Here is a 68,194-nt window from a genome sequence, read left to right as displayed (position 1 = left end):
AAGACCTATGAACATCCCACTTAAATGCATATTAATGTAAAAGCTTTCGTAAAATTTTCATGTGCATGCATAATAGGAGTTTACATTATGTGGTGGTTTGTATGGGAATGTCTGCCTAGTTTCATGCCATCTTGACACAAGTTAAAGTCCTTGGGGAAGAGGTAGGCTCAATTGAGAAAATGCCTCCATAAGATTGAGGTGTACACATGCCCATAGGACATTTTCTTAATTAGTGATTGATGCAGGAGCTTTCCGCCCATTGTGGGTGGGGCCAACCTTGACTGATTGGGTTCTACCAGAAATCAATCTGAGCAAACCACGAGGAGCACTCAGTAAAAAGCACTGCTTCATGGCATCTGCCTCAGTTCCTGTCTCCAGGTTACTGCCGTTTGAGTTCCTGCCTTGGCTTCTCTCAATAAACTGACAAGTAGGCCAATTAAACCCTTTCAAGTTGCTTTGGCCATGGTGTTTAATCATAGCAATAGAAACTCCAACCGAGACCTTCCCCTCAGGTGTGGGTCAGATGTGTGAATACTTGTTCCCAGTTGCTGAACCTATTTGGGTAGGTTTAAGAGTTGTGGCTTTGGTGGAGGAAGATGTTATTGTTTCAGGATCTGAGATCTCAACTGCTGCTCCAGCTAACGTGTTTGATGCTTGCTGTCATGTTTTTCCACTATGAAAGACTCATCTCTCTGGAATTATCAGCAAAATGAACCATCTATAAGTCGCATTGCTCATGTGTTTTAGCAAAGTAGCTAATGCACATGAAGTTATTCTATAATGGGGGCATAGAGCCAATTCGATTACATTATAAGCTATCATATAAATATCCTAGTGCCAGGAACTTGCATGTTTTTGAGTTGTTGGTTAGTGAGGACATATGGACACCCCTAAACATTACAGGCTATTGCATTTCCTCCTGGTTTCTCTTCAGAACTGGATGAAAAGATTCTACAGCCGAACAACATGAACTTGAGTCATAGGGTACAGAGAAATCAAGCTGTTGTGACCTGATGCTGCTTCCCTACTAGGTAGAAATCCCAGTGCTAAAATGTACTACACATGCTACCAGGGGGGAAAAGTAATCCACAACCTTACCCGGCTGTGAACCCTCCCAGCTACAATAACAACCAAGCTGGCAAGATATACTCACTGGTACAATAGTGTCACAAATATGGGCGTATGCAACCATTTTTTTTTTTTGATTGGATTTCAGGTCAACGTGACTCATGCCTGTTACTATTAACTTGGTCAAAAGCCCAGGGTTTATTAGTTCGCCAACTCTAGGGGAGAATTTAACTGGCACAACAATTAAACTGGCTAAATGGACACAATATCAAACTGACCCTTAAGTTTTTATTTGTATGCCCATAGATTAGTACAGCCCTCCTCAAGCTTCATCAGAAGATCTTGCCTTTCAGCAGATGGCAATTGAGACACAGTGCTTAGCTGACATCTAAATGTCACCAATAACTCAAAGGCCAAGAAGAGGGTGCAGAATGATTGTAAGAGCTGAAGTAGTGAACATCTACATAGAAACAGCACTTGTTGAAACTGACAAGTGTGTTGCACACATGGGCTTACAGTCACCATGACAGAAAGCAAATGAGATGACAGCATTGAGCCAGCCAAAATCAACGTGGGCAGAGGAGGGACTCTGTCCTAGTTTGATGTGTGTGTGTGTCTGTGTGTATTTGCTATTACACTTACAATGAACAAAACCAATGTGGGAAGGAGGCAAGTTGCAAGACTCAATCCTAACCCGTCACTGAGGAAAGTTAGGACAGGAGCAGGGGAGGTAAGCTACTTGCTGGCTTCTTTGCATGGATTGCTCAGCTGTTTTCTCATACAATCGGAGGCCACCTGCCACAACTGGCACTCCCCATAGTGTCCTGGGAACTCCAACATCAATTATTAATTAAGAAAATTCCCCACAGACATGCCCACCATCCAACCTGAAAGAGGTGATTACTCAATTGTGAATCCTTCTTCCTGTGACTCTACTCAAGTTGAGGGGGGAAAAAAAAACCCAACTAAACACCACACAACCCTAGATGAGAAGCTGTTAGTAATTAATGACTGCTTCATGAGAGACCAAGTTTTCTTAGAGATGCGGCCCCCGAGAGGCTGACCATGCTCCAGTAGATGTTCCCCCACCCATGCACATACAGGCAGCACTAGATGTAGCCAAATGGGTTAAAAAAAAAAAAAAAAAAAAAAAACAGCAAGAACACTGGAAATCGGGAGGGAAGAGTGATGGGGTAAAGGGGAGAAAATGGGGGGGGGGAGGAGTGTGGATGGATTTGACATACACAGGCATGACATTCTCACAACAATAAAAACGGCAAGAAATAAAAGTAAGTTTGAAGCAAATACATTGCCCCTACTGCCAGAAGAGGCAGTTTCTGCTCTCCCCATGATCTCTGCACCTGCCCGCAGCTCCTCTAGGTTAAAAGGGTCATGTCTGCACCTGAAACCACTCCCAAAAGATGTGGCCACTACTGTAAGTTCACTGGCAAGGCCAGATGCCACTACAGTTCTGTATGGGTGGCGTGACACTTGCTAATTTTTCTGCTCACATCAGATGAAATCAGAGGGTTTTACCTTGTGGGAATCTGCAAGATAATAATTCCTGTTAGGAATAAGGAGTGGTTATTGTTTTTAATTAAGTCTCTGTCGTTCTATTTCCCAATAAAGAATCAGGAGTCAGATGTTGGGGTGAAAACCTGCTATCTCAGAGAGGCTGAGAAGCCACCAGCAGCTAGAGAGCCTCTTTCCAGCCATCCCAAACCAGAAACACCACAAAACTCAAGTTTGTACCAGAAATGGAATGTAAAGTTGCAACTTGTGGGTGGTGCCTGTATATTTAGCATGCAGAACCATCAGTAAACCAGGCTGCAATCTTCTCTTCCTCTCTCAGCCCACATGGGGCTATAGGTGTATACTTGGGAGCAGACAGTATTTTAATGGGAGTAGAAACCGTAGGCATTTGGGTAACTTCTTTATGTAATTTGCTCGTGTCTTCAGGACTTACCCAGACCCAATTATGCGCATGCCACTTCCATTTGATAATAGACTGCTGCTGTACACATCCTATTCTATGGTTTGGTGGGCTAGATGATACCCAATTAATGATGGCATGCTCAGGTGAAACGATAAATTGATGGCCCATTGTCAAATGCTCAGTTTACACTAAGACCCAATTTCAGGCCAAAAATTGTCTCTCAAAGGGAAAATAGTTGCCTGCAGGTAATGGTAGAGCTTTGCTCAAAAATCCCAAAGGTTTCTTCCATGATTCCCCTGTAGGAGCCTGCCCAATGCACAAAACAACATCCCTATTTACCACCCGCACCTTCTGTAGCATCGTATCCACTGGCACATGTAGTGAGATAGTCCTTCTGTGGCACTGACCACGCCCATTGGGGGGTGGAGCCATGGGCGGAAGTGACCTGTGGAAGGAAGTCGGAGGGAGAGCCGGGAAAAGCTCTCTTGCTGGTGTGACTCGGACAGGAGAGGATCGGGTTGAATTTCCTGGTGTTCATCTGTCTAGGTTGTAAGTTATTTCTCCCTGAATAAACACCTATTTGGCCTATTTGTTTATCCTGATCCTTATTTAACCGCGATAGGCACATATATGGTTCAAGTAGCAGAGTCGCCTACACAGCAGCGTGGACCTGCTGAAGAGGTTCTAGCACTCCAGGCCGCACTCAAACCTCGCAGCTTTCTGAGCCACTTGGGTATGTGGGCCAGAATAATACATCCAAATGAAGAATGCGCTGTCGCCATAATGCAAATAGGCCCACTAGATGTTGTACTCCCTGATGGTTGGCCAGGTGCAATATCTTGTGTTTCCCCTTAGAAGGGGTATTTCTCTATGCCACATGCCACCCTAAGAATTTCACCGGAGCTGGAAAGCCTGTGAATTTTGTTTGGGTTTATTTCCCAACCTTTGATGCACATAATTTTTTTTGCCAAGAAGTCAAAAGTGGTTTATCCTCTTGCCCGCTTGGCCCAATCAGCATACTGTCATAAATACAGCAAACCAATGTGACATTTTGTGGTTAAGACGGGTGATCAAGATCACTTCAATGTTAAGTTATGACACAGGGCTTAAGATTTAGTATATTATAGAGGTGAAATTGTAGAGGTATACTGTCCTTTCCAAAAACATTGATTCTCTTGGTCCTCAGGGACAGGTACCAATAAAAAAGACATTTGCTACATCGATAGCTACATACCATGATCAGGAGGTGTGTTAATCTGCTAGTGTGGAGACACCATCTATGATACAGAAGCTGTAACTGGTATCACCCAGGGACTCTTCCTTCCTCCCTTGTCTTTAGAAACTATATTGTAAAATATGAGTTATTTGTAAAAAGCTTGGTTAATAGGCAAGAAAAGTGGATGAGACCTCCAGAAATGGCTTCTATTTATCTCTCTGAATTTTCTATTGTTTTCCTTAATCCTCTTCCTGAGTTTTAACTCTAGAAACTTACCATCACGAACAAAAATGCCAAAATTTAAGATATGAGAAACTGATGAGGTTTTAGATAGATGAAACCAGTAATGGATATGAATATATAGTATTTACGTTTTAGCTTCTACAACTCAACAAGAATGGACTCAGCCTAAAAATATACTAGATATTGTAACTCTCCTAATAATACAAATACATATTCAATATAGAAATACTTTAAGGAGTTTCTCATGTGACTTTGATTATACTATTTGAACCATATTTCGGTTTGCTGGATAAAATGGAATCATTGTGCATTCTTATTTATTTTTATTTATTCTGTATGATAACCCATACAGAAGAACAATCTGAAGTATCACGTATCACTCTTTTTATTATGGATACACACACACACACACACACACACACACACACATATTAAAAGTTTCTATTTTAATCATTAAAATACCCAGATCAGTGAGTGATATTAGTGACATCCACATTGTGATGCAAACACCATCATCATAGATTTCTAAGTTCAAATGAAACTGTACTCATTAATCCTTAGTCCTCCACTTTCTCCCAAACCCAGCATCTATCTACCATTCTGTTCTCTGTATGTATACATTTGCATATTTTTATGGGTTAAATGTTTGTGCCTGTCTTGGTTAGGGTTTCTATTGACATGAAGAGACTCCATGACCATGGCAACTCTTATAAAGGAAAACATTTAATTGAGATTTAGTCCATTATCATCATCATGGTGGGATACAGCATCCATTATCATCATGGTGGGACAAGGCAGCAGGAAGCATTTAGTGTGAAGTCTATCAAGAAAGCCCTGTGATGTTGATTCTCTCTTGAGGACCTCCCACCCAGTCCTGGACTGGGTGCTTTGTTATGGGTCTGGGATCATTCAGAGATGCACAATATGACAACCAATATGGTTTTAATAATAAAAAGATGCCTTTGATTAGAAGTACTGTCCAGGACCCAACCACAGACTCAAAGTCCTCTAGGTAAGGCCTTAGCTATGGTTAGTCTAAGAATTCCAAAACCCACCAAATTACAAATTGTGGAAGTCATGTTAATTCATATCCTGTCTGGGTGAGGGTAAAGCTTAATTTAAAAAAAAAAAAAAAAAACAGGTGTCAAGCTGATGCCTCCACTATCCTGAGTAAGCAAGAATTTCATGAGTAGAACTTAGCAGCTAGCCTGTTAGTTGGGCGACCCATTATCTTGTAAGAGTAACTGAAGTAGTGGAAGATTTTAGAGCAGTCAGCAGTTTTTAAAAATAGCTTAATTGCTAAAGGAAGTCATCCATTTTGGGTAAGTTAGCTGATAGAGTACATATTTCTCAAGATAGCAGCTTCCTCATGCTTATAAACTAAAAACAACTTTGTTTTTACAAGTTGTCCCAGCACAGTAAATTATCCTCTAATCATTACAGCATTATAAAAAAAAATCTTTTCAATTCAGTACTCTGTACACTTTCATGAATTCTTTCTGAATTTTATCAGGAATTCAGATACAATGGGTAGGTGAAAGTATCTATTTGTCCTTTTCACCCTGAGGCCTTAACTTTAAAAGTCTGAGCCTGTAGTTAGGAAGGAGTTGGTGAACTACTTGTAACTGTAAATATCTGTCTTTTCTGGGATTGGCATTGCTTGCCGCATGACATTGTAAGCAAAGATAAACCAGTTAAATGCTGTAGGACCCTTGCCACTGACTGACCCACATGCAGTAAGAAGTTGGCTCACTAAGCATAATAGAGAGAAACACAGTCCTTTCTTTCTGTTTAAATAACCAGATGCCTACACAATGATAGTGGTGCATGCTAAATCTACTTATATCTTATCTGTGTGTGTGTGTGTGTGTGTTTAAATCTAGGAATAAATTCACTGTTTAGCTTTGGATTTCTTGATGTCGTCTCAAGGGATCTAACTTTTAATTTTGCTGTTTTTCGTGTCTATAGACTAATGTTTTGAACCCAAACACTCATGCCCATCCCAACTCTTTGGAGAACTTCAGCCCTTTTCAATATACAGACTGTGGGAATACGATGGACAGACCAAATAGAGTCGTATGTTAGTGACATTGACTTGGTCACTCACACTTGACAATGGCTTTGTTGGGGCTCTAAAAGAAATCCAACCACCTGGCTGTCCGTATCTCATAATTCTGGACCCAGGTAGGCCAGGAGAGATCAGTTCCTTGAGCCCAAACAGAAGGGTACAATCAAGAGAAAAATGCCTGGTCAAGAGCAGCAGGGGTTTTCTGGAAAGGAAATTTCATCCTTGCTGTCATTGCCACCAAGTGGCCGGTGATGGGGAGGGACGGTCCTGAAGCAGTGTGCTCAGGTCTGCCTTCTCTCTGTGTAATTTCACGTCTGTGCTGACTCTTGTTCAAGTGGGCTCAGACCACAGGCCACAGAACACTGAAGAATTTTATCATCTGATTTGTGGCACAGAGGATACTACTTCTTCATCTGTAGACTACATGGACACTTTCATTCCATATAACCATGGCAGAATGGGTGCTTAACTGGGCTCTATAGCCCTGACCAGACGAGAAGCATTTAACCCTAGGAGGCCACAGATGATGTCCCTTATCATGAAGGATGCTCAGGCACCAACATGACCTGTTCTTACAGAATGGGAACACCCGATCCAGTGGACAACATTGTAAGAGTTTCTGTACGGACACATTGATTTCTTTTCTCTCTTCTACATAAATATTAACTAAGTCTCTCTCTCTCTCTCTCTCTTTATTTCTCTCTCTCTCTCTCTCACACACACACACTCACACACAATTGTGCCCTCATGCTGTATTAAGGGATGAACTATAAAAGGAAGTCCCATTGTCATTTTGAAATCAAACTTTATTTTTGAATATGTAAATTTATACATTCTTTTAAAAAATGAAAAATTTAGATTTTTTTTTAAATAAGAGAGTCATGGCTGCAAATCTGCTCATGGCTCTAATATTTATGAATTTAATTCACATAAAGCACGTCTAGGCCCTCAGTGACTCCAGTGTCATTCTCCACACAGCAGAGGCTGGTCTGCGAAGAGGAAAGTTCTCCACGGTGCATGCTGTCCCCAGTCCACGCCCTCCTTCTTGCCACCCAGCACCTCACACAATGGGGTATGTGGCATGAGTAGCAATTCCACAGTGGTTGTTCCAGTCTTTGGCTATCTTCATGTAGCCTTTCATGCCCCATTCTTCACCCCAGCTGGAAGATGAGCAGGTTCACCATTAAATAGGAAGGACACAGCACAAGAGGTTCATTACAATAACTTCCCTTAAGCACAAAGCCAGAAACCACACTTAGTCAAAAGATTCAGAAAAGGCAGACACTCGTCTCCTGGATACCAACAGTTGCATGACACAGGACTCTGAAAATCACTGCAGGGAAAGGACAGGATGTCTTCTACCTACATGTGGTACAGAACTACAGGTACATCTATCTAAATACTGACTACAATAGTTGCCTTTTCAATTTCAAATGCAAGTGTTTTCTGAAATTTTTACCTGTTTTTGACCAGCCAGTAACTATTGCCATCCGATTGTTCTCCTTCAAAACCATAGCCGACCACCAGAACAGCGTGATTTAGGTGAACCCTCCTACACTGTGGCTCATAATAGATGCCTAAAAAATAAAACCAATGCCGGGATGAGAGGCTCCGGCGATCTCGCAGGACCCATGCCGTCTACAATAAAAGAAGTATTTCTAAGTTTATTGAAAAGACATACACACCAGGTAAGACTAAACAAAAGGCTTCCTTGCTATCAGAGCTAAAGCTGTAAGCTCTCAGGTAAATGGACCAGAAACAAAATTTAGCTGTCACAAAACCTTTGGGAAAATGGTGGCTGGCATGCATATAAGAAATCATATTGATTTACTTGTAGGTTAATCCAAGCAAAACCCACAGAAAACAAAAAATTATTGGAATTGAAGGTTTCTTATAGAAATTATCTACATAAATGAAATATCTCATTAAAATCTTAAAAGTAAAATGGCTGAAGAAAATTCAGGTAAATTATACCACGTGGAACATTAGGCTAATTTTTTAAAAAACATTCATTGACACTCATTCATGGCATTGTATTGAAGTAATGTAAAATAGTAAATTCATATAAAATTCCTGATATAGAGTGTAAAATCCACAAATGGAAACATTTACTTCAAATGTTATCTAAGAAAGAAATCGTGAAATTGATTTGTCATGGTGGCAGTACAAGTTTTGTGCATGGATTTCTAGAAGGATGACACTTACCACTCTCATAGAACTGGAAAGAAATATGGCTGGCATCAACAGCAACAGAGATGGGCCCCACCTTAGCCACCGCCTTCATAAGGGCTTCCTCATGTCTTGGGATTTGCACAAAGTCCTTGACATTAGCAGCAGAATTCTCAGCTTGATACCTGCACTTTGTACCCTTTTAAAGTTAAGGGGAAAGAAATTCATTCATTGCCATCCACCTCCTGGAGAACATGCTCTAGAACCACAGAATTCAGCTCACTGCAGATGAGGACACCCAAGTCTGTTCTCTAATAAAATATTCTAGGAAGTGAAATTCTACTGGGACATTTGGTGCTGAAAACTAGCTCACGTGTTTTGAGTGACTCCATTGGTCTTCTGTCCATAACAAGTATTCACAGTGAAAAGATCTGTACTTTGTGGGGTGGTTTTCCTATTCTCTCTGTTCACAGCAGCAAGAAAGGGTCCTTGGAAAGCATCCCCATCAAATAACCATACAGAGGCTAGTACCGTCTAGACTGCAGGGATAGCCTACAGACAGATTCGACTACTTTAATGGGAATGCCAGAGAAATGCTTTGAGATTCTCTTCATCTATCATGGTGCTGATGGTGGGCTCCCGGCACAATGCCTTTATTATGTTGACCTATGTCCTCTGGAGCCACAGATTCTCCAGGAATCGTATCAGGAAGCAATGTTGGATTTTGTTACATGTCTTTCCTACATTTGTGAAATATCATGTGGTTTCTGCCCTTGAGTCTATGTGGTGAATTACAATTACTAACTTAAGTATATGCACCAACCCTGCGTGTCTGGGATGAAGCTGTCTTGATTGTGGTATATTCATTAGATGTGTTTCACAATTTCGTTTTCTGGGATTGTGATGAGCATTTTTGCTTCTGATTGGTTAGAGAGATTAGCTTATAGTATAGTTTAGTCTTTGCCTGGTTTTGGTAATGAGGTACTGCTGCCTTCATAAACAATTGGGAGCTTTCCTTCCCTTTTACTTTATAGAGGAATTTAAGGAGAATTGTTCTTAGTTTGCTGTGGAAGGAATGGTGAAATTCTGTGCTAAATCCATCCATCCCTGGGGCTCCATTATAGGTAAGAAATTTTTAATTATATAATGAAGGTCAGTTGTGTAGGATCATATAAGTTATTTACTTCATCTTGATTTAACTTTGATAGGCCACATGCAGAAACTCACCCATCTCCTTTATATTTCCCATTTAGAGAAATATAAAAAAATTTAATGTATAGCCTTTGGCCCACTGAATTTCTCCAGTGTCTACTGTAATCTTTCCATTTTCACACCTAATTTTAGTAATTTTTGTCTTCTCTCATTTTCTCTTAGTGAATTTGACTAAAGAAGTTTCAATCCTGTTAGTATTTCCCAGGACCCAATTCCTCATTGCATTTAAGCCTCAACTAGAGCAATAGGACAAGAGAAGGAGATGAAGAGAAAACAAATAGACAAGAATATAGTACTCTGAACAGTATCCTCATTTGTAGATTTTGTTTTCCTACACACCCAGGCCCATGAAGACTCTACCCAAAACATCCCTATAGCTGATAAACACCTCCAGCAATGTATCAAGATACAAAGTCAGAACACAAATATCAGTGTGTTCGGATTCGTGCCCCACCAATACACCACCACCAAACACACTGAGAAGGGAATGGGGGGGCAGTAGCATGCATAAGAGTAGCAAATGTTTTGGAATAAGCCTAGCCAAGCTAGTGAAGACTGACATGGTGGAAACGTCAAGAGATTGATGAAGATACCAGAAGATGGACAGACACAACCAGTTCCCATGCTCACATAGGGTCAAAATTAAGAAAATGGCCATTTTGCCAAAAGATTCCATGCAATCCGTATCAAAACTCCAATGCAATTCTATACAGAAATTGAAAGAAAACAAAAACAAAACAAAACAAAAACCCCTAAATTCCCACGGAAGCACATGCACGCACTAAAACACACCCACACACCCAAACAAACAAGCAAATAAATGAAACAGGATGGCCACAACAATTTTGAGTAATAAAGACCATCACTCCTGATTTAAATCTTATCACAGAGACACAGTAATGAGACCAACATGGTAAGTGGCACCCAAAATGACACATATACAACAATGGACTGGACCACATATAAATAAACCTACTTTCTTAGCCAAAGAACCCAACAATACCAGTTGGAAAAGAGGCAGAATCTTCAACAAATGGTCCTGGTCAGACTGGACAGCTACACAAACCAGATTAAATTAGATCATTATGCCTTACCCTGCACAAAACTCATCCCAGAGTGGATCAAGGACCTCAACATAAAACCCAATAGCCCAGATTTGTTAGAGGAGAAAGTAAGGAAACACTTCAAGCTAGACACTTAGGGAAGCACTTTCTGAACAAGGCCCCTAGTAGCACAGGGCATTAAGGCCAACAATTTAGAAAAGGATCTGAGGACTCAAGGGCAAGCAGGACAGGAAAACTCACCATTCCGGAGTGATCGCGTAAAGCAGTGTGGTGTGGAGTCTGGGGTGACAGAGGAAATAGGCCAGGGGGTCCCACAGGGACCTGGAAACTCTCCACAGAGGCAGGAGCTGTGTGGAACACCCCAGGAAAGTCACCATTTGGAGATGCATGATGGAACAGTAGTTAGGGATGTGGAACTCAGGTCTCACACTGACTAGTCAAGCCTGCTCACCGGTGCTAACAGTGAGGCGAATGGAGAGGCCGAAGCTAGGGTTACCAGTGCAAGAAGAGATCAGCCGCTACTCCTGAGATGGAGAGTCAGACAGGAGCAAGAGGAGAAAGGGCTGCTTCTCGGGGAAAGTGTGTCCCAGGGTCTGTTGTCGATGAGCCGAGAATTCTCCCAGAAGCAGTGGGAATGTTTGGACTCTGCTCAGAGGGCTTGTAGCGATGATGGAGAGTTATAATAGTCTGGCTACGTAATTAAGTTTGGATCAAGATTCAAAGCGCATATCCATCAGCGTGTGAGTATTCAAGAGAAGTCGTACATGGAATGAAGTGAGCAAAGCGTTTCATGAATCCTCCAGTTCACAAAACAAGTAACTCTTTAGAACTCTGTAGTAAGTACGGATGTAGTTGTAAGGACTCAGGCACTATGCTGGCCTGCCCCTGTTGCCTGGCAGAACGCGCTCAGGCAGTGCCCTGGTCAGCCCAGGGTTCCATGACTACTAGTCTACACTCAGGTGGAAAGGACCCCTTTACAAGAAAGATCCCACCCACTTATGGTCTCTGTCCACCCTTCTCTTTCTTTCCTGCTGACCCCTGAGCCAGACAGAACTTTTCCTGTCTCTTCTCTCTCTGTCTCTGTGTCTTTGTGCCTCTTTACCTCTTTTCTTTTTTTACTGTCTCTCCCAATTTCCCTTTCTAATAAAACTTCTCACTTAAGCTCTGTCTGCCTGGCATGTTTGTCCGATCTCCTCGGTCACCCTCACCCACCATGGAATCCATCAAGGTTCCCCCTTGTGCTTTATTATAACGGTGATAATCACAGGAATGCTTCTGTTGAATTCTTAAACTCCAATAGATGTAAAAAGCATACTCACTGGAAAGGAACTTTGAAATGTAAAGACTATGACAAATGTTTAAATTTGTATGCCGACATTAGTCAGGACCCAAGAGTCCCCACAGGAAGAAAGCACAGATGTGAAGATTGTGGTAAGTCTTTTGACCCCACACAGACTCCTGCAGCAAAAAAATCTACAGTGGAGAGAAACCACATAAAGGTAGGAAGTGTGGAAAATGCTTCAGGAGCTCAAGTTCAGGTGAGGGATTTCATCCTGGAGAGAAACCACAGAAATGTAAAGAATGTGACAAGTAGAGTCACACCTTAAAACTCCTTACCAAATGTAAGGAATGTGACAAATCATTTACTTGACACTCAAGTCTTAGGACACATCAGATAATTCAGTAGAGTGATAGCCTGTGATTGCAAAGAATGTGGTATGTTCTTTGGTCTGAAGTTACACCTTAAAATTCTTTATAGAACCCACACTGGAGAATTGCTGACATCTAAGCTTCATTTAAGTCAGAACAGCTCCATGCTGCCCTGTTAGCAAAAGGTTATAGATAATTTGTTGTAACTGTTGCTGCTGCATCAGGACTGATGAACAGGAGACAAGAGTCAGGGAAGTTGGGTAGTTCCCTTAATCATCTGGGGACCTCAACCACCTGGATACCCTGATTTCAAGTCAGATGTTCTGTAGGTCAGAGCTCCTCTGCTGATGCCACACAGGTCGCCTCTCTTGATGGCCTTTAGGAAACTATACTAGTTCAAGACAGAGTTCCAGTTTCAGGCACAATAATTCTGCCATTGTGACCACAACCTTCCTCTTATTTCTTAACAAAGATTATTCCCTTCATTTTATAACCATTTAAAAACACAGCCCTCATCCCTCAAGCAAGATTTTCTCTTGGAACCCTTCCAGTCTCAGGAGCTAATGTTTCATTTTATTTGTAATAAATGTTGGCTGAATCTCTCAAATCATTGCACCTGGGTTTCATGTTTCATTGCCTACAGATAGAATTCTGCGATCACAGTGGCTTATGGGTACAGCCTCTGCAGCCCTCTGCTTGTTGCTGTTACAAATCCACTCTATTGGCAAGATACCGTTAATATCGTGTTCCACGAATGATTTGTGACCCAGGAGAATTTAGTTACTGTAATACAAATGCAGCTGATCTTTCCTTTGGAGTAGGGAAGAGGAAAGCATTCACATTGAGGAAGGTGTGCTGGAAGCCACTCCTTGCTCTCCTGATCGTTTGCAAGGAAACATTTTGTGAGCCTGGCATGGTTATGCATGCCTTTAACACTAGCTTTTGGAAAGCAAAGGCTGCCGCAGGTAGGAGAGCTTGGTCCATGAAACATGACTCGCAGTCTGCAATGTGAATTTTCTGCAAGGGACACGGGGGACCCAAAGAGTGTGCAAGAACCTCTGAGGATCCCGAGTGCCTCTTGTGCTGTTTGTATTAGGGGCAATCACATGCAAAGATACTGCACAGTCATTAAATGTGTTTACAGGGAATAAAAGCTTTGTTAACAGGTCATCAGGAGGAACAAAGACAAGGAAGTAAGGGCAGAGAAACATACGCAAACAAACAAACAAAAAGCTCATACCTCTTAAAAGCTAGCACATTGCCAAATGGTTGGTGTGGAAATGGTTCTTATACAGACCATTTCCCTCTGTCATTAGTGTGACAAGAGTCAGAGAGCTCCTAGACACAGAATGAGTTTCTTTCTCAGACTATGCCGTTGGCTAGAGAGTTCAGGCAAACGGCTGCGTGAGTTCACAGCCAGCCTGGGTTGTGAATGAACTGTGTAAGTGCGTTGCCAGCCAGGGCTTCGTAGTAAGATGCTGTCTCAGAACCAAACCAAACAAGGGAGCATTTTACAAGCTGGTGAAAAATCTTTCCAAATGCATGGAACTGTTGATTGCTGTCTCTGTAAAGTAGAATGGATGTGATGTCCTCAGTACACTTTACATGGAAAAAGTACAGATGTGAGAGGAAAGTGAAAGCTAACCTGGGGGAAATGTGTCATTGTGTATCTAGTGTGGCCCCACAAAACTCACCCCTTTGCCTGGTGCTTTGGGAAGATAATGACCTCCAGGTTTCCATAGCATAGTAATGTTTTCCTTCTACGCCTATAATTTGTATTTTAAAATAATATCACATATTTTTTTAAAGGTTTCAAAACTCTGTGTAAGTGGATTTCATCTTAAATGAAACAGATGTTTTAAATAATTTTATACGAAAATTCAATGAGTAAATGTGATCTCAACTTCTATTTCTTTTTAATGTGTTTTTTTCTCATTTATTACTTTTTATGTATGCTAGTTTTGCCTACTTGTATGTCTGTGCACCACATGCATGCCTGCAGAGGGCCCGTGGCTGGTCTCAGATTTATAGCTTTGCTATAAAAGCTGCCATATGGGTGCCTTAATCAAACCCACGACCTCAGGAAGTACAGCCTGTGCTCTTAACTGCTTATCTAGCTTTTCCGCCCCACCTCACCTGGTCTAGTCTTTAGAAGGAAGCATACCTAGGACTAGAACCCTTCAATCATGTATGCCGGTGTGATGTTCGCAATTCCCACTACTCAGAGGAAGTTGGGAAGGAAAAGTATTTGGGGGCGACAGAGGTAAAGGGATGGTATAGATTTGATCAAAGCACACTACATGCAAGCATGTAGTTCTTTAACAGCAGAAAATAAATGCATCAACGTCAACGTGAGTTTGAAGAGAGCAGATCGCTCTGCTTTGTTCTGCTTTCCACCGCCTGCGCTGGGACAGCGAGAGCTCAGGAGTTCTACTCACTCGTCCTGTGTAAGGGTAGGACTCTTCAGCTGCCAGGCCGCCGCTATCCATCACGTACTGGAAGGCATACTGCGTGAACCCACCGCTGCAGCCGCCGGTAACGTTAAATCCCATGCAGTCCAGTAGGTTCTGCTCACTCAGAGGGGTCAGTTTCCGTGTTTTCCTGAACATCTGTCCTTCTAGGGCTCCGGTTGCACTAAAAGCCCAACTAGAGGCACAATGACCCTAAAAGGACGGAGAAAAGGCAGTCATTCGTTCACAAGTCTAATAACAGATATCTTTGAACAGTCCATGCATCGATGCATTTACAGAACCGTGAGCTGCGCGCTGCTCCACGGTCTGAAAAGAAGCAAAGATGGCTTTTGTTTCATGGCTTCCTGTGAGTAGTGGGAGTGGGGGGCATCACACCGCCATACCTGATTTTTCACAGGAGTCACGTAGCCTTGCTCTCTCCAGTTCACATGTTTGGGGACAGAAAGAAACAGATGATCCTGGAATATGTGCCCCCTCTTTATCCTCTGCCTTCGAAAGCCAGTCATCCTTTTCCTGAATTCTGTATGGTTCTTCAAGAAAAGTCAGAAAATGGTTGAGGGCATTTGTGGAGAAACAGCGAGTACAAACACAATACCATGCAATTCACTTCACACTCACCAAGTCGCCAAAGGCGTTCATTGCCATGGTGAAGTCATGCTTCCCGGCTAGGTATTCCCAGTTGTGCTTCTCAATCACTTTTAAATTCTTCTCCCACACTGCTCTCCTCAGATTTTCTTCATTCTGGGGGGAAAAAATACAATTTGTGATTTTTTTTTCTTCCCGTCTATTTCAAGTCCAACCCAAGTTAACTCAGTGGACCCTTCTGGTGAAGAGGAGCCATAGCAAAGGATGGCTGTACTCTTCTGGAAGCCATTATCCACACCACTCAGGAGAAATAGAGATCTTTGTCATGCAGTACACAAGATACATGTCTCTAGGTTAAACCTTGAACAGAACTGGATTCCAGGTATTTCAATAATGCACACATACACAAATATACAAAGCTAGGACTGTTCTTTATGGGAATTTCCATGTTACTAACCATGTCGTATGTTTTCCCATGTTTTGTCTTCCATTTATGCCATTCACCATCCAAACTGGGACCTCGTGTTGGGAAAGTTGAGTTGACTTCCAAACAGAGGATGGTTAGGAGGAGGAGAAGAGCAATCATGTCTCATATAGCTAGAGAAAGAGAGGAAATAAGATGAATTCCATCAGTGCTTCAGAAAAGCCTTCTTATTCATACCTAGAAATTAAAACCATAATGACATTATTATTATTATTATTGTTGTTGTTGTTGTTGTTGTTGTTAGGAACTAGCAGCCAGCTGACCCCCGCCCCCGACAATGGACAGGACGCTCATGGCCGTGTCATCGCTATGACAGCCTTACCTGGCTGCCAGAGGACTCAGTTACGCTTGCGCAAGATCCCCTTTTAAAGCAAGCGCGCCAAGCACGTCTCTCTCTCTGGTTTCTCTCTTGCCCCCTCTTGCTCTCTCTCTCTCTGATCCCCCCTGCTCGCTCTCTCTCTCTCTCTCTCTCTCTCTCTCTCTCTCTCTCTCTCTCTCCTGCTTTCGTTTGGCCACCAGCTACTCCCTCTTTCTCTCCCTTCTCTCAATAAACTTCACATGGGCGCTGAGTCTCCTGTTTGTGTTTCTTAGGCATTAGCTGCACAGCAAAAGAACAACAATTATTATGTGCAATAAAATCATTTGAACTGTCCTAAAGACTGTAGTATGGAAAAGGTTAAAGATCTGCTTGGCTTAAAGCAGACACACAGAGGACATTGGTTTATTCATGGAAAGGAAGAGCAAGCGGCCAGGCTGCAGGACCTGGACCGTGTGTGCCCTGTGAACTTAGCTCGCCACAGGGTGTGTATCTAAGTTTAGAAGCTTAACGCAAAGAGTTAAGACACGGTTGGCTCAGGTTTTGTGCTAGTGGTACTGAGGTCACATGAGCAAAATTTTAGTAGTGCAGAATAGGATCCCAAGTAGGGAGAAATACAACCCCAAGAGTTTGGGGGGTGGGCACAAGAAATCTCCTTTTCTTGGCCTGAATGCACCAGGAGATGTCCTGGCTCATGCCCTTCAGACTTTCAGAAACATTCTCTGTGGACCAACACAGAAAGACAACATGCAATAGTTCCTGTCACTTTTACTTTGGAATGTGACTAAAACGTCCATGTCTCTGCCTCAGTGAGGTTCCCATTGCTAAGATCCTGGATGGTAGAGCCACTAGCGCAGGAAGATGACAACAACCAATCAGTCCCAGAGTTCTAGGAGCAGATTTCAAATCATGTATATACAAGCAGCATGAAACGGGCCCGGAATGTTGTGTTCATATATTTACAAAAAACATGTAACCAAGATGGAGAGATGGCTTAGTGGTTAAGAGCACTGACTGCTATTCTAGAGGTCCTGAGTTCAATTCCCAGCAACCACATGGTGGCTCACAACCACCTATAAGATCTGGTGCCCTCTTCTGGTGTGCAGGCAAACATGCAGGCAGAGCACTGTATACATAATAAATAAATATTTAAAAAAATTAAAAAAGAAAAAAAATCATTATGTATGTAACCATCATAGTAAACAGGCAGAGTCTATGAATTTGAGAGAGAGAGTAAGGGAAGGCAAATGAGTTGTTAGAGGGAAAGGATATTGGAAGAGAAAATAATATAATTATATTTTAACTTAAACTTTTTTTTAAAGGAAATGAAGAAAAGGGGCATAAAAACATAAGCTTAGGAAAAATGAAATAAAAATAAAACAGTAGGTGAAAGAGACAAGTTAACAAGGGCATAAAAATGAGGTTGCATTGAAAAGGGAAAGAGAAGGTAAGAATGCATTTTGTACGATAAAAGACTTTTCATTAAGAAGGCTCTGATATGAGAGGAAAACCAAAAAAGATTACAGACAGGTAGGAAAAAAAAAAACTGAGTATGTGTCAGGTATGTGTCAGATGAGATTTATAGATGGCAGATGATTAAAGGTTATTAAAAGTTATAAGGTCAAATCCAATGCACTTACGTCAAACTTTTATTTAAATAAATGGAATTCTCTTGAGATACTGGTTTGCTCATAGTAACATGTAAAATTTGATTTTAAAATTAAAAGCTATGCATAATCAGCATAATTGCTTGTGATTTTGCAGATTTTGTTAGCTTTTAACCATTTGAGTAAATAGTCTTAGCAAAATCAAGATTCATTTAAAATTGTTGACTTTTTGTCTAAATTTATTGAAATGTAACATAAAAGCTAAAATTTGAATCCTGGTAAAGCTATCCTGGGTGGGCAATTCCAAAGCTTAGGGATGTACACCAACAGTGAGCTGGTGGCCAGAGAGAGCACTCAATATTTTGTTCCTTAGAATCTTTGTCAGCTGAGAGGATGGGACCTGTTCTCTTCACTGAGGAATGGTGTCCCTAACCATTCTACTGGACTTCCCTTGCTTCTGAAAGAAGCCATACGGTCAGCAGGACTCTGACCCAGCCATTGAAATGTCACAGCACAGGAGAAAAACTAGAGGATTCAGGGGCTCCTTCTAAGTCACTAGGAGTGAGCTCTAAGAAGTCTCATTAGGCTTTAAATACATATGACATTAGTCTGTGACCACCCAACATGATCTAAACACCCAAGAGTAAAGTGTAACCAGAAATATAAGATGATACCACCAGCTTTGGCCAACTCAAATGCTAATTTTTCTTCTTTTGTTTTTTCAGGACAGAGTTTCTCTGTAAAGCCCTGGCTGTCCTGGAGCTTCTTTTTGTAGACTAGGCTGGCCCCGAATTCACAGACATCTGCTTGTCGCCTCCTCCAGAGTGCTAGGATTAAAGGCATATGCCGCCACTGCCCAGCTTTAAACACCAAAAAATTAATCATCCTTATCTAGGGTGAAACCCTCTTTTCCCGCAAATATGCAAAATGAGGAACAGGAAACTCCTACTAGAACAATCAGTTGAGGACTGATATGCTCTCTTCAAAATGGATCCCCAGGCATAGTGGTCTTCCTTAAGCACTTCCTGTCTCCTTAAGCAGGCAATCATGTTTGCCTCTTTGATATTCAACAACTTGCACCTGCCACGTCACACTCAACATTGGATCTTACTATTTTAACTTTCTTTGATTCTTTGGTCGTTGCTCATTGTATGAATACTGTGAACTTTTTGGTGTGCCATGTGGGTCAGAATTTAAAAGCTTGAAGTAAGTCCTTAGGGTATACTTAGCTTAATATTTGGACCCATAGTGCTGAGGTCACCCTAACAAACCTTTTCTAGCACGACATCTGACCCCGAGTACAGACAAAGGGGACTTGAGGAGTCTGGGCACACGTAACACATCTTTCTAGACTAACCGAACAGGAGATACATTTCACTTCTTGGATGAAAACTTGTTGGTATGTCCCCCTAAAGGATAAAGGAAGGACAACATCCGCTAGTCCCTCTGTCCCACACTTGGGACTGTACCTGAAGACTTTACGTTCACTTCTAAAATATGAAAATATGTCACAAGGACAAGGAACTGGAATCCAGAAACAATAGTGTGTAGGTGAGGTACAAGAGTAGGCCACTCTTAAGACCAGGTTCTCAACAATCCAAGTAGGGCCAGGCAAGAAAATGATTGACACAAGTGAAGGTCACAGCACTTGTGAACAGGTGACAGACACCCTGAACGTCTCTGTGGCCAGGCCCAGACTTGCTCAGATCTGATTATCTCTCAGCTCTCTCTTCCCACTATCCCCTGCTCCCACACACCGGGGCTGAAGAGGCTGAGGAGATGTCCGGCCCGAGGGGTCTTCCCACTTTTCTGAGGGAGTCTACCTAGGGCTGTGCTCCAGTGTGAGTTTCCGATCTACCTTCACTGGCCTAGTGTGCTCACCTGGGATGTCTGCTGCTCCTCAGATGCCCTCCACAGATTGGAGTCTCAGAGGTCCTTGGGTTCCACAGATCTGTCTTACTGCATCTCCCTTATATTTTAACAACTGAGTCTTTGCCTAGGAAGCCCCACCCCTGAGTCCTGTCCTGCCTGAAACTGGATGTGTTAGTGAGTAAACTGACCCTCTAGGCCTCAGGACTCCTCCAGGAATGTATCCACAGCTGATCCCATCCCCTCATGGGGTGGGGCAATTTGTAATGTGTTACTCTTAGGTAATGTGACCAACCGTCCTTGAGACCTTGACTCCCGATTTTGTTTTTTGGATGGTTTATCAATAAAAAATGCTTCCGGATAATTCTGTGTTTAAGTTTTCCTCAACATTGATTTTGCTTTAGAAAAAGTGGTTTTGGTTAAAATATCCTGGAATGGGCTGAGCCAGGACACTCTAGAGCAGTGATTCTTGTTCAAGCTAAGGTAGGACCCTGTGAGTGTACATATGCCAGAGCACATTGGCTTCAGTGTTGGCTAGGACACAGTTAGACGTCATAAGAGTCTTATCAGAAGGCTGTCTTCAGTCAGGAACGAGAAGGTGAAGGTCAGTCCTAGATGGGAAAAGGAACAGATGGGATACCAGGTTTCCTCACACTGCCTGGCATTTGGAATGACTTTCCCCTGAGCCCTCACTCAGGAGTTATCCCTCTTTAGCAAATAAGGCCTGAAATATGAGTCATTTGCAGAAAAGCGTGAGTACTAACTTCAGAAAAGTGATCAAGGGAAACAGCTTCCATTTTGCCCTTTGCAGTTTAGTTTTTTTTGTTTTTCTCGATATTCTAGAACCGTATCTTCATGAGCCTTAATATCGGAATTTAAGACCAAGAGAGCTGAAGACATTTTAGATAGATAAAAACAATAGTGGATAAAAGCATGTTTGTAAGTCTTGGCTCCTACAATCTAAGAAATGCAGCCCCAGATGCAAAAAAGCTTGTAATTATCCTGATCACGTAAGCACATATTCATTGTAGAAATTGTTAAATAAGTTTATCATGTCATTTTAAGCCACATTCTTGACTTGTTTGATATAAGTGGAATCATTGTGCATTCACACTTCCGTACTTACTTCATCTTGAGGTTAAACTCGTTCCCCATCTAGAAGCATAATCTGAACTGTCACTCTCTGTGTGGTGAAATATTCATAGCATGAAAGTTTCCATCTAAGCCATGGTGGGTGCTCAGCTCGGTGGCATTAGGAAAAATCACACTGACATATAAAGTTCACCACCATAGACCTCAAGGACACTGCACTAATTAACCAGCAATCTTCCACTTCATTCTCCCAAACATTCCACCCAGCATTGCATGAATCTACCTCCTTCTATGGGTTATGCATTTGTCTCCAACCACGGCCACGCTGAAATGTAATTGCCCTTAAACAGCATGAAAAAGTGGGAGTATTAAGAAGTGAAATGGGTCCCAAAGAATGTGTCACCATTTACCTGCTGCCTAAGGTTATTAATGTTCTATTCCATGTCAACAGCCTGTGTTTTCTTTTCTGTTTATTGCTTTATAACATTCGTTTTCTTCCCGTGTCTGGTGAAGATAGGTTTGGCACTTGGTTCCCCTGCACTACACAATGTACACAAAATGTAAACTTATACCAAGAAACCTAGAGATGCACAAAAAAAAAAAAAAAAAAAAACAGAAAAAGAAACTTAAGTCAGGGAGGAGCCCATTACCTGATTACAAGTTTCTGGAAGAAACTACTACACAAAATTGGGTAAATAGTGCTCAGACCATCTTGATTCAGACCTCTGTGAGTCATGTGCTAGTAATTCTGGCCTCACATTTCCTGGTAACATGTCTTCTGAGCCAACAGTCCTGACAAGCCAGTTTAGCATATCACCCTCCATATCTGATAAAGATCCTTCTCCTCCTCCACAACGCCCCAGCAAAACTCTGCACACCTGCTCTGTCTGCAGCAAGATCCCGAAGGATACACCCAAGTCCTTTCAATGTTCATTTACATTTTTACAAAATGTTTACTCAGCAACAGCAATTCATCTTAGAATTATGACATATAATGCAAACTTTGGAAGACCAGCTCCCAAAATCTGCTCTGGGGTAATACAAAGAAGGTCTCAGCATAGTGGGTTTAGGAAAAAATTCTACCTACCTAATAGGGACTTTAGGAAAAAGCAGGTTCACATCATCTGGAAGTAACTTTCTTTATTACCGTTTCTTCAGTTCCTCTCCCTAGATATCTCTCTTTACTCTCTGCATCACAGACCGTGGCAAACATAGAGTGAAAAGAAACTAATTTCAGTAATTTCAAATTCCTGTGGTGCTCCCCCCCTTCAGATTCAGTGACTTAAATTAATCAGAATTCCTAGAAGTTCTCAGAATTCTTATTATTATTTTAAATATACTTCTAACAATCTTCATATTCTAGTACTTAGCAAAAATCTTGTTTAAAAATAAATATACTAATTTTAGTAGAACTTACAAGGAACTGCTTTATACAGAAATATGTAAGCTATGAAAGACATATCTTAAGATTTAGATCCCCAGTGTTATAATAGCCTACCCCCTCCCACCGTGTAATCACATATGGATACTGCCCAAAGGAAGGATTTATTTTACATTGGAAATGTGTTATGCCTTGCGAGTTTACACATACAGAGCTCCAACCTGCTAATGTGGCTCTGAGGACTATCTTTTCCTCCCTTCTGTGCTTACTAGTAATGACCTATTTCTGTGGTCCCTAATAAAGCTTCCCACCTGTGTTTTAATGAGAATCACAGGATAACATTTTATTAAACATTATACCACCTATATTTTATTTTATTTTTACAGTTATTTTATGTAAACAGGCATCCTCATCAAAAGTAGACAAAGTTATTGGCAAGCCTCCAGGCTTCAACCCCACCAACCTCAGATATCAAGGTCCCCTGATTTTGGTGTCCACATGATCCAAAATTTGAATTTGCTGAGCTAGTGATAGAGAGACTTGGTATAGGATGAGTATGGAAGCCCTAAAATTCAGCTTCTACTTCTGAAACTGATAGTTCAAAACCAGACAGAAACTATTCTACTAAACAGCTTAGCAAAGCATGATGTTTATGACATCATTTTAGAGAAAGATACATAGTGGATTATTAAAAAGAGCTGGGGTGACACAAAGGTAGCTGCATCAGAGACACATTCCCTCCAACACTAGTGATGACTCATGAAAACCATGGATATCCTTGCAAAATGCAGGGTATAAATGAAAATCACATAGTTCATGAAGTTTCTGAAACTTAAAGGATTCACAGGGTCCTGACCAAGATTAGAGAACCAATAGACAGCTCAAGCTGCAATCATCGTACAATGATCCAATCATCGTACAATGATCCATGTAAGGAAAGTGAATTGCAAGCTCCTCACAGTGCCCCTGTGGGGGGGTGATGTGGAGAATTAAGATGACTGCTCCATTGATGAGAATAGGATTCTGTGTTTACCACGAAGGTAGATACAAAGCTCTGTGACCATCAGATCATGCAATTGCTTCTATTTTATATTTAATGTTATTGTATGGAAATATTTTTATGAATTTATGAAAAAAAGAAGAAGAAGACAGCAACTGAACAGACAACCTCTGGATGTAGGTCTCAGTAGAAATCCCATCTTGCCTACCAAACTGTGAATGGCCCCATACTAACCCAGAAACTGCATGCTAATCGTGGCATAAGTGTATTGAATCTTGCTTCAGATTATGATTCCGATGTCCTTCAAGAACCGCATGTGGGATTCCGTCAATCATGTATTCTTTCTCTTCTGACTCCATGTCATTCAAGAAGAAACGAGTGAAGAATACATTTGTCTTCAACTCCATCAAAGACCACAGAGGGATAATATATAAACTCTAGAAATGACAGAGACAACTCACTGCCTGGTCAGTCACCTGAAGTTCTTCTGTAACCTTCCATCTTCAGCCCATAGGCCATAGTGTCTCTGGCAGACTCTTCATCAAAGCAGGAAAGTTTAAACTGTCTTCCTGTATTGGCAGTTTGTGAGTCACTTTTCTCTGTGTCCTGTAGACTGTCTGGCAGACTCTTCCATGAAGCAGGAACCCTGTAGCAATGTCTATCTTGTATCAGCAGTCACTTTTCTGTGGGTCCTGCATGTCCAGTTTATACAGCATAAAGTCAAACAGTCCAGCCAAGAGCAGTATCTTGTCCAAATGGCTAGCTTTGCCATATTGAAAGCAAACTCCATAATGCATTTCTTCAAGGTCCATCTTCCTTTCTGACGCAGGTGGTGTTTCCAGGAGCAGTTGTGCCTCACTGTTAAGAAAGGACCATTTTAAATGCCAAATTCTGTAGGTCTTTGAAAGGTTTGAAGAATGCCTATTTATCTCAAATACATCTCTATATATCTAGAAATCCTAAGTAACTTAACTATAAGTTTTGACTATTATAGGTAACGATATATAATCTGTACTAAGTTATAGATTTCTAAATGACCTATATAAGCACAATACCTAAACAAGAGGAGAAATATACATATCACAAAATTGAACTTAAATTTGTATCAATAAGTGAAAATCCACTCAAAAACAAAGTATTCACATATATACCATAATCCCCCTTTTACACTTATAGATATTGGTTGTGATCATTAACCATTTATAACCAACCCCATATAAATTAAAACAAACACTTATAAACAATATTTGGGAATTTGGGAGTCATTCTTCCCAAACTACTTCCTGCTGGTAAAGGGCGCTGTCACAGGGATCCTAAGAAGATGAAGAAATCCTGGCTGTAGTCTGCAAGGCTGCCTGACCCAACTGTTTTGAATGTTGGATCACCTGGGATGTTGTTTCAGGGGGTCTGGCTTGATCAAACCACATTAGTCTGGAAGGAATCCTCAGCTTTCATTTTCTGAGAAACATATTTACAGAATGACATCTCCCATCACATCCTGACCGTGGAAATCCCTTTCTCCTTCCTCCTCCATTCCTAAACCATTGTATTACATTCCTAAGGCTAGCCCCTGAGGTCCATTACCTTATTTGATCACTGACTTATTCCTGAGACTAAACACCGAGGTCCAGCAATCAAAATTCCTTACTTGGCTACAGTGGCTAACCTATCCAATCAGGATTTACCAACGCACCCCTGTACAGACTTCCCTTTTCTCCTTAAAAATCCACTCCTACAAAAACCTCCTGCTGCTGCTTGCTGTCTACCTTTGCCTGATTACTGTGGGTTCCCAAAGAGTCTGGGAACTTCTCCCTGCATATTTTATATTAGAATATGAAGTACATACTTTCTTCTGTGTTTCACAACACAATTGGCATTGAAGCTCCTTGAGTGCCCACTGATTTTTTTTCTGCCAGCTGTGGCCCACATGGTCTTGCATTAGGAGGTCTTTTTCTGTTTCTTGTTCATAGGTAGACCCTCAACAGCTTACATTAACTGTAGTAATGTTTAAGTCCCTTAATTTCTGTCAAGCAATAAGTGCACCTCGTCCCTTGCTCAGCAATGGGCAAACACCAGTTTCTGGTGACTATGAGAACTGTGTTAACAAAAGGCCTCAGACCACAGATCTACCTTCTGGTGCGATGGACACAGCTGCAGCTGCCATTCAATGTCATTCCCCCAAAGAGATCATTGTTTCTACTTTGTTAGGGGAAATTCTGTCCATTAGATGTAGTCAGGACTTCTAGTCACAACACAAACAGTTTCTCTGAAGATCCCCAAAGCCAGGTGGTGGTGGCACACACCTTTAGCACTCGGGTGTAGGGGGAGGGGTAGAGGTAGGTGGATCTCTGAGAGTCTGAGGCCAGCCTGGTCTACAAAGTGAGCTCCAGGACAGCCCTGGCTGTTACACAAAGAAACCCTCTCTCTAATAAAAAACAAACAAACAACAAAAAAACAACTACAATAACAAACCACACTCCAAGTGATGTATCCAAGTGCTTCCTTTTATTCTGAAGCCACCAAAACTGACCAAAATCCCACCACAGCTGATGAGGAAGGTGAAAATTGATAAAGCAGAAGTCACACATGGAGAATGGTGATGAGTAATAATCGATGCAGCAGGTTAACGCCCCAGCGCACCGGTCTTGAAATAGTATCTGACCAGGAAACAGGAAGGAGCAAAGGGTAGAATGGGTAGAATCTAAAACAACAAATCAAGAAGGAACGTGAAAAGTACCACACACTGTCTCTCTATGGAATCAGCCATTACCAAATCCAACTTTATTTTTAAAGAAAATTGCCTCTGGCCTCCTAGCATACCCAATGCCATGACAATGAAATAAAATACTCCTTCTCACACCACTTTAGTGAGAAGTAACTAATGTAGCATTTGTCCCCTGGATTTAGTATAAAGCTCACCAGGATATCCCTTAGCTGATTCTCTCTTAAGGACACATTGCCCACCCGTTGACTTGGTATGCTGCTGTGTAATAAAATTCCCTTTCCGTTCATGACTTTGAACTCTTCTATGGATTCTTTTAGAGACTGTGTGGAGGAGCTGGGAACGCTCTCTACCTGCTCTGTCTGTGTCTGAACCCTCTTCACTTTCACCAACAGCACCGAGGAACCAGAGACAGGAGTCCACACAGAGTTGGTAATGCAACTGTAATTACGATTCTGTCTATCCTGGAGCTCAGTCCCAGCAAGACTGTAAGAACATACACACTTGTCAAATTCTGTCAGGGACTCACTCCTTGACAGCTCCTAATAATGAAACTACGGGTCACTGAGTAGGATATTGTAGCATAAAGTCCAGTCTTGCTGATCGCACAGCATGGCTTCCATAAATGATACCAATACACAGTAAATCCACTCACCTCCCATCTGTGTGGCTTTCTACATGGGACTCTTTCATCTTGAATCTCTTTTGTCTTCTTAAATGTGTCCATTCATTATCTTGCTAAATTCCTAAATCAATGACTCATACTTCGACTCTACACGCCAGTGGCTCATTCCTATTCTAGGCAGAAATTTGACTCTGGTGAATATGCAAACTATGGGGAAAGGTATCAAGATGCATGGAGCTACAGCTGAAGAACATTGGCTTGGTCCCTCTCAAAGGCCAATGGTCTGAAAGCATCTGCAGTTTAATTCTATCACTCTGAGTCACAGTGGCCTATGATACCAAACCCATGGATCAGAGGAGAATTCCATGAGTCCAAACAAAAGATGCAGTCAACAGTAAAGTCTACTCAATAGGCAAAGAGGCCCCAAGACAAAGACTCATGAGCAGCAGGCAGATGAGTTTTCAATCATCTCCATACCATCCTCTACACAATTTCACTCTTTGCTGGTCCTCATTAATGCAGTCTTAAACTTGTCAAGTACAAAGTATTGGCTGAATTGGTACGAGATATATTGCCAAAGTGTGTGATTCACTATGGATAAACTCACTTTATTTCCTAGAGCCCCAGTATGTCACTGCTGCTCAGAAGCCCCTGCTAGCCAAGATGCATATCAGTCACAAGGATGAGGACGTTATTACTTGGCCTCCAGGATGCTCAGGCACCATACATCTTACATGTATGGAATATGAATTCCCCATCCAACTTGTAAATCCTGAGTTTATATTTCGACACAATTATTTCTTTCCTTGTTATCTTTTACCTTCCTTTTGGCAAGTATACTCACATACTACACAGCATACACCCCCATACAAAAATATGCCCACAGGTACATGCATATCTCTCTCTCTCTCTCTCTCTCTCTCTCTCTCTCTCTCTCTCACACACACACACACACACACACACACACCACAAATACACACAGAAACTTACCATAATGAGAAACACCCTTTCTGACTTGTGGATTCCACATTGAGCTGTAGACAGGAATATTATTTCTGAAGGGTCACTTTTTTTTCTTTTATCTGAAGAGCTGACATATGACCCTCTTTAATCAACTGGTGATTTGATTTCTCAATTGGGCAATCCACTTTCCAGCCTGTAAAAGCTCTTTATAGAGAACAGAGATTTAAACACCTACATTAACTTTGTGTTTCCTATAATCTTCTCTAGTTAATTGAAAGTATCAATTTGTAATTGAAAAATCAGGTCTTGGAGTATCCTCTGGTTGTGATTGCATTTTTCTTCTTTTCAGTCTGCTTATGACTGAACCAGTCTGCTGGTTTTGTGTAACCGTTGATGATCTGTGGCTTTGTGTAGTATTTTGTTTGCCCATGTCTGTAATGATTAACTTAATAAAGGCTGAAAAACATGATGGATACAGTAATGGTTGTATTATGTACATTAAGGTTCCTGTGATCGGGGAACAGACAGACATGCTTCATGGCGACCAGTGCCATTGATTCTATTGACTCGAGTCTGTACAGAACTGCCATGGGAGGATGTAAAACTCAAACAGTCCGTGGATCCACAGGGCACCCATCACAGGAACGCAGCCTGTTCCTGGATTAAAGTGAACTCAGCATCTCTTCTGTAAACTACATAAAAGGGGTGCTCATGCCACCACTAGAGAGGGGTTTATACCGCCCCCTAGGCTAGTTTGTGGGTGTTGGGGCCCCCTGAGGCATGTAAAGGCATACAGGGTCCACTGGAAACGGTCTCAAAAGAATTCTCCACTAACCGGTTTTCTTGCTTGACCTAAACATGTTGGTATCAGAGTGTTGCTTCTGCCCTCAGTGTGTGCTTATAACAAAATAAGCGGCGTGAAACAACCTTGGAGTGCATTGTCTTCATAAGCTTTGGGACCACCTTATGCATGAGTAAGATGGATTTATTGTGTGTTTATATGTGTGCTTGCATTTCTGACTATAACCTAGAGGCTTGGTCCACACAGAACATTTGCTGTTAGCTTGACCTCATTCTTATTTTGTCTCTACTATGGAAACTGGTCCCCAAAGACCATTACATATAATAAGTTTCATAAGAATTGAGCCTCGAGGGTTGATTGTACACTTTCAACAGTGTAAGCATGTAGCTGAAATATGAAATATTCAGAGTACAAAATATTCTGGGTTGCTGTTTCATCTAAAGTTACAAAAAAAAAAAAAAGAGGAAATAATACTCATTAGTCCTACTTCAATTAGTAAAACTAACTACTGTGTATTAGCTGCCCACTGTGGTAATATCTTGTTTGTACTCTAACAAATAAAACTTGCCTGAAGATCAGAGGGTGGAGCTAACTATCAGTTAACCATAGAGGCCTGTAGGTCTGTACAGATACACAGGAAGTAAGATGGCTGGATGGAGGGAGGAATGTAAAGTGGGAAGAGACAGGAATTTACTCTATTTTCTGTTGGGAAGTTGGTGAGGTAAGGTGTGGTTGTGGCTCGCTCCATTGTCTCTCTGGATCTTTCAGCAATTATTCCTGTATCTGACTCCAGACTTTTATTATTAAGACTTAGTAGGAATCTCTATACAGCTCACAACAAAGAATTGGGGTGCCAGTCAGAGGATGGAAGAAACAAGGGAGAGCCAATGTGTTACCCCTTGTTCCCCAGTTCAGTGAGGACCCAGAGGATGATGGGGGCCCTTCTAGACACTCCCCGAAACTATTCGAACACACATAACCTCGATCAGGACATTGTGCAGAGATAACAACATTTGTATGCTACTCAAGACAAAGGCATTCAAGAACAATTATGACCATTGCAGGTTAATATGTCCCTGATATTTTCAAGCAACATGACAATAAGACTCTCACCCACACAAAATCTGGTTCAGGGTTACAAGGAGTAACGGAGCCAAGGAAGTCTGTATTTTCCATGACTGATTCTCGTCAACTAGTTGCTGGATCTGTCTCCTGATTCAAGGTTGACTTCATTAACACAGTCTCAGGGTGTCACTGTGGTATCAAACATCCCACAAAACACATCAGGATTGTTCCAATATTCACCTTGGTGAACCAATGAGTTTTTATTGAGTTTACTCACAGCAGTATGGGTGAGGAGTTCTTATAGGAGCAGGGTTACTGAAAAGCAGTTGCGTTGTTGAAAAGCTCACCCCAACAAAAGTGTTACCACTAAATTGGAGTCTTCTGTGCAGCTTGCAGCTAGCTCTGCAGGCTTGGTTACCTCTTCTGGACAGCTTTGCAAGTCAGGCCCTTGTGCTCTGCCTCTCTTCCAAGCAAGAAGGAAATGATGTAAGGCAGCCATGAGCAATTTATGTGGGATGTAAAGAGCCTGGGCATCCTTATATTTTACATTAGAAGACAACATATTTTCTCCGGTGTTTCATAACAAATAACCATTAGAAGCTCCAAAGGCAAGTGTCCTCCAGTTCATTCTAATCTACAAGTCCCATGTAGCCTTCATTGAATTCATTTGTATTGGTTCTAGTTGTTATTGTTGTTCACATGTATCTTCTCAACATCACAGACTTCTTCCTCTTTTGTCAAGTACAGCGTGAACCCTCAGGCTTATTGGTAAACAAACACAGTCCGGGATGACCAGGAGAATGACGCTTAGAAAATGTTCCAGAACACAGATAAATCATTTGTAGATGCTGGTTTCTTGGGATGACCACTAAAGACTGCAACAAATGTGGAGTGAAGCTTCCTTGAATGTGTGGAACTAGCTGTATTTGTTGTGGATGGCAGAGACGGAGAACTGGAACTACCTAAGCCCCACGGAGCCCAGAAGATCATGACTGAATCTTAGCGGTTGAACAATGAGTTCTTTGCACTGTTTACTGTTGGATTGCTTTGATTTGATTGTAACTAAGCCATGACTCATCATTTTTGGAATAAGAAAATATACAACTGATTTTATATATAAACACAGTAAGAGACATTAGACATTTCAAAGAAACATTGAAAGCCCCTCTCATTCTCTTTGAAGTGAAAAATCTGAGGTTCCAGAGGCAGGTTCACTATCAGTTTTTATTAAATAGAATTTCTCAAAGTATATAAGCTGGGAACAAGTAGATAAAGGATAATTATGAAATCTCTACCTCTTGTGAGGGAAGAAAACATCTAGTGATGTGAGAATACATATAAACTTACTGATGGAAAATAGGAGAAATAAGCGGGGGGTAGGGCTGGTGGCATAACAATAAAGAAATGGATTATCTTTGGATATACAGTCTTGCTACTTACTCTAGGCTAGACCTTAACTTCTTTGACTATTCTCCAGTACCCTAATAGCTAGAATTAAAGACAAGCCATGCACGACTGTTTTGGTGAAAAACTCCAAACTCACAAGAACCTCACATCAGTTAAATAAGGGTTATTATTATAAATACTGTGAAGTGAAAACAAAAAAAAAAGACCATATTTTTCAAGGTAAAAGCAAAGAATAAGAGACAAATGACAATGAAACATCAAATTCACAGAGCAGAAACAAACTGAATATAATTCTGCACTGGAAAAATAAGGCTGTATACTTTTAAAGTATATTTTTATAATTGAAAAATATTTTGATTATATCCTTCTCCTCCCCCTACCCATTCAAATTTAAGTTCTTTCTTAACAAACGAAGAAACCCAATACATAACAAAATAACAACAAACCCAAAATAAAACCAAAGCACCCCCAAAATCCAAACAGTAACTAAATAAAAGCACGCCCCCCCCCACACCTGTACAAAAAAATGTGGAGCGATTGATACCCACTGTCAGTCTGTTGAAGAAAACTGATTTCCCTCCCCCAGTAGGGATAAGTGGCAGTTCAAGTTGTCAACCTAGTGGTTAGGTTACATATTCCTTCCTTCCTTCCTATCTACCTCCCTCCCTCCCTTCCTTCCTTCCTTCCTTCCTTCCTTCCTTCCTTCCTTCCTTCCTTGTTTGTTTGTTCAAAAATAAAATAAAATGTAATAATATAAAACAAAGTCTACCCTAGTGAAGTTGGACAAGATAAACCAACAGAAGAAAAGAGCCCCAAATGGCACAAGAAGCACACCCGATGTTTGCACACTCAGGAATCCCATGAAAAGCACTAAATGGAAGCCGAGATATATAGGCAAACAACCTGGTACAGACCCGAGCAGGCCGTGTGCACGCTGCTTCAGCCTCTGTGAGTTTGCATGAGCTTTGCTCATGTTAATTTTCAGGGCCTGAAACATTGAACTTAATTTTTTTTTAATTTAGAAATGTATTTTACATACCAACCCCAGTTTACTTTCTCTCCCCTCCTCCTGCCCCCCCCTTTCCCCACGACCTTCCACTTTCCCACCTCCCAACCATTCCTCGGAGAGGGTAAGGCCTTCCTTGGGGAGTCCACAAAGTCTGGCAACCTAGTTGAGAAACTCCAAGGGATGGGGTTAGGTCTCTGGGAGTCTGCATGGTCTCTTGTGTGCCATGAGAGGTCTGGAAGGGACAGGGTCTGTATGGTCCTCTTTCTGAGGTGCTGTTTGAGGTCTGGAAGGCTGGGTGATACCACTCTGAGGGTGTGCTGTGTAGCACTCAGAGGCCACCAAGTGACATTGATACCTTAGGGCTCTGAGAAGTTTCTGAGGTCTCACTTATGTCTCTATCAAAAATATCTCAGAAAACTGTGTGGATGCTGAAATTTTGTTACTTTTGCATGTTGTAGGACCTGTCAACCCTCAGAAGTCTCTTTGGAGGGGTCTTTGATGTGGATCCCTGTGGGGGTATTTCTATGAGTGTTTCTGAAAGTCTGTGGGTGGTGTCTATGAGGTTTTTGGTAGAGGTCTGTGTGTAGATCCCAGTGTTAGTCTCCCTGGAAAAAAGTTAATGGTCTTTGTGGATTCCTTCCAGGGCCTGCAGAGATCTTATTAGTCATTACTGTCTCCCATTATGTGGTTTTCTGGAATGTCTGTGAGCATCTGTGAGTGTATGGGTGGGTCTGTGAAAATCCCTGGAACTCTAGAATGTCAATGTGAATTTCAGGGACTTGAAAGATGTGTGTGGTTTCTGTGTTGGGAAAGTCTACGAAAGTGTCTGGTTGGATCTCTGGAAAAGATTTTGGGGGTCCCTTCCTGTGGTTTTCTGCCAAGGACTCTGTAGCAACCTCCTCCTTTGGGATCCTCTGTAGAAGTCTCTATGGAGATGTTTGGGGAATCTTTGTGTTTTGTTCCATGAAGCTCTCTGGGAGCCGTTTTTTGGAAATCTGGGATGTTTCTCGGTGTGGGTCTGTATCAGGAACTCTGTGGAGATCTCTTTGGTGACCTATCAATGAGAATCACTGTGGAGGTCTCTGAGGTTCTTCTGGCCTACAGCAAATCCATTATCGTTGACAGGGTTGACAGTGGCAGCCACACCCCTACTGCTGCCTGGTCTGATGGCACCGCTGTCTCTAACACTTGTACAGCAAGGGCTCCTGCAACCCACTCCCAAGTCTTTGCTGGACCCAATGTGCCTCCCAGGGCTCTGGCTTCACTTTGGCTTCTGTGACTGCTGTAGAGGCTGTGGTCATTGATACCGGGGCAGAAGAGGCCTGTGGGTTCCATGCCCACTCCCAAGGAGCTGCTGAGTATCACATGGGGAGTATCAGGAAGTGTTCTGGAACAGCCCCCATGCCCATGTCCTCTACCTTGGTCGAATCTTCTGGAACAAAGATTTCTTCCATAGGAATAAGTGACACAGTTGGAGCGGCCTCCTGGGAGGAGCAGTGGGGGCTGGCTGCTCTTGTTTCCTAAGAGAACAGAGCCTGGGGCAAGGAACAGGCAGAGGAAGCTGAGTGAAACCCAGGGAGGGACCCTTTTTGGGCTGCCCAGTCATTCAAAGAGTACCTGCACTTGGGACAAGTCCCTTCCACTGTGTGAACCAGCCCTGTGAGATGGCCCGTTCTGCTGGTCTCATGGGAAGGCAAGGGCCAGAGGCCCAGAATGACTTGCTGTGTGGCCGCAGAATGTCCACCAGGCAGTGAGTGAATTTCAGAATCCTAATTCCTGGCCTTTGCACCAGCTCTTCTCTAGAACTCAGAAGGTAAATAAATAGATGCAGATCACTAGACGTGCCGTTAGGAAACTAACCTTCCAACCATGCAGTATTTGTTTCAAGCGGTCGAAAGCTAAAGGACTGAGGTGGAGAGCCTAGGGTGAGGCCGAGGTGAGTGGCGCAGACCCCAACATCTGCAGTCTGTTCTGGAAAGTCAGACTCCACACGCATGGAAACTTTTAGGGTATCCTCATGCTCCGTGGCCTCCTGCTTTGGCTCTCACCGTTTTATTTTCTATCTCCATCCTTAGAGTCATCGTGTCCACAGTGAGATGGGTCCACAGAGAGTGGACCACAGTGAGATGGGCACTGTATATACAGTGGTCCAGGGGAGTGGCGAATGGTCAGGAGTCATGAGACCCTCATAAGCCACTCTGCAGCTGCCATGCTCATGAAAAGTTGTCAGTGCCATGCAGGTCACTACTCTGGCACTGAAGGGAGATGCACACCAGGGTGACACTGTTTCATCATCAAGCCTGGGCTGGGAAGGCCTGGTGTACTCAGCTGGCTGGCAGCCTCCATTGTGGTGAGTATGGGGTCCCTAGGATCCCTAGATCCTTTTTTTCCTCAGCAGGATATATCCAGAGGTCAGGATTCCCCTGATTTGAATTCAAGGATGCCACACAACTGTCATCATCACTCTGCCTACCTTGTGACCTGTGGAGACATTGGACTGGCCTCTGTACACAGCTACACAAAGGTCAGGGTAGATCAAATCAGGAGAAAGACAAGGTGAGCTGGCCCTGAGGGTGAACGTCTTACAAGGTTGACTTAGCACCCACCCTCCCTTATCTTAAAGACTTTTTGTTTGGGTCTTGTGGGGTTGACTTATCCCCACTCCCCAAATTCTAAAGACTTTTGTTTCTATAATTACAGTATAATTTTAACACTAACTACAATGATGGAACTATGAGGTGGTGAGGCCTCAAATGTCACTGTCCCCTCTTTGTGGAACCATATGCCCTCCAGAAGCTGTGCTAAGGTGGACCAGACCAACATTTCTCAGTGGCCTAATACTGTAGACATGATCTCCAGATAAAACATGCACAGAGGAAGTAATGTCTAAACGTTTATTTTATATTTGGAAAAGCCTTTTTTTCCAGATAGTACACTTCTACAGTGGCAGTGCCTAGGGCACTGGACAACGGTCCCTGGGACAAGTGGTGGTGCCTGTATCCTGTGCTGATATGGGCTAGCTTGGGACACAGGTTCTCTGGACACCTGGACCCGGTTGTTAGCATAGAGCATCCATTTGTCTGTGGAAGGCTGGCTGTGTACCTTGGTGTTAGCTTGATGAATACAGCCAGTGTTTTCTTGTGCTATATTTTGATTGTGCAGTATGAATCCTATGGTGGCAGACATGCCTACTCATTGGAGCTTGAGGTGAGTCTTTGTGTAAAAAAAAAAAATTTTTTTTTGAGGAAGCAAAGCTATGGTGAATCCCCAATTTGTCCTCTAGAATCCATCTAACAGAGGTCATGGAGTCATGTGCTTCAGCAACCTGTTGGGGCATGTGAAATCTGCTCATGACTGGACCTCAGCTTTGGGTGGTACCTTATAAAGCCTCAGCTTTTTGCAGGAAATTCTGCCCTTTGCTTTTGGGGGTCAAACTTGACAATATTAAGCCAAACTTTTTTTTCCCCTGATTATTTGACCCATAGGCTTGGATAGGCCTCATCCCTGAAAACTGTATGTCTTGAATGGGACTTCTATATTCCTCTTTTTGGTTATTTTGGCCAAAGATATGACTAGTCCATGGTTCCTGGGGTTTGGAGACATTCCTTTCTCTTGATGAGAAAGGGTACCTGTCTTGGGAGCTTGATTTGCTTGTAGCAGGCAAAGTCTTGAAGCTGGGCTGGGAGGCCCTGGATGCCAGAATGTCTGCACCAAGCAGAACTTCTGGGGGAACACTTTTGAAGGAATGTTCCAGTGGCACAGCCCTGTAGGACAACACCAGGGGCCAGGCAGTGAGGTGTGCTCAGACCTGAGTCTTCTGGACTCTGGGAATTGGATCTGGAATGGGATGGATTTTCACTGGTCTCTAGAGATTCACTGTTGGTTGGAGACTGCCATTTCCCCAGCTTCTGTGTTATATGCCCAGTGAGAGGACTCCTCTTCTGTCTCTTCCAGATGCCTGGTCTCCCTGCTCCTTGGTGATTGGAATGCCACACTGATCTCTCTATCTGATACTCCTTCGTGCATTTCTCTAAAAGCCACACCCTCACTCTCCTGTGACTCATGCACACCCTTGACTAGGCCTGGATTTGGCTCTGGGTTGCATGGGGTGGGGGATGGGAGGGAAGGGCGGTCAGGGTGCATGTGAGGGGGGAGAGAGGGTAAGAAGGAACTGGGATCGACATGTAAAATAAAAGCAAACAAACAAAAAGATCCAAGAATTGTATCACTGTGCCAGTCTGTGTCCCAGACTCTGAGGGTTGGACACGGAAGTCAAAGCATCCTGCTGGACAGTTGTAGGTAGGTGTCTCAGAGGGCTCAGAGTTGTCACAAGGTGGAGGCTCACTTAGACGTTCCAGCTGGAGGGCAGAAGGGTTCTGTGTGGAGGGAGATTCCACAGGGTTGGGTATTTTTCATCACTTTCTCCTCTGGGGCTTTCGAAAAGGTTCTACCAGGACACTGGCCCCTTTTCAAAGCCTTCTCCTCTAGAGTCCCAGGAAGACAAAGAGGCATTGGAGGGTAAAGCTGTAGCCTTGTTCACATTGAACACATGTATGGTCTTGAGGCCTCTGAGGGGCAGGCTCCATCTGTGCCTTACCAGGCATCTTGTAAGATGTGTTTCCAGCATCTTCTGAGTGCCGGCACCTAGGAAGGAAGGTCCATTAGTTTTCTTGTGGATGGTTGAATCATTCAAAGTTGGATTTTTCCACGTTTCTGTAATTTTCTTTGAGTTTTCAAGAGACCAATGCATGAGCATTGGTATTCCTTTTCAAATGCCCACGGGCACCTTACTGTCTTTGGTACATCTCCACTTGTTGCTTGAGTGGCTTATCAGGGTGCCTCCTAGCTGCTTCTTTCCTGGTCCCACCGGGGAAACCCTTGGTGCATCATTTCTTGGGGGGGAGGGTCTCATGTGATAAGTTTCTTCCTCTGTCTCAGAGACAGCCTGGAGAACTTTGCCTAGGAACCCTTCTGGGCTCCTGTACGCATCTGTCTCGGTTCTTCCCAGTTCGTCAGATCCTTGTGCGGGTCCCTGTGTAGTTGGAATACCTTTGGATGCTTTGCTGGAACACTCTGTTGGTTGCTTTCATCTGCCAGTGCTGAGAAATACAAAGTCCCATGATTAACCGCTTCCTGACCATCCCTGGGAGTTTGTCCTGAGACTTCATCAGGTTCAGCTGGACCTTGTAGGGGCATTGGGACTAGTGTTGAGCAAGTCTCTTTTTTAAGTGCTGTTCCAGCTTCTCCCAGAGCTTGGGGTTAATGAATTCCCCCGGGAGGTAGACAACATATCCATGACCCTGGGACACCCAACTGTTTGAAGTGAATAGATTACATGCTTCCTGGGACTTTTTCATGATGGCCGGTAATTCGCTCCCACAATCCCGGTTCTTTTTCAAAAGGCGCTCTAGGTGTTGAACACCAGGTATGACAACAAACTGGGATCTTGAAGCTATAGAGAAAGCAGCTCCATAATCCCCAGTTGGAGGTGAATTTCCTGGTGGCTTTGGGAGAGAGCATGGGTCACTGGCCTGGGTTTGGATTCCAGCCACTGGTGGAGCTTGGGTCCAGGACAACTTTGGAGAAAAGAGCTGTGGAAGTATGGTAGTCTGGGATGTAAGTAGAGAGTCCATTGAATAAGATGGAGGGGGGAGGAGATCTACCCTGCCATGTAGACAGGAGCCACAAGGGACTCACTGTGGAGAAAGAGAAGACCCCAGAAAAGCTTGCTACATTTCATCTGTAAACCATTGCCTGAGAACTTCTGATAGAAGAACCATCAATGACCTGAAAACTGCTGATTTGCAGGTTCTGCTCCAAGAGGGGTGTGAGGTGGTGGGGGTCTGCCTGCTGCTGCATGACTGCAGCATTATTTTATTGCCCATGCAGCGTGGGGTCTTTCTTTTCTTTTCCTTTTCCAAACTTTTAGTTCGGCCCTCTTTCTAATCTGAAGTTCCAGAATGTCCTGGATATCAGGGTTAATGAAAAGGGGGGGGGTCCCCAGCCTCTATCTACCCGAACATAGGGCCTGTCCAGAACGAGGCCTCTTGGAGGCTGAGAGAAAGATGCTCTTGCAAGGACTCACCATTTGATGAGTTGGAGTGGCACCAGGTTTTGGAGGCCACCTGGTACCAGGAAGGGTCTGTGATAGGCCTGCTTGTCTTGTCAAGGCCTGGGGTGGTTAATATAGGCCTGTTTGAATAGTGAAGTCTGGGGATGGTTGCTGCGGGCCTGTTTGGGTACTCAAGGGCTGGGGTGGTTGAGGTAGGCCTGTGTGGCTGGTCAAGGCCTCGAGATGTTTGGATGAGAGAAGGCAAACCTGGCAGAGGTGAGCTCTGTGAGTTCCACAGCGCTTCCCACTCACACTGAGGAGACATTGTGCTGGCATCTGGAATGCATGGAGGACACACCACAGGGTCAGGAGGATGATATGGGAGGGAAGGTGCCCCTGGTGATGGTGGTGGTGAGTGGTGTCTTCTGGGTGTCTGAGAGTCACCCAAGGACAACTGTGACTCAGCAAAAGCTGAGGAATCCAGCAGGGCATGTGACAAGATTTTAGAATCTTTGGGGAACCAGGTGTTCCTGGGGATGAGACGAGGAAGCCCTTAGGGGCCTGGTGGCCACAAACTCCTCTGTGGGCTACCTAGGTGGCCTTCGGCAGCTTCTGGGTTAGACTCTTCACCTGAGGCATCTTGTCTTAAGAGCCTGCAAAAGCTGATGGTATCGACAAGCCTCCGTAGTGTGCTGTGGGAGACAGGAGATGTCATTGCAGCCGGGAGAACATGGGGCCAGGAGGCTGGGCAGTCTGAGTAGGGAAGAGCCCTCACAGACCATCACAACCAATGTCCTACACTCTTCTTTTTACAAGGCCCAGTTATCTTAAACTCCGGGACCGTGCTCATGTCCCACCCACCCCGAGGGCCCCTATTCTACGATAACCTGAAGTCCTGGTCGGGGTGACCACGTAATAGGCAGGAGGAGTGAGGGCCAGAAGGAATGGAGATGGCTCACCTGTGAAGAAGGGAAACCAGACCTTGTCCTCCTTCGGTTTCTTCCTGCAGCCTCTGTAAGCTGGAAATGGAGACTGGGTTATGGTGGGGTAAGGAGGGACCTGGTGTCTTACCAGAGCCTGAACGAAATGTCCCTTCCGTAGAAAAGAAAAGTTAAACAGGAGCTCAAGCATCCATGAGCAAGGGTGCATGACCAAATGCATGGAGAGCAGGGCACAAGTTTGGCAGGACTCTGGCATGGACCAGGGCCTTCCATCTCTAATGACCTCCATGGCTTCTTACTCCCCCTGTGGAGGAGAGTCAAGGACCAGTGTTCTGAAAGAGGAAACTGTCTCAGAGAAGTTTAACAATCCAGTTTGCCTCCAAATCCAGGCAGCATGGCACAGCCTTCCCCCACACCGTCACTCCACGGGAAGCATCCAGACCTAGCCATCCATAGCTTCCTTCTGAATACAGAACCTGGGAAGTGTCCACAATTCTGGGCTCCTCCCCAGGAGCGGCCTCCTTGAGGGTTCTGCATCTCATTTGAAGTCATCATTGGAGGGGGATGGAGGGGCGGGGAAGAGGGGGGTGCTGGGGATGAAGTCATCTCACGGAGGACAGAAGTAGCCTACCCCTCATGGTCCTGGCTTTCTTCCTGACCTTGCTGCGCCCTCCAACCCCCTCCAGAGACAGACAGTGCCTGAAGCCCCATTAACTTTTTCACAATGTGGGCAAACGTGTGCTCCCTTCCTCTTGGAAAACACGAATGGGGATTGCCACCATGGATGTCATTGGTCACTGTTGGGTCAGGAAGCAGATGCTCAACTCTGAACTACCAACGGTTGTTCTTGAGACCAGAGGCCCCTCGTGTCCTGCATCATGGCCACCTCACATCAGCTCCACTGACCCTGCAAGCATGCTTGATGTAGGGGACACAGGAACCCGTGCTCGGAACCTTTCCTTTCTCAGAGGTCCCCAACTGTCTCAGGAACACTGTCCATAACCACATAGTCCCAGGGCTTCTCCCAGGGATGCATGGTCAGAGAACAGACAGCTAGAACCCACTGTCCCATCTGCCTTACCTGCCAGTTCTCAAGAGGCTGGGGTCCTGCTCTTGGCTGAGCAGCGCTGCCAGCCACCTCCCTATTTGATTGGGAAGTGGAGCCTATAAAAGGAGACAGGGAACTATTGTGTTGGTTTCAGCTAAGGCATTCTTACCTTTTGGGCGGTGGTGTTGTCTGCTGGTGGAGGTGAGGGTGAGTTAAGGGGGACAAGGGGTAGTAAGAGGTGGAAGAGCCCCAGCCCACACAGGAAGGCAAAGATCATGTCCATTGCCCAAGTGGTGAAGCTGGGGGTCAGCCATGAGGAATCGATGCTTTCCAGAGCAGAGAGGAAATTCTCCATCTGAATTGCACTGTTGCTCTCAAGCAACTGAACTCTGAGAGTTCTGTCTGGGAGAGGGCAGCTGAGCTCAGGCCTGCATCACAGAGCTCCTGTCTCCTGTCACAAAGGGCTCCTGAGTGTGGGGGAGGGGTGCTAGCAAGAGGTGACAAAACAATCCCTCCCCACCCTCCACCCTTCCCAGGGTCCTCACCCTCCACAGCCTTTTGTGTCTCTAACCCACTCTGTCAGAAATAGTGTTGTTCCTTTTCTGTTCCTCCCCTACTCCAGAGAGAGGCTTGTCCTGTTCTGTGGGCCCATCCAGTGACAGGCCTCCTGAAAAAGGCCACACCTCCTAATCCCTCCCACCAACTGGAGACCAGGGATTCACGTTTATGGGCTTTATTCAAACACCCCATTCCATTCTCTGGCCCTCTGTAGTCCTGTAGCGACATCATAAAGCGAGATTCACATGGTCAAACTTCAAAGGCCCCCATAGCCTTTCATGGTCTCAAGACAATTTCAAAGTCCAGAATTTCTTCCAAGATTCAAGGCAGTCTTTTAATTGCAATCTCATATAAAAGCAAAAGTCATATTACGTGTTTTAATATACAGTGTCACAGAATACACATTCCTGTTCCAAAAGGGAGAAAGGAGGGTTTAGTGTGAAAACATTGAACCAAAACAAGACGAAACCCCAAAACCCCAGCAGGGCAAACTCCAAACTCATCTCCATCTCTGTATGGGATATCAGAGGGCTCTTCAGCTCTCCTGCTGACTGCAACACTGTTAGCAGCTCTGCTTGGCAGGTAACCCACGGCATCTCCGACATCTTGGGGTCTCCAGCGAAATCCAGGCTTTACCTCCACAGCTTCATGTAGTATCCTCTCTGGGCCTCCATGCAGGGGCAGCCCTGACATAGTCCGTGCCTCAGCAGCTTCCCTTAACCGCAGAGCATGAGTATACAACCCCTCTAAGACTCATGCCAAAACCACACGGCCAAAGTTTCCAAATTCTGCTGCCTGCTTAGCATGTAACCTGGAACAGGGACCCTTCTTGAATTATATTGGCATGAGCTTTAATATGTTATTGCTCTTTATGGACAGGTCATTCTCAGATTAGTTTGGCGTGCTGTCTGGGGCTGGCTTCCAGGCCATAGAGCCCATGAGGAGCAGGTGAAGGTTGGATCTCAATTACTCAACCCCTTCAGTAGGGTCTCCTACTTAGCCCAAACCTAACCTATGCTTTATATTTAACTTAATAACTATGGCCACTGGCTGAAGGTAATGACTCATAAGAGACCTGGAGTAACTATGAAATGAACAGACCCTATGGTTACTCTTCTTATAACATCTGTTCAGGTTTCAGGGAGCTCTGCTGTGTACACCGTAAATATGTATTGCTATTTAGTTAATAAAAGTCTAGTTGGCTGATGACTAAGCAGGATATTTGGGGGCAGAGAGAATGCTGGGAAGAAGGAGGGTGGAGTCAGAAAAGGCAGATACAGAGGAAGCAGGATGCATAGAAAATGAGGTAATAGGTCATATGTGCTACATGGTTGAACTTAGATAAGAAATATGGATTAATTTTAAATGTAAGAGTTAGCTAGCAACCAGCATGGGCTATTGGCTGAGAATTTATAATTAATGACAAGTCTCTAGGATGGCATATAAGATAGGGAAGGGAATTTAAGGTAGCCTCTCCACTATTGCTCAGATTGTTAGTCGGGGTCATCCCTGTAGATCTCTGGACAGTTCCCTAGTGCCATATTTCTCTTTAAACCTATAATGACTCCCCTATTATGGTATCTTTTTTCGTGCTCTCCTCTATTACTCCCCTGACTCAATCTTCCTGGTCCCTCATGTTCTTCTCTCCCCTCCTCTCTTCTTCCTCCTAGCTCCCTCTTCACTCACTGTTTACCATGTGGTTGCAGCGCTTACTGAGACCAGAAGAGGGCACCAGATTCCCCTGAAGGTGGAGTTATAGATACTTATGAATTGCTTGATGTGGGCGCTGGGTGCAGAATCTGGGTTCTCTGCAAATCACTATGTGTTGTTTGGGGTGGATTTTGAGATAGGGTTTCTCTGTGTAGTCCTGGCTGCCCTGGAACTCTCTGTATAATCTTGGCAGGCCTCTGCTTCCTGAGCTCTGGGATTAAAGGCATGAACCACCACTCCCAGCAAGTTGGGTTCAGTGCACCAACCTTCATATTATAGTTCTGGGATAGCATGGAGAAATGCTAGGCCACACATTCAGCAGGTGTTGGTCTGGCACAAAAAGTTCTGGAAGTTTCATTCAGACCAGAATCAGCATCACAGGGCTGTTGTTTCCCTGAAGGCTTTTAGAGAGCCCCCTGCAACATTCTTTTGTGCCCTTACCCTGCTTGAAAACTTTTAAAAGAAGTACTCGTAGGTGGGAGGCAACAGATTGGTCTCTAAAAAAGTGTGCATGGTCAGGTTAGAAACTGCCTTGGCTCTACTACCCAGATTTAGCTTTGGGGCAACTCTGTGCCCCCAGAAAGTTTGCCATGATGGTTAGAATACTTCAGTAAAGTGGCATTTCTGCCCAGCCATCCCAGCAGCATGGCTGTGATGACCCAGTGGCCCTGTGAGTCCCTCCTAATCAAGACCCTCTCTCTCTTTCAGCTGAGAGCCTCTTGTTTTAGACATGATTCTAACCCAGCTTTGAGTGACACCTCCGTGAATCCTCAGGTCTGCTGGATGTGCCACCTAGCATCTCCCCATGCTGGCTCAGAGCTGTGGTATGAAGACCTTTCACAGCAGGTGTGTTGGCGACCTCCCAGTCCTGCTCAAGGGTTTTACAAGGTCCCCATGGTGGCTGTGCTATCTTGATTGCTGCTCTCAGTCCTGACTCTGATCTAGTTACATTTTGATGAGAGTTATGTACTTGCTGCTAAATTGGTTATTTCGTTTCTTCTAAGTCAAGGAAAACGAGGAAGACATTTACATCAAATCAGGTTCCTAGGTTCAAAGCTTTTGTTTTTTGTCAAGAAATTAAAAATGTTCAGCACTAAAGGACTTGCTGCAGCAATGAACTGTCAGGTAGCAACAGCCTATCGTTGCTGGGGTTCCAGTAATAAAGTGAGGGGAGAGGTCCCCACAGGAGAGGGGTGAGAAGGAAAATATCAGAAAAGAAAGGGAGGACAGGAGGGTGGAAGAATGGGATGGAGAAGAAGTCAGTAGGAGCACCAGATAGAGAAAAATAAAATGAAGAGTGAAGTTCCAATCCCCCAGACAAAGACTCCTGTGTGCGCAATGACTCCATGCCTCCTCTTTAGTTCCTGACCTGCTAAGGGTTGGTCTCTCGGCAGTTATTACAAACTCCAAGGAGTATTCAACAGTACGTCCATAAGAATGTCTCTGATTATTTTTCAAAGCTGATGTTAAAAGTACTTCTGTGACATTGAAATCTTATGGTCCAGAAGCCTTCTACATAGCTCAGATTTAATTTCATTCACACTTCGCTTTATATATTCACATTCATCCACAGGCACATGAAAAGTTAGGAATTCATACTTTGATGGAAATGATAGGCAAGATATTTCTCAGGGCTTAGACGAGCCACCTGCACACCTTTTTGCTTCCAGGTTTCTGACATAAAAATAAAAACTTAAACACAAGATCTTATCTGCGCATTTGGATGTGTTCAAACTTGACGTTTCGCTGTATCTGCAGATCGAGTGAAGTCATGGAACCCGCACACTGAGTGTTCTGGAGAGTAAGAATAAGTAGACTGAAAAGGCAAGCTGGATCTGGGTGCAGAGTCTCACCTTACATTCCAAACTACCTGACTCCACACTGGCAACACGGGAGTTACATGCCTCCCAAGGTCCCCATGTCTGAACCTTACAGAAGGCTTACATGTGCTTTCCACTCTATGTTGTTCTTCTGACACCGCGCACAGAATTCTGTCAGCCATGTCTTCTTTGTAGGCTGCCTCCGTGTGATTCAAGAAGGAAATAGTGACTATCCTGCAGTGGGGTTTGTTTAGAATCAGGAGGAAAATAGCCTTGTTCTGATTCCAGTTCTAACATAAAATCCCTACGTCTGAAAACAAGTGCATAATGACTTAGGTAAGAGACACATGTGTTGTTTCCTCGTGGACTCACAGACCTTTTCCATCTCTTTCCATCTGCTAACCTGAAGCAGTCTTCCTGAACGGTCTCACTGTATATGAGCATCATAAAAATACTTAAGGAGTGTAAGGAGTAAGGTTTTTCCTCCCGCCGCCTAGTCTTGTTCTACCGCCGCGCCAACCCCAAATAACGCACAGAGACTCTGTATTTGATATAATTCTCTTGGCCAGTTACTTGTTTCTTATTAGCTAGCTCTGTGTTAATTATTAACCCATTTCTATGTATTTCCACGTGGTCTTACCAGCGAGAGGCGGCTGGCAGTTCTGCCTTCTCCATACTCTTGACTCCTCCTTCCTACTTCCTCTTTCCTCCTCATCTCCTAGTCCCGCCTATCTAGCTTTCCTATTGGCCAACAGTGCTTTACTCATTAACCTGTATGAGAAACATTTGAGAAACATTTACAGACTGACATCTACCACCAAAGGAGTTTTTTTTTGGCTAATAAAGGCCCTTTGAAGTCTTAGGCATCCAACTTCAAAGAGATTGGGTACTTTTCTCTCCATCTTTAGTATTGGAAGACCACATACCCTCTTCTATGTCTTGTGACAATGAGCTGTTGGATGTTCTGTGGTGAGTGAGGATGAACTCACCCTCCCATTGGCTGGCAATTCAAGGAGACACATCCACAGGCATCGGTTCTCCCCTTGTGTATATGCAGATGCTCAACAGTTTACTTTAACTGAAGCACTGCCTGGCTCGCTTGTTTTTTCTTCAATTCCCTGGTGAACTGTGATTCTCATGAGCGGTGCAGGCCAAACACTAGCTAGTGCTGAGCACGAGAGTGATGCTGACTGCAGCTCCAGATAAATCACGGGGTTCAGTGGAAAGTAGTACCATGTCTATACAATGTCTTCCAGTCAGGAAAGGGTGGCTCCACTCACCAGATTAGTAGCGTTTACAGACAGAGTTCCCCCAATGGTTTCTTTCCTGAAAGAAACCAGTGAACCTGTAGCCAAACCTCCATGTGATAGATGCAAACACTTCCTTTAGTTCAAAAGTTAGCGAACTTGAAAAAAAATTATGCGGTAACTGTCAATGAAAAAGATCAAAAGATAATTTTGAGATCTTTTGTTAATGTTCCGTGTGTGTGAGAGAGTGTGTGTGTGTGTGAGACTGTGTGTGTGTGAGTGTGTGTGTGTGAGAGAGACAGAGAGAGAGACACACACACAGAGAGAAGGATCTAGGAAGAAGTGGAAAGGGGGAAGAATATGATTAAAATATACTGTATGAAAGTATCCAAATAACATAAGCCAGGCAGTGGGTGATGCATGCCTTCAATCCCAGCACATGGGAGGCAGAAGAAGGCCTATTTCCAAGTTTGAGGCCAGCCTGTTCTACACAGAGAGAGTTCCACGACATCCAGAGTTACACAGAGAAGCCCTGTCTCAACCATCCCCCCCCAAAAAAAAAGAAAAAAAAAAGAAAGAAAAAGAAAAAGGAAGAAAGGAAACAGAAACCCCACTACGGGAATTTGTGAAGGTTAGTACTTAAGTGTATCGGTCTCGATACAGGAAATGACCAATGAACAAGAGGAACAAAGGGGTGGAAGCTAAGACAAGTCAAGAAGGAATGCATGGCAAGGGCCTGTAGCCGGAACGCCACGCACTGTAAGATGTGCAATCAGTAACTACCAAACTGAGTTTGTTTCGAAAGAAGCTCAGCTTCGGACCCTCTGGAACTTCGTGTCACATGATACTAAGAGAAGACAACATGCACATCATTGTGTACACCTTCTGCCTTCAGGTTAAAGTTCATCAATCCTCTCTTAAAGGTCCCTTCCCGCCCCTCCCCCCCCCAAGTGGGTACTTTGATCGGCAATACAATTTCCTCTCCATTCATTACTTTGCGCTCCTCTGATTTTTTTGTTTTGTTTTATTTTGAGATAGTGTCAGAACCTGGAGACACAGGGTAGGTGGATTTCTGTGCCCGCTCTCTCTCTCTCTCCCTGAGGCCTCCCAGAATGGAGGTCTAACCACGGAAAGATTAGGCTTGGTAGCTCATAGGGAACCGAGGTTTGCTCATGAAGGAAATGGCATTTCCCCCCCTTTTAAGTGAAAGCCTTTGTTCTTTGAGAATTTTGTATACAGTTACCATATTTGTACCATTTACATTCCTCCGTCCCTCTCCAGATCCTCTGGTATTGTCCCACCCCAACTCTTATTCAAATAAACGGTCCATCCTCCTTTTATATCAGCATTGTTACATACATATACACTGTCTGGTAAATCCATGCAGTGCTTCTCATAAATATATATACATACGTGTGTGTGTGTGTGTGTGTGTGTGTGTGTGTGTGTGTGTGTGTGCGTGTGTTTAGGACTGGCCACTTAGAATTTGAGTAACCCTGGAGAGGATTGATTCTCCCTCTCAGAATCCATTAACTGCCTGTAGCTATTCACCTTGGGGTAGGGCCTTGTGAGACTCCCCATCCAAGTTGGCATGCCAACTCATACTATTTAAAGGCCTAAAAGCTACATACTGGATATGGGAAACATAAAACTACACTGGAAATTGTGGTTTCATGACCAATAAAATCCACTACATGATTTTACTGTGGGACCCAAAGAGACTCGGTAGTTTTGGTGTCATCTTTTATATTTGAAGATCATGCACTTCCCTGTTTCATAACAGATAGCCACCGGTGCTTCCTAGCGAGTATATGTAACTGTTCCACCTTGTGTGACCCTGGTAGTTTTGCATTCACAGGTGTATTCTTTGGTTCTTCGCTCCATGCTCACATGTAGAGCTTCAGTGGGTAACCTTATCTGTAGAATTCAGTGCTTGCTTGTACTCTGTGATATATGTAGTGTCATCCCCATGTTTAGTGCTTGCAAGCACCAGTTGGCGTGACCCTGGACATGATGTTGACTAATGGCCCCAGAGCACAGAAAAACATCTGTTTGATGGGTTCAGGCACAGCAGTTGTGCAGTGTGGCTTCCCTGAAGAGATGATGCTTCCCTCTTCAATGGGGCGGGGCAGGGTATTCTGCTCATTAGAGCTTGTCACGATTTCTAGTCAAGGTTCCCATGTCGCCTCTAATAAGGGCCTCTGCAGGATGAACCTCCATGCAGTGGAGAGAGGTGTTCCATTTGTTTCAGGTTCCAGCAAACCTGACCCAACCCCACAGCATCTGGCAATGAAGGAATCAAAGGGTAAAACGGGGGTCTCTATCACAGAATCAAAATAAGTAACACAGTGAGAGGGTAGTTGAAACCTCAGTGGTGATGGCCCTGGTAGGGAAACAAGTAAAGGAAGGAAGATAGAACCTAAAACAAACAAATAAACAAAAAGCAAAAGGAATGTGAAGGCAGGGACCTGTAGCCTACATACTATCTAGCTGAGCCATCGGTAACCATCAAACTGAGCTTGTTTCAAAAGAAATTAAGCTTCTGACCTTTTGCATGCTGAAGTGACATGCTCCTTGTCACACGGCATGACTCCAGTGAAAAACAATGTATGCACCAATCCCCCCAGCGTTTGGTATAAAGAAATCCCTTTAAGAAAATCCTATAAAATTGATTCTCTTTTAAAGATGCCTACCCAACCCCTTGAGTGGGTACTCTTCCCTGCAATAAAATTTTCTTCCAATTCATCACTCTAGACTCCTCATGAATCCTTTTTGAGAGTATGTGAAGAGCCTAGAGTTCCTGGGCATGTGGATAAGTCTATATGCCCTCTCTCTCTTGCTCTGTTTCTCTCCCTCCTGAGACCTCCCATCTTCACTATCACCCAAACCAAGGGAAATCCAGAGCCACAGTAGTTCGTAGGGATTGTTGAATTGCTTGAAGCTTTATGTCTGTCTGTACTAGGACTGGATGAGTTCACCAACGACAAGGTAATTTCATCCATCATCAGATTTGTTGCCCAAAGTATATTGCTTGTTCATGTGTTCATCATAAGGACTGACCCAGCTCTACAAAATCGGAGCAAGGCGTGTTGTCACTGATGCTCTGAAGTCCTGGCAGACCCACAGACTATTCTTAAAGAATGGGAACCAATCTGATGGAGAAGACTATACAAGTTTCTCCACAAACACACTGATTTCTCCCTTCTGTGTCATGTTTGAATGAAACACACATGGTAAGCATGGGAGGAGGAGAGGCATGCGTGCATATACATAGCCCACCCCATGGGCAACATCTTCTCTAACCTGTGCTTCCCCCTTGGACTGTAGAATACACTACTACATGGGGAAGGTTTTTCCCAGAAGGGTCACAGACTCTGCTTTCTTCCCTTGCTCTTGCTTTCAAGTAACCTGTGCCATCTTTGGTCTATTGATGGTTTCTTACTTATGCATTCTAATCGTCAGGTTTCATAGGTTTGCACAGGACAGGTTTAAATGCCCTTTGTGGGTTTCTATTTCCTATACTTTCCTCTTAAGGATTAAAAGTTCATTTGTTTTTGGCGTTTGTTTTTGAAAGAATTTATTGGTAGACTGTGTGCTTTTTCCTTCTTGTCATTCTGTGTTCATAATTACCGACTTGGTGTAACTATCACTATTAGTCTGTGTTTGTAATGATTAATAAACCTAAACGTATGGCTGGAACCCTGATAGAGATTGTGATTATATACATTAAGGCCACTTGATCCAGAGAAGTAACACAAATGCTCCCTGTCCCATATGCTAAGTGCTTCAAAACAACTGGGTCTACACAGAAGTGCTGTGAAGTGCTAATGTCACAAGAGTCTGTGGTTATATCCTCTCGGGTGGTCCCACTCCCCTGAAACTGCCTGCATTTGTTGATGTTGGGGCTTTCTGTGATACATAAAGGGGATTTATAGTCCACGGATAGCTCTATAAAAGGGGAGGTGTATTAACCTGAGCCCCATTTGACACACATTTCTATATTGACACTAACATGTGTACCTTAACAAATATGTCACACCATATTTGAAATAAGGAGACTGCTTCTTGTCCATTAGTTTTGAGCTCAACTTCTGTGAGCACAAGTTTAAATTCAGGCGGTGTGTGTGCATTTGTGTGAGTGCAAGTGCACATGTGCTCGTGTGTGTGTGTGTGTGTTTGTGTGTGCGCGTGCGCACGCACGCTTGTGTGTGTGCTCATGTGTGTGCACGCTCATGTGTTCTTGTGTGTGTGTGTGTACTCGTGTGTGTGAGTATGTGTTGTGCTCATGCGTGCGTGTGTGTTTGTGTGTGTGTATGTATGTGTGCGTGTGTGTGTGTGTGTGTGTGTGTGTGTGTGTGTATGTGTGTGTGTGTGTGGGAAGCTTTGAGATCAGTCACAAGACTTCTGTTTGTTTATATGCTTCTGCTGGCTCTGCTGTGGAAACTGGCTAGTAAAGACAGTTACCAAAAGTATGTTTCAGCTGAATTCACCATCTGTGACAAAATACATCCATCATTAAGGGGGGCAAACCTTCATGGCAGTTTCTAAGTAACTTTTTATGGTAATGGGAGGAATCTCGATGAAAGATTGGAGGCCACAATACCTGGTCCTTAGGAAGAGAATTTTGGATTCCTCATTTCTCTACTGTGTGACTTCAGAGCATCTGTGCTCAGGGTGACTGGGGTTGAACCTAAGGAAGCCACGTGTCTGACTTGGTTCTGGGAACTGTATAGCCCAGACACTCTGGAGAGAGGGTGCTGTGTTTCATTCCCCCCCCCCCCATTTTATAATTTGATGTATTTATATAATGCTCTTCCCCAAAATCAGCTTCCTTTTGGTTTTACTTTTTTAAATTTTTGCTTTTATTTTTCAAATGCATTTCACCTCTTTCTTCCATCCATAATGTCTTTTCTAATCTTCTAATTCCTCTTTCATCTGTTGAACCTGACTCTCTCTCCCCATCTTTCCCTGTATAATTTACTCATCTTATTCATAGTCTATACCATATTACCCTAAGTATAGTTTAACTTCATCACACATTAGCATATTGTTTTGTCATTTGCTGTTATATTTTCATTATAGAAGCAATTGCTTTAAGTGCATTTCTACGTGTTGTATGGTTTTATGTTGTTGCTTGTAGAGCAGGTTGTTTCATGATTGAGTAGCAAAGGCTAATTAATGCCTTCACAGTTAGAATGATCAATAGGTAGACCATCAACCTCAAACTCAGAAGAGACATCTCAACTGCCTTCCAGAGGGGTAGACCTGTCTGCCTTGGGGATGACCCCTTAGACAGGTATCACATTGAACATCTTGGTCCAACCACACCAGATGTCCTATTGTTTGGATCTGAAGAAAATAATTTTCCCTTAATGGGCCTCAGCTACTCCTGTAACAGTACCTGTTCTCCTAACTCCTTTCTCACCCATTTTCCATTCATTCTTCCTAGTCTCTGACGTATGGCTACACCATTGGCTATGGCCCACAAATTAGAACAGAGTTGAGCATCTGGTCATTTCTCCCAAGCAAAATATATGACCTGACCGCATGCTTTGCCCAGTTCTGCCCATTGTGACGGTGTCCCTCCTCCAGTGTTTTCATCGTTGCCCCAGCAAGGGGCTCTAATGATATGATGTACCCTCCTGGGTGGTTCTTTAGTGTGAGAACCACAGCGCCACACACTCACCTCTCTCTCAGTCACTCCTAAAGCACACTTATGAGGCCATAGGTACATACTTGGGATAGAAAGGCATTGCTACAGATCTAGGAACCATAGGCATTTGGATAATTTCTTCATGAAAATTGCTTGTCCCCTCAGGACCTTCTCAACCACATGTATCACAGCCATTTGATGAAAGATTGCATCCACGAATGCCTCATTTCATGGCTTAGTGAGCACAAAGTACTGCTGAGATCGCATGGAAACTTGGTGCCCCACTGACAAGTATCCAGTGTCCATGAAGGCTCATGGCCCCATAACAAACGCATAGTTGTTTTTCAGAGGAGGGAAGTTCTCTAAAGAGGATTGTAGGACCCTGCTCCAAATTCTCCAGGGCCTATCCTGAAAGTCACCAATGGAGTCTGCCGCAGACTCCAAACAGCATTCTTATGTGCCACTGAGACCTGGAGTTCAATAAGTGTGCTAGATTGCATGAATGAAGTGGCGGAACATTCTACACAGAAGCCTGGACCCATCGGAAGCCCCTGTTTTGTTCCGACCCCACTCAAAACTAGCAGCTTTAAGGTTCACTTGCTATATGAGTTAGAGGAACACATTCGAGGGAGGAATGTGCTGCTTTCAAAACCCAATCAGGCCACTAAGCTCTGTGCATCTTAGTCAATGGACTTCCTACCCAGACATGCGCAAGCCACCCAAAGTAAACTGAGTGAGCTACTCACTGAGAAAGGTCATTGAGACAGAAGGGGTATTTGTTGGAGAAAATCAATTTAAGTGGCAGGCAGGAGGTAAGAAAGTACAATGGGGACAGAAATGGCATAAATTGGTTATGCATGTACAAAACTGTCAAAGAATAAAAAATATTAAATATGAACAGCTTTCTGTATGCCGAACATAAACTTAAAGAGAAGGAAGTCAGAAAAAAAATTCAATTCACAAAGTTTTTAAAAATACCTAGGAATACACATAACAAAGATGATAAAGGACCTCTGCAATGAAAACATTAAGACAACAAAGAAATAAAGGATGAAGAAGCTTGAAACTAGAAAGGTGACCGATGCCCATAGATTGGTGTGACAGTGTAAAAATAGACTACCAAAAGCCATCTAGCTAATACAATGTCTCTAAAATTTACATGCAAACATAAAAGACCTACTTTGCATCCTGACATAGCTATGAACTTCTGCCATGCCTGGGCTGTGCTGGGTTATGAAAGGGCCACTTGAGCATGACCTACACTCTTGTGACCACTGACATTATTCCCTAGATGTCTTCTCCTAAGGCCACAGTGCAGCTAGAACATACTTCTGATCTGTTCACTAGAAAAGAGATTCACGGCACAGGTGCAAGTGTTGTGGAATGGGGGGAGGTGCCTTCTTCTCTCTGCACTGAACGACAAACAATTTTCACTCGTCAAATTCACGTGAGTTAAAACCACCGAGTTGCAGAAATTTTCAAGTAGACGTTCGGATCATTGCTAAAAGAGAGTAACTAAAACCCTGGAAGCTCGACCAGTGGTGGAATACTGAGCCTGTACGGAAAAGAGCCACCGACACTGCCTCCCAGAATGCCATTTCCACAGCCAGGTGTACCACCGAGCAGAATCGTTTGTTTGAGCACATAAAAACTTAGTGAAACAAAACCAGAAAGAAAGCAGAATACTACATTTAAGACTAAGCTTTATTTTTAAGACAACACGGTGCATGTTCTTTTTATTAAATCAAAATTTAAAGATCCTCGTGAGAATCAATAACAATGAATGACTTCAGAGCATGTAATAAAATATTGGTAGGGTTTGAACACAGCACGGAGTTCACGTAACGGTGTGGACCTTGACGTCCTCGAGTGTCGGATCCCTCACAGTATGGACTGGCCATTATAATAGGGAGGCCCCTGCTATTTCCTCTTTTCCTCTAGTCTATCCTTGTCACCATCATGCAGCTCACACCTTGGGGGCAGAATGGTCCTGAGGCAATGGGACTTCGCTCCTTGGCTATCTTGTGTGTTGCCATCCAAGTGCCAACTGTTATTCTGGCTGGAAGAAAAATAATGCTGCATTGACTAGAAAGAATGCAACACAGTGGTTTTGTCACAATATTCACCCCGGGACTTCTGCCCTTAAAGTTCACCAGCCACGTTCCAACCAAACTAACAGAACGTCTACCGTGAGCTGGAAGAAAATATTGTCACCCATAACCAAATATCAACTCTAGCCGCCATTCAGAGATGCACGCTTTGTCAAACAAGGAACTGTGTATCTGCCCACGGGTGACATAAGTGAAGACTTCAGTGTGGATGTGACACTGTCATACCTGATCCTTCTCAGGTGTCACATTGTTGCCCTCTGTCAAATTCTCAAATTCTGGGATATCACTGAAGAGATGATGCATGCTCATTATCTCCTGGTCTTCCAATACAGAGTCTGAAGAGCAAGTCATCATTTCCCAGAATTCATCATTAGTCTTCATGGGGAAGCAAATAAGACATTGAAACCCAGCAGACACCAGAAGAGTGTGAAGAGAAAAATGCACAGAGGTGACAATTCACAGGTCACTCACCAAGTCACTGAATTCATTCAGGCCCATGCAGAAGCCGGCTGTGCCCTCCTCATACTCAGCATTGTGCTCCTCTATCTCCTTCTTATTTCTCTCCCACACCGTTCTTCTGTGCCCTTCTTCGTCCTGGAAATAAACACAACAGAGGGAAGTTCTTCCATGTTGACCTCCTCACTGGCTGGCCAAGTGACATGCAGTGACAGGTAAAGAGTATCCATGGGCCAGGGCTCTCAGGACACTGCGTCCTCCACACCCAGAGGATTGCCAACACCCATAGACTTGTGTTCGTAGCACATGCCTTTAGGCAGTTCCTTGGTGATGGCTGATCTCTGTGCCCACTTTTAATGATCCCCCAGCTCCTTGCATTTGATATCATTCTCTCTGAGACCCTCATGGATTACTATTATGATACCAACCTGGCTGTAAGTTTTCCCGTGTTTCCTCTTCCACTCCTGCCATTCAGAATCCAAACTGGGATCAGGTGATGGAGAAGCCGAAGCCATTTACAAGCAAAGGGTGGTTGGGGAAACAACAGGAGTCAGGTATCAAAACCCTAGAGAAAGAAGTCGAGGGTTAGCCATACCAAAGCTTTCGGGATGTTTTCTGCAGCATCAGTCACCTGGATTTCATGCCCTGTGCACCTTGGCTGGTGTCTACTTCTTGCCTGAAACCTGTAGCTTCCAGAGTAGTGGCTTAGGCCAGTACTGCATTGTCCTCGGCTGTCTAGGAGCTGCTTAAATACAGAGGAGGCCCCCAGGGCACAGGCTCAGCCCCACCTCCAATCCAATCCCTTCCAGGTGGTGGCTTTCCCTACCTGGAGGCCTTGGCCCACCATCTGGCATCACGTGCAAGCTCAGCTAGCACATGTGGACCACAGAGTTAAAACATAAGGCTCAGGAGACAAACTAGACCCCAGGCCCAAGCTGCGTTTTATAGGATGTAACTATTCTGAGAATTCTAAGACTCACAAAGTATTCTGTCAAAGGATAACTTCAGGGACAGCAAAGTCATGTCAGGATGACACCAGTGGGTACAGCTGGTGTGTCCCACAGTCCTACCTCGGATGATGTATCTGTAGAGAGCACAGGCCTAAGAACTGTGAAGTCCCTGCTGACAGCATATCCGAAGAATAAAGGAATGTGGCTGCCTTGCTGGAAACCCGGGAGCATCTACAGAGAGCATGAAATAACCAGCAGGAAACAGGTGTCAGAAGAACTTGTCACTCAGACTAGACCCTCGGTGTCTCAGCCTATGACAGACAGGAGTGTCTACAGAGTGGATGGAGTAACCACCCCAAGCCAGAGATGTTAGGGACACCGATCACTGTTCACTCATCCTGGCCATCAGGGTCTCAGCCCAGGCATTCTCAGCATGGATAAAGATCATGTGAGTTTAGAAGGTGCCTCATGTGTGCACAGAGGTGGCCTACAGGGTTTCCCTGGCCACAGGAACACGGCTTCACGGACATATGATTGCGAAGAAGATGTAACCAAAGTCTGAGAAGAGGATACGAGTGTGACTGAAAAGCACAGAATGTAAATCACTGCATGCAAAGAGATCTGAAATTTGTTTCTGTTTTAATATGCCACACTAAAAGGTAAAAAAAAAAAAAAAAGAAAAGAAAGAAATGGATTCACGCCCATTTTCCTTTGAGTGTTTCAGAGTTTTACTGTGCATTTGCCAGGCAGATAATTGATATGTAAGGATGTTTGTGTGTTTGTTACAGGCAGAATTGGGTAGATACAGCCCTATAGAAAGTATATGCCTTCCTCCTCCATCAAGGTGGACTGCAAAGGAAATTGAAATATACAGAAAATAGAAACAAATTTCAGTTCACCATTCCAAACAAAATGAAAGCAATCGGCATGTTTGCAGTGTACTTGTGCTTGGGAAAGTAGTCATGGTATAATCTTTGCTTACTGTCCTGTACTTGTGTTTAAAATATGAATGATATTGAGTAAAGACTGGAGCATAGTTCTCTTACACAAACTTTGCCTTAACTGTAGCATGGCTTTTGGCTTGTGGAGCGAAGGGTAAAGAGGAATAAAATCTGTCCTTTTCACACCAGTAGTTGGTGAGTATTTAAGCCTAGTTAAATTCATCTTCTACCAGTGCCTTCTGTAGAGCTAGATTTGTAGGTAGATCGTGCTTAAATTTGGCTTCATCGTGTAATGATTTAAAGTGTAGCTGGATGTAGTTGTCTGTGCTGACACCCGTGGTCTCCTAGAATCTGAACATTTTTCCAGTCCCTTCCGTGTCACTGAGTCTCCATTGAGACGTTGAGTGTTATGCCAGTGGTCCACCTTCACATGGTACTTGGTCTTTTCCCCTGGCCTCTTTTGATGTCTTCCTTTGCTCTGTATGTTCACTGTTTTGATCATTATGTGTCTTGGAGGATTTATACTCTGGTCCTGTCTTTTTGTTGTTCTATGAGGTTCCTGTATTTTTATAGGAACCCCCTTCTTTGGGATATGGAAATTTTCTTCTTTGCCTTTATTAAAACCTTTTCTGTGCTTTTGACTTGGGTTTCTCCTCCTTCCTCTGTCCCTATTACTCAAAGATTTCTTTTTAAAAGATTCCCACATTGCTTAGATATTTTTTGCCTCAATGTGTTTAGGTTAAATGTTTTCTTCTACCATCTTCACTGCCTGAGAATCTCCCTTCCTCGTCTTTTACTCTGTTGCTGGAACTTAACCTGTGAGGGATTTGTTTGATTTCCAAAGATTCTTCACTGACTGTTTTACCTCGTTTGGGGTTTTTCTTAGTGATTCTATTTCTACTTTCACGTCTTGCAGAATTTCTTCTTATCATTTTAATACACTGTTTTGTTTTGTTTGTATGTATGTTTGTTTTGTATGTGTGTGTGTGTTTTCACAGATATCAAGGGCCTCTGCTGGAGACCACTTATGGGTCCTTCCACAAACTCCAGACAGCATTCCTGTTACTGAGAACTCAGGTTAAATTGATTGGGTTAAGTAAATAGCACAAATGGCAGAGCATTCTACATAGCAGCAAGGGCTGTTGAAAAGCCTTAAAGTGAGGAATGTGATTCTTTCAAAATCTAAATCGTTTACTAAGCAGTGTGCATTTTAGTAAGTAAAACTCCCACCTAGGCACATGTAAGCAATCATAATTAAACCCACTGGGCCCACACGCAAAAGAGTTATTAAGGTAGAAGTGAGATATGTTCGGATAAACAGTGGAAGGCAGTAAAGTTTAATGAGGGATGACGATGACTAAATACATTATATACATATAAAGCTATCAAAGTATGACACTCAAAATATGAATAGTATTCTACATGTCCAGCAAAATTGCAAAGACAATAACAACCACTACAACACCCACTTAATGTAGTAAAAGACCTCTTTAACAAAAATGTCAAGACAGCTAAGAAAAAATTCATGAGAATCTTGAAGATGGAAAAGAGCCCCATGGTCAACAGTAGGCAGATTTTTGTACATTTGACTATGTTACTAAATGCTACCAGAAGTTTAGCAGAGGTCTCACAAAAATTCTAGTGACAGTCTTCTGAAACCCTCAAGTCTCAATTCTAAATTAATTTTTGGAAGCAAAATAAAATTGGTTCAAAAAGTGCTAGACAGAATAATCATAAAGTATCACAATAAGTAATGTCACATTACATTATAGAGTCACAATGACAAAATCAGCATGGTATCATAGTGAATGTCATGCAAATCTATGGAATGAAATTCAAAACTAGGAAGTAAATATATACAACCGAAATCCCCTAATGTTTATATATATATATATATATATATATATATATATATATATATATATGACAAGTATTAACAATTGACAACTTCTTCAACAATTGGTGCTAGGGAAAATGGATATCTACATGGAGCTGACAAAGACTATTTCAGTATACACATACTCTCAGTGCTTAGTAAAATGTTACTTTAACAGGATCAAATGTAAATAGCTAAGACTTTGAAACTACTGAAGGATAATACAAGAAAACATGTCACTAGATCAATAGAACTGTCTGAAAGGGATAGTAACATAGGATATCATTTCAGGAAAGGCCACAATTGATTGTAAAAAAAATTAATGAGCTTCTGCACCATCAAGAAAACAATCAGCAGACTGAAGACACAGCATACAGAATGGGAGAATATTTTGACCGCAAATCTAAAACAGAAGATTGATATTCTAGAATATATAAACAACTTCAAGAACTAAGCTTCCAGAGAATCAGCTGCTCAAACCTTGGCTTCTTTTCACCTCTGGAGGGCAGCCAAAGCAAGAGCAACAGCCTGTGATGTTTTGGAGTCTTTTGGACCACTCTGTTCAACAACTCCCAAGATGGCTTCTCAACCTGATGTTGGGGATTTTGTTAGACTCTCTGGACTCTTGGAAGGAGTTATCAGCCCAGATTGGAATGTTTTACTTAAACTTTACATTTATACACTAACTTAGGTGTATCATGGTTATTTTAAGGTGATGGTTAACAGCATGGTTTTTTGAGTTTTTTCAGATATCCTTAACATTGTTTTATCTTTCTCCCTCCTTCACTATTTATCTCCCTCTCCCTCCCTAATTATACCTACCTCTTTTTCCACTTCCCCCTTCAGATACTAATCTGGAGATACTGATCGGTCCCCTACTTTTCTCCTCTTTATTACTCCCCCAAGCCCCACACGGCAATGGTCACTTTCTATTTTCCTAGTCCCTATAGCCACCCCAGGTTATATACAAACATCTGAAGATTTATAGCTATGAACCTTTGATAAGAGACATAATGTAGCATCTATCTTTCTGGGTCTAGGTTACCCCCGCTTAATATGATCTTTTCTATTTATTTATTTAAAAGTTTATGATTTTGTTTTTTAAAGGTGAATATTGTAGTGATATATTATTTATTATTTATTAAATCTTGCCTGAAGATTCAGAAAGCAAAGTCAGCCACAAGCCTTAGAAGCCAGGCACACACTTTTAATCCCAGCAGCCAGAAGCTAGGAGGTGTTGGTACACACCTTTAATCTTAGGATTTAGGATAAAGAGGTACTCAGATATCTGTGAGTTCAAGGACACCTGGATCTACACAAAATTGATCCAGTCCTAAAGAGAAGAAGATGATCTCAGCACCTGGGATCACACGTCTTTAATCCCAGCATTAGGGAGGTGTATAAGACAGGCGCAAGGTCTCAGTATCAGGATTCAATCTCCAGTCACATTGAGGATAGGAAGACATTCAGTCTCAGCATTCTATAGCCATGCTGAGGAGAGGCAGCAGGATCAGCCCATTGAGCCCGAGATAGTGGTAAGAGCTAGTGACTCACTACTTTATTTATTTATTTATTGATTGATCTTCTGCTTGAAGATTGAACCCAAATATCAGTCCCTGGGTCACTTACTTTTCATGTTACAGAATATTATAAAGACACCATGCACTTTAGACAAAAAGCCCCACGGCTCCTGTCCTAGAACTGATCAGAGGGCCACCTCTCTGAGCACTAGCTTTCATAGCACCCGAAGGCAACATGCAAGCTTCCAAATGAGGGAATCAACAAACAGTCTTACACAGCTATCACACCCTAATGATGCAGTAGCTACACACACATATTGGGGGCACCCAACTTTTTCCTAGTTGAAACTGAGATATACTCAACACGAAGGAAACTATATCTGGTACCAAAAACCTCGTCAACTGACTAGGGCTAGTGAAGTCATGGGTCCTTCAGAAGAATATACAATCACAATTTACCAAGCCATCATAAGCCCTAGCTATATTTTAAATAATTATCTTTATACCAACAGAAAACTGCATTTCTTCATCCATCATCAAGAAAACTTCTGTTTGCAAACCATGAAGACCAGTATAGAAAGCAAAAACCAATGTGTGGAGTTTTGAAGCTCAGTTTCAGCTGGTACACCTACAGAACAACACCCATGCATAAGGAGCAGGGACCATTGCAAAACAGTTGATTGAAAGAATGTAAGAGATAGAGGAACAGAGAATTTTATCTGGGATTGTTTCTTCTAGAAATGTCAGATGTTACCTAGAAGGTCACATCAACATGACTACCCACGCTGAACAAGTACAACATAAATGACATGCCAAAGAAAACACAGAAATGCCAATGATAAGGCAGGTGTTGGCTGTGCATGCCTTTAATCCCAGCACTCGGGAGGAAGAGGCAGGCGGATCTCTGTAAGTTGGAGGCCAGCCTGGTCTACAGAGTGAGTTCCAGGCCAGGCTCCAAAGCTATACAGAGAAAAAATAAAGAAAGCCAATGTTGTTTCAACATTACACAGAGTATTACAGGAAACAAATGCATGCTGTGAATAGGAAATACATTCTTACCCCTGGGAACCATACCGATTAATTATTTAATTAAAAATGGCCAGCCCTGAAAACAAACATAAAAGTAACATTACATAGAGTAAGGAGGTTTCATTTATGTATTTATGAATACACACAAATGTATGTTGTTACATGTAACACAGATTTTAAAAAGAGGTGATAACTTTCTAAGAGCATGAACTTTATATGGGAAAATTTGAAGGAATGGAAGGAATATTTGAAGGAACAGAGGGGATAGGGAAACGGTATATCTATATTATAATCTAAAAAAAAATTAAAGAAAAATCATAGCTTTAAAAGCAGCCAGTGATCACATGAATTATTTAAGAAAGTTTGTAGATGGAAGTTAGTACAGCCAACTAGTCCTAAATAAACACACAGAGGCTTATATTATCTATAAACTGTTTAGCCTATGGCTCAGGCTTCTTATTGGCTAACTGTCTCTTAATTATTAACCCACTTCTATTAATCTGTGTATCTCCAGTGGCCTGGGTTTATCAATGATGCCCAGGCCTCTTTCTTCCTTGACAACTACATGGAATCACCCTGACTCCACCGACTACCTTTCTCTATCCCTGTTCAGATTCCTGCCTGGCTAAATCCTGTATGTACATTGGCCAAAACAGCTTTATTCATCAACCGATAAGGAAAATATACATTCACAGCATACAGAATGACTCCCCATCACTGGTTTGTCCATAGCTAAGAAAAAAGTTGAAGTGCAATGTCATCAGCAACATGGGAAATACAAACACAAACTGCTCTGAGTCTCCACCTGAGTCGGAGTATGGGGGAAGTGTGCACTGCTTATGGATAGGGATGTGGACCACTGCAGACACAATTCAGTCAGGTCAATTCAGTGTACAACACAAAATTATAACTGAAGCGCAGCTGTTTACACTGCTGCTGAGTATTCCATGAGATGCTAAGTCAACACACCTGAATCATCCATATCCTGTGGTCACTGCTGCACATTGACAGCAGCTAAGACGTGACCAGCCTAGACATCCACCAAGTGATGAGTGAATACAGGAAACACAATGTGTTTATTCAGTATACCTTCTTTCAGACATAAACAAAAATGGCATGATGACATTTGTAGGAAACACATGGGAGTGGAGATCATTGTGTTCAGAAAATGAAGCCAGGGTGTTAAAGACAAATAGCATGGGTGCTATGATTTGTTGGACTGGATTTGAGTGTGTGTGGCAGGTGACACAGGTGGGTCATGGAAGGAGAAGGGGGACCCTGAAATCAAAGAAAAGCATCCTAAGGTTAGGAGACCAAGAAAGGGATTTGATGAGGACGGATAGTCAATGCTTAGGCCAGAAGTTAGATTAGGTTATTAAATACCTTCAGCAGAACGGGAGGCTGGGCAGTAGCTGGAGTCCAGTCTACTGTGCAAAGCATCATGTGACAAGATGTAGGGGTTGATTTCCATTTTGGGAGATATATTTATGTCATGGTTTTCTGGCATGGACCTGTTGCCATGAGGAGAGCAGGTGGACTGACTGGAGTACAGCTTTGGGAAGTCAGCATGAACAGCTGCTCATATACTTCAGTTATAGTGTGTACATATATAATATGTAAGAAACATATGTTCTGTATACAGGAGGGAAATCATAGTTGATGATCTTCAATCACACAGAGAAACTGTAACAGTTGTATTGCTGTTGCTTACTGCTGCTGTTTGAGTGTCCACTACATCCCACAGCCTCACATGTCTGTATTTAGATGGTGATGAGGCAGGGAGATACCAAACAGGAGCAGGGTAGAGTGGGAATTGCAAACATTAATATGAAAGGTAGCAGATGATACATGTCTGGATACCTCTAGCCTGCTTGCTTATGCTCCTACAAACACTTGGCTATTATTCATTTAATAAATTCTCTATCTTTTGTAACTATCCAGGTGTGTTTGTAAGGTTCAATGTTGAGACAAAGACCCTGGAAATGAGCGTGTCTCCCCTACAGACACAAACACATGTCTGTTAAAATGGGAGAGTCAACATTAGTTGATTGTGGAAGCTTGAGGTTGTTCTGGAAAATTACTCCCTAAGGAAGTAAGTCTCCAGGGTTCCTGCACAGAAGGACATGCATTTAAATCCCAAAGTGCCAAATTTTACCCAAAGTGTCTTAACAATGCACAGATTATGAAACACAGGACGAGGATTAAATATAGGTTATATATTTTATTTGAGGAGAAGTCACTTACATGAGAAGCCAATGACCAGCAAATTCCGGCACTGAATGCTTCCCAGTGACCAATTATACTTGGTCAACTCTTGTGAATTAAAACATTAGAATCCCAGAAAATTCTTTGTTGACTTTCTGACTTTGCGGAAAAATGGGCACCAGAATCCCTGGAAAAAGAGCTCTACCAGCAATGGGAAACTGAGTCTTTAATGAGAGACCCATGCACTCCTCATTCTAGAACACCAGCACACAGCCAGGCACACCTTCAAGCAGAATGTTTTCATGACACAAAATCTTACTGAAACAAAAATAGTCAAGAAGAAAACTTGAATTTTCAGACATCTTTTGTAAAAGTGGTGTTTTATTAGTGATACTTTGACTGGTAGTTCGCATCCCAGTGTTGATATGAAGTGAATTCACCGCTTTACTCCACAATGTGATGGAGAGGACCCCTCCTGTTCCTTCTTCTCCCCCAGTCCATTCTCTTCAGCATCATGCAGCTCACATCATGGGCAGAAGCTCCTGAGGCAATGAAAGAGTGATTGATTACTCCTAGACTGTCTTATTGCTCCCAATCACGCTGCCCCCCCCCTTAGTCCAGCTGGAAGAAAAATGAACATCACATTGACCAGAAAGACTGCAGCATGTGACTCTGTCACAATATCTTCCCTGGAGCCTTTTTCCTTCATGGTCACCATGTTTGATTTCCAACTACAGTACCCCAATGTAGAAGAAAAGGTTATCATCCCAATATAATCTCTCCCCACATTTTATAGAGCAGAACACTTAATCAAACAGTGAACTGCCAGTTGTCCCATAGCTGAAGCCAGTGAGTACATCAGTTCCTTCTTGGCTTCCTGTGGGCGGGGAAGGGTAGGGAGGAAATATTGTCATACCTAATCCATCACTGGTGTCACTTAGCTGTTCTTTTCCAAATTCTCAGATTTAGGTGACTCGTCAGTGTGCACTAACAATCCACAGCAATTTTTACTGAATTCTTCATCCGTCTTCATACAAAAGAAAATAAAATATTAAAAAATTAAGAGACTATCTATAAAGATCTTAAGGGAATTTACCCAGAATTAATCATATCTCACTCACCATGTCACTAAATTGATTCAGGCCCAGGGAGTAGCTGACCTTGCCCTGTTCATATTCCACATTATGCTTCTCAATTTTTTTCTTCTTTTCCTCCCACAATGCTCTTCTGCGTCCTTCCTCATCCTGGAAATGAATACAACAGATAGTGTTTTCTTCGTGTTAACTCCACACACAAGGTGACCAGAGGTAGTGTAGCGACAGGTAAAGATGGTCCCTGGAGAGGGATCTCAGGACACTACAGGCAGGCATCTCCACACGCAAAGGATCTGCAAGGCTGGCCACCTAAGTTCACAGTGCCTCTTGCAAGTCCTCAGCTGTGGCTGTCCTCTGGCCACATTTATGCTACAGACTCCCAAGAGTCAGGGCCATTCTTCCTGAAACCCCTCTGGACAGTGTCCGTGTTACCAACCTGGCTGTAGGATTTTCCAAATTTCTTCTTCCATTCCTCCCATTCAGCATCCAAACTGGGATCACGTGAAGGAGCAGTAGAGGTCATTCTCAAGGAGTAAGACAGGATCCAGAACCTACGGAACAATGAATCATCCAATAACAGTGGTAACCCCTTAAAACATACACACCAGTCATATTACGCATACTTACTAAGCTATATTTAAGAATGTGTGTGTGTGTGTGTGTGTATGTAGCAACAACTAATGAAAGAGTTCAGAATTTTTCCTTATTTTGAAAAATTTTCATGCACATTACACATGCATTCATGCAGACATACATGTGTGTGCACAAATACACATACATACAATCAATATAATATTTATTTAATCTGATACTTCATCCTTAAAAGTTGGCAATGTGGTTAGTTGCCAGCACATTACCACTAGGAATGGCTAACACAAATCTTCCTCAATTAATGCGAAGCTCCCATGGCACTTAACACGCAGACAGAAGAAAAGGCAGGATGCAAGGTGAAACATGAGCACAGCCCGCAGTGACTACAGTCTAATGCTGGCGTGTTTATGAAGCCTGTGTGAGGTTGGATTATGCAGATCTTCAATGTCACAGGCCGTGGGTGAAACCTCGCTCTGATTTCTGCAGCACCACCTGATTCCCTAAGAACCTGATCCGTTTCTTTGAGAAAGAAACAGCAGCACAGTCTAGCTCAGTTATACTGAATTCGATTTTTCTTTCCTCCCTACAAACAAACCCTTACTTGAAAGAACAATAAATATAATGAAAAAATTTTAATTGATCCTAATATTTAAAAAGAATCAGGAAGGATATCTCTGAAGGTATGAATCAGGAAAGGTAGGGGGAAGCAATGATGTAATTCTAGTATTATCTTACAACAACAACCACAAAAACCAAAGTAAAAAAAAAAAAACCAAAACATACAAAAAGAAAGCAAAGAACAACAAAACCTAGAGAAAGAAGAGAAGCCCCAGGTAACCAGTTAAGCAGAGCAAAGCTAAGAGGATGCCTGTGGAGCATGAGTCAGAAGGATGCAGGCCCCTGTGCCTTGCTTGTCTCTGCTCCTACCTGGAGTGCAGCAGCTTCTGTTCCAGTGTGGAGACCAGGACTGTGCTGTCAGGGCTTTCTAAGAGCTACTTATAGAGGCATCTAGTGGGCCATTAGCAGAGCAGCTGTGGCCCCACCCTTTGCTTCCTGGAACAATGGCTAAGCCCTCCCTAAAGCCTCAGCCTTGCCAACAGAGTAGATCCATCATCTAACTTGACTAGTTTGTCAGGCAGGGCAGGCAGGAAAACGTGACACTGGAGACTGGCCAGACCACACATGCACCCAAGCTGAGTCACAAAGGCTGTGGCTTTTCTGAGAATCCTAAAACTCACAGATGTCCTGTTTTGCATAATTGACAGTCATGAGAAAGAACAGAATTGTGGGAAGAAGAACCCACAGGGCACAGTTAGTGTGTGTCACATTCCTACGTCAGATTGCACATTAATATGGAGAACATATGCTGGCCTTAGACTGTGAAGGCACTGCTGACAGTGCATTTGAAGAATCAAGCAATGTGTATCTGCCTTGCATGAATCAGCCTATGATAGAAGGAGCATCTACAGAGCGGACGAAATAATCAGAAAAAGCAGAGGTGTCGGAAGCACTTGTCACTCAGGCTAGACCATCAGTGTCTCAGTCTAAGGTAGACAGGAGTGTCTACAGAGTGGATGAAATAACCAGAAGGAAAGAGAGATATTAGAGATACTTGTCATCCAGTCCAACCATCAGTTTCTCAGCCTAGGCTTTCACAGCTTTAGAAAAAGTAATGGAGGTACTCAAACTATGTATATAATATAAGATGCTCAGATGTCTCACATGTGCAAAAATGTGGAATACAGGGTTTCACTGGACACAGGAAATTGCTGTGTGTTGTGTATGGACATTTATGTCCAGCCAAGTCACACTTTTTTTCAACACAGAAGCTTTTGTATTAATCATAAACTGTTTGGCCAAAATTGCTCATGGTTTTTATTGGGTAGCTCTCTCTTAATTATTTATATATGTATACATGTATATACATATATACATATATTTGCATCTCCACATGGCATTGGCTTATCTGAGAATGTCCTGCCATCCTACCTTCCTTGTAGCTACATGTTGTCTGTTTTGAGACCCACTTTCTGCATTCCAATTTCCCAGACTTCTCCTAGTCTGGTAGCCCAGCCTATACTTCCTGCCTGGCTACATCCTGCTGTCCATTGGCTGCAACAGCTTTATTCATCAAAAATAAGAAAAACATATATTCACAGCATACAAAAGGACATCCCACATCAATGTAGACTTCAACATTACTTGGACTAGCACTGTTGGGCATATGATTATTGAGCAGAATTACCAATAATCATAAAAGGAGATTCAGGTGTGACTGAAAAACACAGAGAATGACAATTATTTTAGATGAAGAAATTTGGCTTGTTTCTATTTTAATATATCACATGAAAAGGTTAAAAAAAAGTTGACTCATACCCATTTTCCTTTTTCCAAAGCTTTATTCTACAGGTATAAGACAAATAATTGATATTTAAGGATGTTTGTATGTTTGTTACAGGCAGAGTTGGATAGATTCAGCCCCATGGAATGTGTGTGCCTTCCCCTCTGTCATGGTGGATTGCCAGTGGCCATGTCAGAGGAGCAGCCGATGGCAATTGACTTCAGGGCATCAGCCCACCAGGGGATAAAACCAGATGAGTGAATCTCAGATGGGCACGTCCCTGAGAGCATCAGCCCAAGAACGTCTCTTCCTACTGTGGCGTCTTTGCATGGTTGCTGCTGCCATCTTTCTCAGGTATCTGGCATGGTGTGAATGGGTGTGTGGATATCCCCCACTGCCTGTAATATAGTGTGTTCATCTCATGGCGAGATCCCATTCTACTGGACATTTTTACCTGTGGGCTATGGGGAAGATGATTTCCTCCTAGGCTATACTGTTTCACTAAAGCAATGATTTTTCATAACAAGAATGCTAGTTTAAGTAGGATTTTGATGGTTAAGGGTCTTTCATAAATGGAGTAAGGGATTATGTTAGCAAATGGTTTGGTGGAAAAAATTAATAAAAGTAAAAAAAAATGTTGCCACTGCCTCTAATAAAGCAAAGGCTACAGAGATAAAAAGTAAATCAAGAAAGTGTCACACAACTGGACCACATGATTTTCTTTTGAGGAGACATATACTGTGACACAGGCTACTGGTTAAGAAAAGCAGTTTAACAGCTGAGTAATACTCCATTGTATAAGTGTACCCCATTTTCCTTATCTAATTTTTGGTGGATGGGCAACTAGGTTGTTTCCAGGTTCTGGCTATTACAAATATGCTGCTATAAACTTAGTTGAGCAAGTGTCCTTGTAATATGATTGAACATCCTTTCGGTATATGCCCAAGAGTTGTATCATTGCGTCTTGAGTTAAATTGATTCTCTATTTTCTAAGAAAATGCCATAATGATTTTCAAAGTGGCTGTACATGTTTGTTTTCTAACCACTTGTGGAGAGTGGTTCTCTTATTCCACATCCTCTCCGACATAAGCTGTCACTGACAATTTTGATCTTAACCATGCAGTCATGTGTAAAATTGTATCTGAGTCATTTTGCTTGGCATTTCCCTGATGACTGAGGATGATGAGAAATTCCCTTGAAGTCTTTCAATGATTTGAGTTTTTTTCTGCTTAGACTTCTCTATTTGGATGTGTACCCCAGTGTTTAGTTGGATTATTTGGTATTTTGAAATCTGATTTCTTGAGTTCTTTATATATTTTGGAGATCAGCCCTCTGTCAGATGTCGGGTTGCTGATGGTTGCTGTTTTGTCTTATTGACAATGTTCTTTGCCTTAACTTTGCACTTTTAGGAGGTCTTATGTATTAATTATTGATATTGATGTCTGTTCTACTAGTGTTATATTTGGGAAGTAGTTTCTTGTGCCAATACATTCAAGGCTGCTTCCTACTCTCTCTTCTATCAGCATCAGTGTAACTGGATTTATGCTGATTTCTTTGATGTACTTGGATTTGCTTTGTGCTTGGCAATAGATAAGGATCTGTTTGCACTCTTCTATATATCAAGATACAGTTATTCAACCACCATTCGTTGATGGTTCTTTCTTTTCCCCATTCTATAATTTTGGCTTCTTTGTCAAAACCAAGTATTCATAAGTATGTGGATTTATGTCAGGGTCTTTGATTCAATTCCATTGATTCACATGGCTGTTATCATGTCAACTTAAGCTATTTTTACAATGACCTCAGGAAATTTGAAGGGATATGGATGACCTGTAAAAAAAAATCATTATGAGCACTGTATCCCAGACTCAGACAGACTGTCATGGTATGCACCTACCATAATTTCATATTAGGAATATATTTTAGGTAACTAACCTACAAACCATTGACCCAGAGAGGCTATATATCGAGGAAGACCCAAAGAGAGAGATGCATGTATTTTGCTGGGAAGGGGAAATACAGGAGCT

The 68,194-nt window shown here is 42.9% G+C and overlaps 2 protein-coding genes across 2 annotated transcripts; both read right to left on the bottom strand.

The window, feature by feature from the left end:
• Nucleotides 1–7,552: 7,552 nt before the first annotated feature.
• LOC127229145 (testin-2) lies at nt 7,553–54,329 on the bottom strand. The gene is made up of 8 exons (XM_051194154.1): nt 54,274–54,329; nt 54,049–54,185; nt 15,716–15,838; nt 15,481–15,627; nt 15,065–15,289; nt 8,737–8,899; nt 7,991–8,108; nt 7,553–7,691 (listed from the first exon to the last, which is right to left on the bottom strand). Exons 2-8 carry the CDS (start codon nt 54,133–54,135, stop codon nt 7,592–7,594), a joined length of 963 nt encoding a protein of 320 aa, XP_051050111.1. The 5' UTR covers nt 54,136–54,185; nt 54,274–54,329; the 3' UTR covers nt 7,553–7,591.
• Nucleotides 54,330–63,078: 8,749 nt separating this feature from the next.
• Nucleotides 63,079–63,775, bottom strand: LOC127229148 (protein CTLA-2-beta-like). The gene is made up of 3 exons (XM_051194158.1): nt 63,672–63,775; nt 63,263–63,385; nt 63,079–63,168 (listed from the first exon to the last, which is right to left on the bottom strand). The coding sequence occupies exons 1-3, from the start codon at nt 63,756–63,758 to the stop codon at nt 63,079–63,081; spliced, it is 300 nt and encodes a 99-aa protein (XP_051050115.1). The 5' UTR covers nt 63,759–63,775.
• Nucleotides 63,776–68,194: the final 4,419 nt, after the last annotated feature.

Source organism: Phodopus roborovskii, unplaced genomic scaffold, assembly GCF_943737965.1.
Source record: "Phodopus roborovskii unplaced genomic scaffold, PHOROB, whole genome shotgun sequence".
In the NCBI taxonomy this organism is placed as follows: domain Eukaryota; kingdom Metazoa; phylum Chordata; class Mammalia; order Rodentia; family Cricetidae; genus Phodopus; species Phodopus roborovskii.
The sequence above is the reverse complement of the archived record's forward strand: the minus strand, read 5'-3'. Positions and strand labels throughout refer to the sequence as shown.

Excerpts from the sequence above, each read along its gene's own strand:
- LOC127229148 (XM_051194158.1), bottom strand. The coding sequence starts at position 63,758 with ATGACCTCTACTGCTCCTTCACGTGATCCCAGTTTGGATGCTGAATGG. Across the intron at positions 63,386-63,671 it reads TTGGAAAATCCTACAGCCAG|GATGAGGAAGGACGCAGAAG; the intron begins GTTGGTAACACG and ends ATTCATTTCCAG. Across the intron at positions 63,169-63,262 it reads TGAATCAATTTAGTGACATG|ACGGATGAAGAATTCAGTAA; the intron begins GTGAGTGAGATA and ends TTTTGTATGAAG.
- LOC127229145 (XM_051194154.1), bottom strand. The coding sequence starts at position 54,135 with ATGGCTTCGGCTTCTCCATCACCTGATCCCAGTTTGGATTCTGAATGG. Across the intron at positions 15,839-54,048 it reads ACGGGAAAACTTACAGCCAG|AATGAAGAAAATCTGAGGAG; the intron begins GTTGGTATCATA and ends TTTTCCCCCCAG. Across the intron at positions 7,692-7,990 it reads TACTGGCTGGTCAAAAACAG|CTGGGGTGAAGAATGGGGCA; the intron begins GTAAAAATTTCA and ends CTCATCTTCCAG.